Source organism: Microcaecilia unicolor, chromosome 1 (assembly GCF_901765095.1).
Source record: "Microcaecilia unicolor chromosome 1, aMicUni1.1, whole genome shotgun sequence".
In the NCBI taxonomy this organism is placed as follows: domain Eukaryota; kingdom Metazoa; phylum Chordata; class Amphibia; order Gymnophiona; family Siphonopidae; genus Microcaecilia; species Microcaecilia unicolor.
Window position 1 is genome coordinate 308,506,860 of NC_044031.1, and position 72,089 is coordinate 308,578,948.

The following is a 72,089-nucleotide window of genomic DNA, read 5'->3' on the forward strand; positions in this document are numbered from 1 at the left end:
ATCGGTAAGTGCTCCTGTGTTAATGGTCACTCGCTAATGGGGAAATTAGCACGTGGCCATTAATTGAAATGGGAAATGTGGCCATTCTACAGCTGCACTAAAAGTGGCCTCAGCGTGCAGGAAAGCCTCGCACTAGTGCAGCTTAGTAAAAGGGCCCCATGATGCTTTCTTATCCATTGTTAATTAATTAGTAATCTTCAAAACCTGTATATGTCCTTATGATCACGTTTCATTGCGCAACTGTTTTTTCATATTCTTCATGTTTTTCATGTTTTATAATTAAGTTTCTCTGCTGAATATCTTTCATTATTATGTATCTCAAAAAAACTTAAATAAAAACAATTAAAAAAACAAACAACTACAATGAATATGGTATAAAATACATATACTCAGGGACACTCCAGACAAATCAATGTCTTGCCCCACTCCCAAGTTCTCTACTTGCTGATGTTGTGTTGAGCAAAATATTGATGGGTTCATGGCCCCAGTAGCCCACTCCATTCCACTGCCTATGTATATACTCAAACCTGATCTTTCTTTGCCTTATGTCCCAAATATTCCAACTACTGGAGTTACCGTCTAAGCCCACTCCAACACATCATGATCTGTCTTGCCATATACGGGACACAGACCAGCTGGAGTTGTAATCTAAGCATCATTGAACACATCAACATCCATGAGGCCATTTAAGGTTTGTTTTTATACCATCCTTTGTCTAAATGGAGATCACCTCTGTTTATCTCACACCTTTTTAAATTTCATCACCTCCCCCAGGAGGGCATTCAAGTCATCGACCACACTCTCTGTCAAAAAGTATTTCCTGATGTTACTCCTAAGTCTACAACCCTGCAACATCAATTCTTGTCATCTAGTTTTACCATTTCCCCAATTCTTGAAAAGATGTTTGTATGTTAATTCCTTTCAAGTATTATATGTCCGTATCATATCTCCCTTATACCTCCTTTCCTCTAAGCAGTGGTGTAGCAAAGGGTGGGCCTGGGTGGGTACAGGCCCACTCATTCTTGCCTCAGGCCCACCCAGTATAATGGCCCCCAAAACACCTCATTGGTGGTGCCTCACTCCTCTCTATCTCTCTCTCTCTCTCTGTCTCATGGCAGCTGCCCATCTCTCTCTGCTCCCCCCCTTGGTCTACCTTTGAGCTGTCGTCTGCAGCAATTCCTTTAGGCGACCTGCGCCAGCCCTGTAGGCTTCCGTCTACTATGTCCCACCCTCGATGATATCACCTTCTGTTTCTTAACTTGTGATGATGCGGTAGAGGGAAACCTTCAGGACAGGTGCAGGTTGTTTACAGGAATTGCCACTGGCAATGGCTTGGAGGTAGACTGAGAAGGGCAGGGTTTCAGAGAGAGGTGGGCAGAATCTAAGTGGTGGGGGGGAAGAGATATGATGATAGCGTGGTGGAGGGAAAGGTTTAAAGAAACTGTATGTATATATGGGGATGGAGGTGGGAACGGGAAGGGCCCATCCAGGTTAACTCGGGGCCTATCCGAAATGCCAGGTCTGACTACGCTCCTGCCTCTAAGGTATACATATTCAGGTCTTCTAGTCACTTCTCCTATGTCTTTTGGTGCAAACTCTATACCATTTTCATTGCCTTCCTTTGAACTGCTTCAAGTCAACAATGCATCTTGGTTTTGGATAACAGTGGGATACAAGAATGCATAAATAAATATATCAGTGCTTTATGCTTATAAATTGAGCCTGCAGAAAAGTGGGATAATGTGGGGTACAAATGCAATAAATAAATAAATAAATGTAGGATCACCATTCATTTATGTAGGTTTATGAGCTGGTGTGAAAAATCAGTACTCTGGTGCTCATTTTTCCCCCACCCTAAATCAGCCCCTGTTGCCACCCACTTTTTATGCTCCTAATTTAGGTGTTTAGTAAAATGTTAAATATAAATTTAGGAGCTCAGCCCTAATCAGTTTTCAAGGAGACCAATCTAGATGTGTAACTCTCAAAGTTAAGAACATAACCCTATGAATATCAAGCCCTTAGTTTTTGTCATAAAATTTTACTTTTAGGTCCTAAGACTTGCTTGTGCTTATTAGCAAATGCAGTTCCAAACTTTGCTCCCTGGAAAACCCTTAAGGAATAGTTTGGGTTTTTGTTGAGAATAAACTGACAATAGTCATGCAAAATGGTTTGATATTAGGCTCTTCTTTATCTACTGTTTCTGAACATAGCCCCATGTTGAAAGACAGGCCTGTCTTACATTGGAAGTACAGTAATTTAGGAGTTTAAGGTCAGTATAATATCCAAAAGAATGTGGAAGTGAACTAGCTTTCTCTGTTCCATGTATTCTGCTCCTTTGATTTCACGGAAAGCCCTCAATTAACTGTCAGAATGCAAGACTAAAATTAATAAACAATCCAGCTACCAGTTATAATTGTGAACCTTAATTTTATTATTCAATAACTTTATACATAGTTAAAGGAACTTGAACACTAACAACATGTAAAGAATCAGGCTATTTACAAAGATAATAATGATGTTACATCATAGAGAAAACAGAAAGAGGCTAAAACAGACTAAACACAAAAACAGGTCTCACCACCAGTCCCTAAGGAATACTTACCACTTACCGGACAGTGGTTCAGGCATTCATACTCAGATTAGTAATTAAAAAGTAAAGCTTGTTATGGTTGAAGTTCTCTAATCAACTCCCTTGCAGGTTGCCATGTTGATAGGAGCATCATAAATGATATCACACATTCTGGAAATTAGTTTTTCCATATTGGTATATGATATAGTTCTTGATAACATTTGCAAAGATGACTGCTCCCTAAGGATCCAATGAGTTTAAAAGAAACTGTTTAAATAAATTTAAATATTTATAAAACATAGTCTGTTTTATACAAACAACTGAAATGCACCCTATATACTTTTCAAATATTATACGGTACATGGGAAGCAACTGCTTGCCGTGGGATTTGTAGTATGGAGTGTTGCCACAATTTGGCTTTCTGCCAGGTACTTGTGACCTGGCTTGGCCACTGTTTGGAAAAACGGGGTACTGGGCTGGATGGACCATTGGTCTGACCCAGTATATCTACTCTTATGTTCTTATGTACTTTGAGCAGAATATTTTTTAAGCACAGCTGTAATCAAATTAAAGACTAGGATTTATTATAAATCATCTACAGTAACCAGATGGCTACTGAAACACTAGTCCATTCTGCTCTCTTTCTATTTTATTCCTATCCCAAAGCATTCTGAAATGCATGGTCATCTTTTCTCAATGGGGAAAGAAGGCTTAGAAATCCCACAAAGAAAATGGTATATAGAATGGAATGAAAATTTACTTGCAGATATGTTGTTTACATGAAGCAGAACAACCAGGCTACAGATTTTCAATGAGTTCTGTTAAAATTTGCAGCAAAACTTTAACCTAGATGAACAACGTTTTTTTAATAAACTTATACTGCTGTATTAGACATGTGCATCCTTTGGACTGGGTATAGGGGTAGAAGTCACTTTCATAAACAAAACACATTAATAGATGTTATTTGGCAATGTGTCAGACTAATGACTCTTTCAATTTTACCTTGAGCTATTGTAAACTGAGCTCTAGGGGGTTTTGTTCCATGACCCAGTGGTGTCCAGCAGAGAGCAGATAAGATTTGGAAAGTGCAGACCACAGCAAAATGGTAACAACAACAGTAGTAATATTGGCCTTATGTGGTATCTCATAACACACAAATATGATTCAATAACCATAGGTATTGCTTTTATTTGGAAGGATGGAGAGCTGAGTTGTCACTTCATGGTTTGACATTTTGAACTTCATGTTAATACATATACTAAAGGCAGAAGTTTTCAGAAGCAGAGCAAATACTCCAAGTTACATTTGGTCTAATTTCACAAATTAATTTTTTTCTGAAAAATGGTTACTATCCTGGTAACACTGTATACCTGCATTAGAACAGAAACAATGTTTTGATGTAAGGTGATCTGGATTTATGGTGAGCCTTGTAACTGTATTCCTGTCTCTCTCTCTCTCTCTCTCTCTCTCTCACTAGCAGTTCCTGGAGAGAAAGTCATTTTAGGAAGTTGTTAGATGAATCCTATCATACTTCTAGTATGGGCTATTGATCACAGTATAAAATGCATGACTACCCCCATAGTAAAACTGAGCAACTTCTTAGCTATGCAATAGTAATAATGCTATGTCCTTATAAAGGAAGATTTACAAGGTGGTAGATATGTAAATAACATACAGTGTAATCAAGGATTCCTCATATAAGGCAACTAGTTTTGCCCTCCCCCAAGACCCACAGTAGTCATATGCATGCTGCCAGCTGGTCAGAATGGAATGGGAAGATAAAGAAGAAATTTGTGATACAAAACCAGAAAAGACAATAATATGAGAATAATAATATGATGTATTCGGGTCCTTTTCTCTTAGTTTATATTTTCCTATCAGGATAATAATGGAGACCACAAGCATTTCAGTCTTTTTGTTTGCAAGTCGTGCAGAAGTGGTGGCAATTGAAAGAGCCAAGATATTTTGTCAACAGGAATCCACTCCTAAATGGACCTTCAGGACTTCCAGTGATGAACAGAGTCATTGGACTGAATAAAGCCAGGTGACAGATACCAGGAACTGACCTGTCACTTGGTCTGTAGCCATTGGAATTATCCTAATTTGCCAAGATATCACTGGAGTTATTCTCACCAATAAGAGGAAACCAATACCATTCTAAGCCCTTTGGAGTCACTACTAGGTGGTTAAACCAGCAAAGTCAAGGAAAATAAATTATCAAGGAGCTTGCATTGTTGGCTACAGATTTTAGAGCTCTGGGGTTCCTAGTTGCATTAGACTTTCATGGCCTGGTCAGAGTTGTATAAACAGGTTGTTCCCAATGTGTGGGACTATGTGATTGAGCCACTGTTGGAGGATCAGATATAGTGGTGTAAAGTGGACGTTGTGAAGGCCCCATGTAAGAAAATGCTGAGTAAAGGCTTGAGGCTTGACTGGAGTGACCATAGTAGGATCCAGAGGGCTGGTGGTCAGAGTAGTCAAACTGGGGCCTAGAAATGGGTGGAAAGGCTGATCCATAGTGTGGGAGACCAAGTGACGTGTAGGATATCTGAGAAGTGGAAGGCTGTTCAGAATAATGACTGGGAGCTGAGCTTTCTGTTTTCACTTGTGCTTTGGAGTCCACTGATGATGTAGCCAAAGAAACACCCTGTTGCTTGGAAATCCAAGCAGAATGTCCACTGGCTGCTGCCAAAGCACTTCCAATGCCATAACTGGTTGCATAACCCCCAACGTGGCTAGGGTGACCTGCATGGCCATTTGGTGGCAAGTATTGGTCAAACTCATTAACATCAAAAGTCTCCATGTTAGACATTACTTCATGGCTAATCTCCCCAATATCCACATTGCCAAAATCAATATGAGGTTTCCCCCCTTCCCCTAAGGATCGGACTTCCCGCTTGGACTCAGCTTTTCCTGCCTGCAGTTCAGTCTTTGGAGTAGTAGGTGGTGTTGGAGGTCCATGACTTTGACCTGTAAATAGAAAATCATTTAATAAACTTTGAGGACCATATAGGATGAATAACATTTTTGAAATGGTGAATTCAATACCAAACAAAGGAGGATAAGTTAAATCCTCATCATGTGAATTTAAAGATCAGTCAGCAATGTTGAGTTTCTAAATGCTTGATACACTAGAAAGCAAACTTTATAAAGCAAGTTTTGTGCATATATTGTAGTATGTGTTCATCTCATATACAGTAGACACAAGACAGAGGGAAAGTGGGTGGGACTTGATATACCACCTTCTATGGTTACAATCAAAATAGTTTACATATTATATACAGGTACTTCATTTGTACCTGGAGCAATGGAGAGTTAAATGACTGACCAGAGTCTCAAGGAGCTGCAGTAGGAATTGAACCCTGTTCCCCAGGTTCTCAGCCCTCTGTACTAACCATTTGGTAGAAAGAAACCTTCCTGGAACCAGATTAGAGTGCTAAAAATGGCACTCAAGTCTCAAAGTAGAAACTAGTATTTGTTTTAAGTTGTCAGGCAATTTTTTTAGGGACCATTTTATTAAAGCTTAGCATGCACCCTATTTTAAGCATCTGGATAACATGGCATTTAGCACATGCTAATGTCCATTAGCATGCACTAAACTTTAGTAAACAGGCTCCTGAACAAGAAAAAATACCTTTATATTTTGGTACAGGTTTAAAAGGGGCACAGAGGAGCTGTATCAAGAAAAGAAATATGAAGCAACAGTACACAAATGGCTCTAAGTGTATCCCAATTGTAAGGGAAGCACTAATATTACTAGGCAAGGTTTGTATTAGAGACTATGCCATCACTGAAAGTTGTACAGAATTGGATTTCTATTTCCTTCTGTGATGGTACCCTCAAACCCAAAACTGGAACTGCATTTTTATTTCCTCCTGCTGTGCATTTTTTTTTTTTTGCAGTTTTTGGATGTAATATCTAAATCTGAACCAGCTGTCTGTTTCTTCCAGGAACACAGACTCAGAACAGATCCTGGAAGAAGAAGAAGAATCCAAACTGGATTTCTGTGCCTCTGTGCCCTCTTACACCACCTCACCCTATTCTATTAACTATCTCTCTATAACTTTGTTTAGATCTTTTTTTCCTCATCCATGAATTTGTTATAACACCAATTGTATCTATCTCCTGGAATGACAATGCCATAACAGGTTTTTGTAAGCCACATTGAACCTGCAAATAGGTGGGAAAATGTGGGATACAAATGCAATAAATAAATAAAAAAAATTATGGATACAGTCCTTGGGAGGACAAGAATTGGGAATGGATTTTTGGATGCTTGCTGGAATGGATTTTGAATTCAGGACTGAAATGCGTTGACCTAATTTTGGACACAGTAACTTGTTTTTGGAGTTTGTAACCCCCTTCCCCCCACCCAGCATATACATATACATAAATACTCCAATGAGTTACCTGTCGAGTGCTCAGGATGTCCATCTGACATGGGAGACCCATTTCCTGTATGCCGTGGGTCTAGATGAGCATTTTTGTAATGTGCTTGAATTGTGGTTGCACCTCCTTCGTTCTCAGCCTGATTTTCTCCTTCCCCAGAGGTGGCCTTGCCGTTCTTCCTCCTACGGGGCTGGTATTTATAGTCAGGGTGATCTTTCTTGTGCTGCATTCGCAGACGCTCAGCCTCCTCGATGAAGGGGCGCTTGTCATTTTCATTCAGTAGTCTGGGGCAAACCAAAAACATAAAAATTAATTAATTAATTAAAAATAACTCAAGTATTAAAGCTTAGCCTGGTCTTTAGGGGTCATCAGAGAGCATTTTATCCATGATACAGTATGAAATCTAGAAGTTATCCATCACTTTGTTACTGACTTCTATCACATATGCCTCACCTGCTTTGCTGATTGGTGAAAAACCTTTTCTCATTAAAATCAGAGACTTTCACTAGTATAAGCAAATTGTGGCTCCTGTGTCATGATGTCTTTCCACCATCTGATGATGACATGGGAAGAAATGGTATTCATACCCATTCATACTTAAGCATTGGTCAGAAATTATATGCTACAATAGTTTTTGCACAATTTATATGTTACATAGAAGTAAAGATACAGAAACAAAACACATAAAGTGATGCCTTTTTGTTGAACTAATAATAAATCATTTAGTTAGCTTTCAAAAGCTAACATTCTTTTCATCAGAGCCAAAAAAAGAGCAAGTGTAACTCCCAAAAGGTACTTGAGAAATGTATTAGGTTAGTCCAACAAAAAAGTATCACCTTATATTTATAAATATACAAACATACAGTATATATTTGGTTTGTTGACCTATATTTCTATGTATTAGAGCAGTGTTTCCCAAGACCAGTCCTGGAATTTCCCTTGCCAGTCAGGTTTTCAGGATATCCACAACGGATGTGTATGAATTTGATTTACATACACTGCCTCCATTATATGCAAATCTCTTTCATGCATATTCATTGTGGATATCCTGAACACCTGACTGGCAAGGGATACTCCAGTACCGGACATGCAAAACACTTTATTAGAGTAACACGTGAATGGCACAATTCTATTATTTATTGCATTTGTATCCCACATTTTCCCACCTATTTGCAGGCTCAGTGTGGCTTACATATTACTGTGAAGCATAAGCCGCCTCCGGTGACGAAACAAATATAGAGTGATGTGGTAGAGAATGACATGTATGTGTTACAGACACATAATAGAATTGAGTTATATAATGTTCATTGGGTTCGTTGTGTTGCTGAGTCCAGGCACTTTTAAGTTGGATCAGTAAGGTATGCCTTCTTGAACAGATCGGTCTTTAGTGATTTCTGGAAGTTGAGGTGGTCATGCGTTGTCTTTTGGTAATGCGTTCCATAGTTGCGTGCTTATATAGGAGAAGCTGGATCCGTGGATTGATTTATACTTGAGTCCTTTGCAGCTGGGGTGGTGAAGATTTAGGTATGATCGTGATGATCCAATTGTGTTTCTTCTTGGTAGGTCTATAAGGCCAGACATATAACCCGGGGAATCGCCATACATAATCCTATGGACCTGGGTGCAGATTTTGAAAGTAATGCGTTCTTTGATTGGGAGCCAGTGCAGTTTTTCTTGTAGCAGTTTGGCATTGTCGAATCGTGATTTTCCAAATATGAGCCTGGCTGCTGTGTTTTGAGCAGTCTGTAGTTTCTTTATGAGTTGTTCTTTGCATCCCGCATAAAGTCCATTGCAATAGTCAGCATGGCTTAGCACCATTGATTGAACCAGGTTGCGGAAGGTTGCCCTCGGGAAGAATGGCTTTACACGTTTAAGTTTCAATTTTTCTTGATTGTGGAGTTGGGCCTCAAGTGTAAGGTTTCGGTCGATAGTGACACCCAGGATTTTCAGGTTATCTGAGATGGGGAGGGCGCAATCTGGGGTGACTAAATTTGTGGGTAAATTCGTGTTGTATTGGGATGTGAGGATAAGGCAGTGTGTTTTTTCTGTATTGAGTTTTAGTTGGAATGCGTTTGCCCATGAGTTCATGATATGGAGACCAAGGTTGATTTCGTAGGTGATTTCTGTTAGATCGTGTTTGAAAGGGATGTATATTGTGACGTCATCTGCATAGATGAATGGGTTAAGGCCCTGAGTGGATAAGGACTTGGCTAATGGGGTCATCATTAGGTTGAACAGGATCGGTGATAATGGTGATCCTTGAGGTACTCCGCAATCTGCCTTCCAAGGTGATGATATGTTGGAGTTTACTTTCACTTGATATGTTCTGGTGGTTAGGAAATCCTTGTCCAACTGAATATTGTTCCGCTGATCCCAAAGTAGTCTAGGAGTCTTAGTAATATACTATGGTTTACCATATCGAATGCACTGGACATGTCGAATTGGAGGAGAAGTATGCTTTTGCCTGCTGCTATTTCCTGTTTGAATTTGGCCAGGAGTGTGGTTAGCACTGTTTCGGTGCTGTGGCAGGGGCAGAATCCTGACTGTGATTCATGCAATATTGAGAATTTGTGTCAATTGTTTGGTTACCATACTTTCCATCAGTTTGACTGCCAGTGGGATAGATGCTACTGGGCGGTAATTGATGAGATTGTTTGTTTTCTTCCTAGTGTCTTTTGGTAAGGGGGTGAGTAGAATGTTGCCATTTTCCTTTGGGAAGAGGCCTTGTTGGAGCATGAAGTTTAGGTGGGATGTGATATCTGTTATGAAGCGATCGGGGGCAGATTTTAAAAGGTAGCTGGGGCAGGTGTCCAGTTTGCAGTGTTTGTTGGCAGCTCTGTTGATCGCATGGGCCATTGTTTCGGCAGTGAGGAAAGCGAATTTTGACCAGGTTCGATCCGCTGGATATTCTCCTAAGGTTGGGTCTAATCCATTGAATGTCGGCACTGTTCCAGGGAAGACTGTTTCGTAGTTTTACAATTTTTTCATTGACGTATTTTGCAAGGTTGTCTGCCGATGGGATGTCTGATTTGGTTGTGGTGACCAAGGTAGTGTCCAGTAGTTTATGTATGAGTTGGTGTAGTTTTTTTGTGTCTTTGTGATCTGGTCCTGCTTTGGTTTTATAGTATGACCTTTTGGCTTGTCTTATTGCGTATTTATATTTTCTATGTATTTGCTTCCAAAAGCTGAGTGTGTGATCATCTTTTATTTTCATCCATGCTCGTTCGAACTTCCTGGTTTGTGTTTTTAGTTTTTTCAGTTTGTCATTGAACCATGGTACTGGATTGTGTCTATGTGAAGTTCTTGTTTGTAAGGGTGCTATTTCATCTAGAATGTTTCTACATCTTTCGTCCCATTCAGAAAGGAAATTTGTGGCATCCGTCTGTGGTGTCCAGTCGTTCTCATATATATATTGCCAGAATGTGGTCTTTATGGCAGAAGCTACAAATTTGTTCTATAGTTTGTATGCCATCTAAATATACTGCAATGCACAGCACTGTGACTACCGTATTTTTCGGACTATAAGACGCTCCGGACCATAAGACGCACCTAGGTTTTAGAGGAGGGAAATAGGAAAAAAAAATTTTCCTTTTTCCCTCCTCTAAAACCTAGGTGCTCCGGTGCGTCTTGTCCGAGTTCGGGATCGCCCTCCCCCCGGCCCTGTCACCACTTCTCCCCTACTCACGTCACGCGATGTTCCCTGGTGGTCTAGTGACGTCGGGGCAGGAAAGAGCCCCCTCTTTCCTGCCCAGGACGCTGCTCTCCGTCCTCCTGTATGCTGCCTGATGGTCTCGGCGAGATTCAAAATGGCCGCTGAGAATTGAAGTCTCGGCGGCCATTTTGAATCCCGCCGAGACCGTCAGGCAGCATACAGGAGGACAGAGAGCAGCGCGCTGGGCAGGAAAGAGGGGGCTCTTTCCTGCCCCAACGTCACTAGACCACCAGGGAACATCGCATGACGTGAGTAGGGGAGAAGTGGTGACAGGGCCGGGGGGGAGGGCGATCCCGAACTCGGGGGGAGGACGGGAGGGAGGGAACTCGCTACCTTCGGACTATAAGACGCACCCCCCATTTTCCTCCCAAATTTTGGGGGAAAAAAGTGCGTCTTATAGTCTGAAAAATACGGTAAATACTGTCAGCTCTACAAAAGAGTATAAGAAGAATACCCTTGCCACAAATTACCAAAGCAGAAAAGTTCTAATAGGCAGTATATTCTGATAGGAGGTAGATTCTCCATAAGGAAGAATGTGTTGGAACTTTAAAGTATATGAAAGTAAACCTCAGGGTTTCTACAGAAATAATTTGCTGCAAATTTGCCCTGCCATTGTCTTGCCAGATGAAGCAGAACAGGCAGTGCATTGTTATTAATACGGACAACCTTTGAGTAGGCTGTATGGCACTAATCCAAGGACTGAGTACCTTGAGAAGTTTTGATATTTAGGTTATGAAAAAGTATCATTTAAAGAATGAATGTACTCAGTGGGAGACCCATGCCCTATCCACAACAAACTGCTCTTGGCATAAGCTACAGATTTCCATGATAAGTTCCAAAATCTGCCCTGTACTGCCCAGGTTGAGCTACAGCAGCAGTAGATGGATTTTATTCCACTTTGGAAAGGTGAAAGGCTTTTAGAGTAGTTAGGAGGTGTGCTCTTCCCCTCTTTTAATCCCCCTTCCTTATTTCCATGTTGGATTGAACAAAACGAAAAGTTGACAATCCTTTGGAAACCAGACAAATACCAGCCTTGGATCAAAATGAGTATGTGTGGGAGATTCAAAATGTCATTTGTTTTGTGTCCTATGGATATATAACAGGAAGATAAAGTGGCAAGTAAAGAATTCTAGGCCACTTGGTGCCAGAGGTTTAAAGGGGTTGTAAATGAAACTTGAAGGGCAATGTCCTTCTTACTGGTGACTGTAGAACCAGTGTAGATAAACAAAGCAGGAAGGCAACAGGAATTTCTAGAGCAGGACGTCATAATAACCTAACCTGGTTTTGCACTTCTCTTTCCAGCCCGTCAGTTTTAACCCAGAACTTTTTATTTTTTTTTAGGTGTGCACTAAATTCTGTTCTACAGATGTCTTTTTTCAATTGAAAGAGTAGTTAACCTCCCCTTTTTTTAAACCAAATCTGTCCTGTATTTTTTTTCCTTCCTAGCCACCCTGCTCCTACCCGCCTTACTACCTAGAAACATGACGGCAGATAAAGGCCAAATGACCCTTCCAGTCGGCCCATCCTCTGTAACCCCTAACCCTTTTCCTAAGCGATCCCACGTGCTTAACCCATGCCTTCTTAAATTTTGACTCAGTCCTCGACTCCACAATCTCCACCGAGAGGCCATTCCACGCTTTCACCACCCTTTCTGTGAAATAATACTTTCTTAGATTACTCCTGAGCCTATTCCCTCTTAACTTCATCGTATGCCCCCTTGCTCCAGAGTTTTTCCTGTTGAAAAAGGCTCACTTCCTGTACATTAATGTCCTTGAGATATTTAAATGTCTCTATCATATCTCCTCTTTCCTTCCTCTCTTCCAGCGTATGCATGTTGAGGGTCATACGTCTGTCCCTAGCTTCATATACACAATATATTCAAGATGGTGAGAACCTTTGTTCAGTTAAAGTGGCCTTGTCCGCCTTCATATTGGTGCTGGCCCTATGTTTGAGTGGCTGTGTTTTTCAGCCCTCATAAACTCTCCACTGCCTATCATCCTATCACCATTCCCAGCTCCATCCCTGTCTCTCTTTCCTTCCCTTGCCTCTACATCATCTCCTATTGCCTTTCTTTCACCATTTTTAGCCCCATTTCCACATTCACTCAACCCCTTCAGAGACTCATCCCCTTCCTCTATCATAATCATACTCCCCCCCACACACACAGCATCCCCATCCTTTTTCAATGCCTTTTATCCTCTCTTCAGTGCTTCAGGTCATTCACACACTGACTCGGCCTCTCTCCACACTTTAGCCCCTTTCTGTTAGCCCCATTCACACCCTCACTGACTTAGGAAAACATGTGTGGCAATGAGGCCCAACAATGAGTGTCTTCACATGGGCCCCATGTTCTGCACAGGCCACATTTAGATGGTATAAGGCATTTTATTCTTTTAAGAAGGATTAAGGGAAAAATACTAATTTATCTGATTTTATTTCCCTACCTCTGTTTTCCTTATGTCTACTTTGGGAAGCTAGGATTTTGATTTTCTCTGTCTCTCCTTAAGTAGTTTTCCTGGTACTGGTCCTACTCTTCAATTACTGGAGTTGCCATCGAAGTCCACTCCAGCCCTTCTAAATCTGTCTAGCTCTATTTGGGGCACAATTACTGGAGTTGCTGTCTAGTTTTGTATTGATTCTATTCTCTTACCAGATAGGATTCCTTTATGTTTATCCCACACATTTTTGAATTCCATTATCATTTCATCTCCACCAGCTCCTGTGGTAGGGCTTTCCAGGTATCTGCTACCTTCTCCATGAAAAAGTACTTCCTGACATTACTCTTGAGTCAACCCTTCTACAACCTCAATTCATTTCCTCAAGTTCTACCACCTTCCTGTCTCTGGAGAAGATTTGTTTGTATATTAATACCTTTCAAATATTTAAATATGTGTATCATATTAGCACTATACTTCTTTTCCTCTACAGCAGAGCTTCCCAAACTGGGCTGGGACCCCAAATGGATCACTAAACCTAGGTTTCAGGTCACGACCTAGGTGGGTTCTCCATATGTGCATCATTATTCTGCATCTTCAAGAGGTCACACAGTTTTATTTGGCCATAAGGTCACAGCCAGAAAAAGATGGAGAATCACTGCTCTAGGGTTTACATATTCAAGTTTCTTCTTATACATCTCGAGGCACAAACCCCATACCATTTTTGTCACTTTTCTCTGAACTGCTTCAAGCCTTTTTATGTTCTAATTGAGATACGGCCTCCAAAACTGAAAACAATATTCCAGGGAGCTGTTGTTCATGTTTATCCTAAATTTAGAAAGACTCTTGGAAAATTACAGCTCCCAGCTACAGAGCTGTGCATGCCACTAAGGTTTTCTACTCAACTGAGCTCTTGACTACTGCCTTAACATCTTTAATTCCCTTTGAGGTGGAATAAAGATGCTGTGCTTGATGGGAAGTTAAAAAAAAACATGCTAAAATTTAGCTGCTTTTTTTTCATTTAACATCAGGAGGTTTCCTCATTCTACTAGTTTGCATGTGTTTTTCTTGATGACCTTGCTGTCCTTTACTATTGTGGTAGTTTTAGTGTGGATTTTTCTGAGCTAAAACTCTTATGTGGTAGTAATAAAACTGTATGTGGTAGTAATATATTAACATGGGAAAATCGTTATGGCTTATTGCATCTGCTCTTCAGTGACTGGCAGCTGGGATATATCCTTAGCAATGTGGACAGAAATAACTCAGTAGACTGGATAGGCCACTTACCCTTTTTCTGCAATCAACAGTGGTGTCTCTAGAGAGAAATAGTTGGGGGGAAGGGAGAGAAGGCCTAAGCAACATTTCCGCACATCAGGGCCACCATTATATTACACACCCCTTCCTAACACCCCCCCCCCTCCCACAACAGTCCCAACCTTTAAGTTAGCAATATAAAACACCAGAGTCTTCTATGTATAAAGAAACCTTCCCCCCCTTCAGCCAGTTTCAACTATCCAGTAAAACCACCATCATAATTGATAGCATTATCCAACAAATTCATCTGTATGGGAGTCAAGTCTGGATTCTCTACAGGAGTAGACAAAAAATATTCAAATTGTGATATCATTCCTTTCAGTGCCAGATAGCAAACACTCCTTCTACTGCCTGACATTTTCAGTGCCATTTTAAAAAAGTCATTAATGTCAGCATATAGACATTATAGGCAAAATATCTAGAGCCTGTGGCATACAGAGCTGCCAAGGGGCCCCAATTTTGAGAGGGAGATTTTAGTATACGCCCCCCCAGCCCCACCCCACTTTGCCTTGGCTCCAACCACTCTACATGTCTCCGCCCCCTGGCACACCTCAAACATACGGCCAATTCAGAAAATATTTTATTTAATAGCCTAATACCCTTTTCAATTAGCTTTCAGAGGCCAAAACCTCCTGCCTTAGGTCAATATAATGCTGTTATGGTATTCTCTCCTGATCTGAGGAAGGAAGTGTTGCTCTCTGAAAGCTAATAAAAATGTTATACAATCAGTGAAGGAACCCAAATTATGGCTATGTCATGCAAGGTTCCACGGACCAAGAAAGGGATCTAGATGTCGTCGTCGATGATACGTTGAAACCTTCTGCTCAGTGTGCTGTAGCAGCTAAGAAAGCAAATAGAATGTTAGGTATTATTAGGAAAGGAATGGAAAACAAAAATGAAGATGTTATAATGCCTTTGTATTGCTCCATGGTGAGACCACACCTCGACTATTGTGTTCAATTCTGGTCGCCGCATCTCAAAAAAGATATAGTGGAATTAGAAAAGGTGCAGAGAAGGGCGACAAAAGTGATAAAGGGGATGGGATGACTTCCCTATGAGGAAAGGCTAAAATGGCTAGAGCTCTTCAGCTTGGAGAAAAGGCGGCTGAGGGGAGATATGATAGAGGTCTATAAAATAATGAGTGGAGAGGAACAGGTAGATGTGAAGCGTTTGTTTAGGCTTTCCAAAAAATACTAGGACTACGGGGCAAGTGATGAAGCTACAATGTAGTAAATTTAAAATGAATGGGAGAAAATTTTCTTCACTCAACGTGTAATTAAACTCTGGTATTCGTTGCCAGAGAATGTGGTATAGGTGTTTAGCTTAGCGGAGTTTAAAAAAGGTTTGGATGGCTTCCTAAAGGAAAAAAGTCCATAGACCATTATTAAATGGACTTGGGGAAAATCCACTATTTCTGGTATAAGCAGTATAAAATGTTTTGTACTTTTTGGGGATCTTGTCAGGTATTTGTGACCTGGATTGGCCAGTGTTGGAAACAGGATGTTGGGCTTGATGGACCTTTGGTCTTTCCAGTATGGCAATACTTATGTACTTATATGTACTTATGTGCTTATTTTCTATTTTGTGTTTTATTTAACTTTATTAACACAGCTACCACATTACTTTATCCTAAATTAAAAATAAAATTATTTTCTTTACCTTTGTTGTCTGGCCATTTACTTTTTCTAATTGTGTTGCTCACAGTCTCTTGATTCTGCTTTCCTTCATCTTCTCTTAACTCTCTTGCCAGGGTTTCCTGTCCATTTGTCATTTTTCTCTCCTTTTTCTTTGTTTTCTTCAATATTTTTCTGCCTCTCTCTCTGTCCAGCTTACTATCCATTCTTTAATTTCCTTCTTTTTACTTCATCTACCTATGGCTTTTCATCTTTTCCTCACCCTTGTTCTCCCCATGCCCCTTCCTCTTATTCTCCAGTCTTTTACTACTCTGTTCTCTCCCCCTTTCCATCCAGCAGCTCCCCTCTCTCTCCCCATCCTTCCAGTGTCTCCCCTCTTTCTTTCTGCATCCTTCTAGCGTCTCCTCCCTACCCTTTCATCCAGCGTCTTCCTTCTTTCTCTCCCCATCTACCCTCTCTCCTGATCCTTCCATCTAGTGTATGTCTCTCTCTCCCCCTCCTTCTATCCAATGTCTCTCTATCTCTCTACCCTTTTCAGTTCAGTGTCCTCTCTCTCACCCCTTTCTCTCTGCATCCTTTCATCCATCTCCCCTCTTTCTCTCCTATTCAGCATCTTTCTCTCCCCATTCTTCCATCCATTTTCCTTCTTTCTCTCCAGATCCTTCCATCCGTCTTCCCTCTTTCTCTTCCCATCCATCTTCCCTCTTTCTCTCCCCATGCTTCCATCCTACCCCCTCTCCTGATCATTCTATCCAGTGTATCTCTCTTTATCCTCTTCTTTCCATCCAGTGTCTCTCTCTCTACCCTTTTCCATTCATCAAGTCCCCCCTCTCTCTTCCCATCCTTCACTATCTCTCCTGTTTCTCTCCCTACCCTTCTTTCAGCTTCTTCCCTCTTTCTACTCTCAGCCAGAATCTCAGTCAGAATCCCACCCCTTTCTCCCCATACTTATCTCCAGCAGCTTCTCTCTTTCTCTAGCCCTTCTCCATGTCCCCTCCTTCTCTCCCCATCTTCCCACTCTCTCCATTCTACCTTCTGCCTCCTGTTCTCCCTTCCACCCGATATTCATTTCCTGGCCACTGCTGCTTCTCCTGTTGAGCAGCAGCAGCTGACAAAAAAAAAAAAAGAGCTAACAAACAAAAAAATTAAAAATGCAAGCACGGCACCGCAGCAGCCTTCAGGCATGGGCTGTCAGCTCTGTAGCTGGTCCTCTCTCTGTACCCGGAGCGAAGCAGGAAGTCGATGTCAATTTCCTGATCCAGGCGCAGAGAGGAGCAGCAGAGCCGACAGCGCATGCCTGAAGGCTGCTGCGGCCCCGCGCTGGCTTTTTTATTTTTTGGTTGCAGCTGCTGCTGCTCAACAGGAGAAGCAGCAGTGGCCAGGAAATGAATACCAGGTGGAAGGGGGAGCTACCGCCACAGTGTCTCAGCAGGAGACTTTCCCGTTTTGGTGGGAGTGCAGGAGATGATCTGTCAAAGCAGGAGACTTGGCAGGTCTGGGCATATGTTACAAATGCAGAACTAAACATTGAAGCCTATTGTAAAATCGACATAACAGCAAATTGCAAAGAATTTATATTAACCAAAAATACTGTCATATACAAACCAAGCATCAAGCCCACATTAAAGAAGACTTCTCTGGTAAACAATAAAATTAGAAGAAAATCAAAAGTATAATACAGCTACAAGCCTATAAATATTACTTATACCCCTACTACAAAACAACCTGATTCCATAACCCTTAACCCTACATTGCAATTTTAGTTGAGAGAAAACTTTCTAAATGACTGGGGGGTCAAGAAAAATATATGAATTGTTTTCATATACTACCAAACATTTACAAGGAAATTTAAGAAAAAAAGTCCCTCCTAAAGCCAGGACCTTAGGTTTCAGCTGAAGAAAGGCCTTGCATCATAATTGAGTAGGCCCAGTAACATCAGGAAACATACAAATAGTTTGTCCACAAAAAGGAATAGATTTTTTTGGGAAAAAATTTAAGAATTAAGATCTTTTGTTCAGGTATCACTAAGGTAATCAAAAGAGTAGCTCTTTTTGTAATATTATCACAAGAAGATTCCAAAAAGTTGGAAAGATCCAAACTATCAGGTGAGGTCAAGTGATCCATTTCCCCTCCTTTTCCTGAGATTTCACACCCTTAGGTAAATAATACACTACTTTTATCCCAAGATCATCAAAATTAAATTGCAAAACTTCTTAAACATATTTCTTAAGAAGCTCTGAGGGGGGGGGGGAGGGTGGAGGGGGAGAGAAAATGAGTAATAGGGACATTCAGAAACCTAAGGTTATAGGCCCTAGCATTGTTCTTCAAAGCTTCCATCTGCAAATGTATCAACAAGTAGTCTTTAGTCACAGTTGCCAAGGCCATCTGATGATTAATATTCTAAGCATTCAACTTTTCCAAACCTTTATCCAAACTTGTGCTGCCTTGGAGGAGGGAGGCCTTCTAAAAGGAGAGCATCACCTTGGTGAGACTGGAAGTAATCCTGTAGACAGGACCAGCACACCAGGGAATGCAATATCCTCTTGACCAAGGATGTGTCTCCAGGAGCTAGTGCCCAGGTGGAAAGGGTTAGGATGACTGTTGTAATTGGTGATTTGATTATTAGGCATGTAGATAGCTGGCAGACTGGTAGACGTGAAGATCGCCTGATCACTTGCCTGCCTGGTGCGAAGGTGGCGGACATCACGCATCATCTAGATCATCATCTAGATAGGATTTTAGATAGTGCTGAGGAGGAGCCGACTGTCTTGGTACATGTGGGTACCAATGATATAGGAAAATGTGGGAGAGAGGTTCTGGAAGCCAAATTTAAGCTCTTAGGTTGAAAGCTCAAATCCAGAACCTCTAGGCTAGCATTTTCTGAAGTGCTACCCGTTCCACGTGCAGGGCCCAAGAGACAGGCAGAGCTCCGGAGTCTCAATGCATGGATGAGACGACGGTGCAGGGAGGAGGGTTTTAGATTTGTTAGGAACTGGGCAACATTCTGGTGAAGGGGAAGCCTATTCCGAAAGGATGGGCACCACCTTAATCAGGGTGGAACTAGGCTGCTCGCATTGGCATTTAAAAAGGAGATAGAGCAGCTTTTAAACTAGAGACTGGGGAAAGGCCGTTGCTCAAAAGCACATGGTTCGGAATAAGGTATCTTTTAAAGATATCACAAAAACAGGGTATCAAGCCGCATTGAGCCTGCCATGAGTGGGAAAGTGCGGGGTACAAATGTAACAAAAATAAAAAATAAAATCACGATAATGAGATTGCAGAAGAGATCATAGTAGATCAGGTGTCCTTCAATAAAAATCAGACAAAAGATTGCAAATTAATACTGTCAAGTACTGAGCATGATGTAAATAGGAGCAACAAACATAGTTTGAAATGTCTATATGTGAATGCCAGAAACCTAAGAAATAAGATGAGAGAGTTAGAATATATTGTACTAAATGAAAAATGAGGTATAATAGGCATCTCTGAGACGTGGTGGAAGGAGGATAACCAGTGGGACACTGTCATATCAGGGTACAAATTATATCGTGGCGATAGGGTGGATCGAATTGGTGGAGGGGTAGCATTGTATATTAACGAGAGCCTTGAATCAAATAGATTGAAAATTCTGCAGGAAACAAAAGACATCTTGGAATCCCTATGGATTGAAATTCCATGTGTAAAGGGGGAAAGGATAGTGATAGGAGTGTACTACCGTCCACCTGGCCAGGATGAACAGATAGATGTAGAAATGTTATTGGAAATTAGGGAGGCTAACAAACTGGGCAACACAATAATAATGCGTGATTGCAATTACCCCGATATTGACTGGGTAAATGTAACATCAGGGCATGCTAGGGAGGTAAATTTCCTGGGAAGACAAAGCATTAGCGAAGAGATTAAATGAATTCTTTGCTTCGGTCTTCTCTGAGGAAGATTTGGGTGGGATACCGGTGCCAGAAATGGTATTCGAAGCTGATAAGTCGGAGAAACTTAATGAATTCTCTGTAAACCTGGAGGATGTAATGGGGCAGTTCTACAAACTGAAGAGTAGCAAATCTCCTGGACTGGATGGTATTCATCCCAGAGTACTGATAGAACTGAAAAATGAACTTGCGGAGTTATTGTTAGTAATATGTAATTTATCATTAAATCGAGCGTGGTACTGGAAGATTGGAGGGTGGCCAATGTAACGCCAATTTTTAAAAAAGGTTCCAGAGGAAATCCGGGAAATTATAGACCGGTAAGTCGGATGTCGGTGCCGGGCAAAATGGTAGAGACTATTATAAAGAACAAAATTACAGAGCATATTCAAAAGCATGGATTAATGAGACAAAGTCAACATGGATTTAGTGAAGGGAAATCTTGCCTCACCAATCTACTACATTTCTTTGAAGGGGTGAACAAACATGTGGATAAAGGTAAGCCGGTTGATATTGTGTATCTGGATTTTCAAAAGGCGTTTGACAAAGCACCTCATGAAAGACTCCAGAAGAAATTGGAGAGTCATGAGATAGGAGGTAGTGGCCTATTGTGGATTAAAATCTGGTTAAAATATAGAAAACAGAGAGTAGGGTTAAATGGTCAGTATTCTCAATGGAGAAGGGTAGTAGTGGGGTTCCCCAGGGGTCTGTGCTGGGACCGCTGCCGTTTAACATATTTATAAATCATCTAGAGATGGGAGTAACTAGTGAGGTAATTAAATTTGCTGATGACACACAGTTATTCAAAGTTGGTAAATCGCAAGAAGATTGTGAAAAATTACCAGAGGACCTTATGAGACTGGGAGACTGGGTGTCTAAATGGCAGATGACATTTAATGTGAGCAAATGCAAAGTGATGCATGTGGGAAAGAAGAACCCAAACTTTAGCTACATAATGCAAGGATCCTTGTTAGGAGTCACCGACCAAGAAAGGGATCTCGGTGTTATTTTTGATGATACATTGAAACCCTCTGTTAAGTGTGCTGTAGCGGCTAAGAAAGCAAATATAATGTTAGGTATTATCAGGAATGGAAAACAAAAGTGATGACATTATAATGCCTTTTTGTCGGTCCAAGGTGCGACTGCACCTCGAATATTGTACTCAATTCTGGTCGCTGCATCTCAAAAAAGATATGTATAGTGGAATTAGAAAAGGTACAAAGAAGGGCGACAAAAATGATAAAGGGGATGGGATGACTTCCCTATGAGGAAAGGCTGAAGCGTCTAGGGCTCTTCAGCTTAGAGAAAAGACGGCTGAGGGGAGATATGATAGAGGTCTATAAAATAATGAGTGGAGTGGAACGGGTAGATGTGGATCATTTGTTTACACTTTCCAAAAATACTAGGATTAGGGGGCATGTGATGAAGTTACAAAGTAGTAAATTTAATATGAATCAGAGAAAATGTTTCTTCACTCAACGTGTAATTAAACTCTGGAATTCATTGCCAGAGAATGTGGTAAATGCAGTTAGCTTAGCGGAGTTCAAAAAAGGTTTGGACAGCTTCCTAAAGGAAAAGTCCATAGACCATTATTAAAATAGACTTGTGGAAAATCCACTTCTTATTTCTGGGATAAGCAGTGTAGAATGTTTTGTACTTTTTTGGGATCTTGCCAGGTATTTGTCACCTGGATTGGCCAGTGTTGGAAACAGGATGCTGGGCTTGATGGACCTTTGGTCTGTCCCAGTGTGGCAATACTTATGTACTTATGATCCACAAATTTAGCTGCTGTCTCTTCTGTAAATTTCCTGAATCTAGCAAGATTATCTTGTAAGTTTTTATTTATATGGGATACTACAGAAAACAATATCGATTAAAGAAGCTTCTTTGTTGACCACTAGGCATCAATGAATCTTTTAAGGTATTATATGAAAAGGAAACAACTGTTGGTACCTGAACAACTATCAATAAAGCTTCCAACTTCAAAAAGATTGAAGAGAAGTCACCACGCCTCCTTCCTTCGGAGTGCTTGAATTCTTCAAGACATTAGCAGGTTTTATTTATTTATTTTTATATTTGTATTCTGCCTTTATACAAAACAGAGAACAAAAAAAACATAAATATAATAAAAACCAACAGACTACAAGAAACAACAATCTTCATATAACAAATAATACACCCCCACATTTCATAAAAAGTGAGATAAAACATATCTGTCACCTCAATAAACTTCAGTCCTCTAGAAAAGTTTTTAAAAAGCAGTGGGTCTCCAGGTATCACGAACAATCTTGTGGGGGTGGTGTAGACCCCTGATGAAAGACAGACATCCGGAGATGATACAGGAGCTGCTGGAATTTGTCCTGTTGTGGGGTGGAGATGGAAGTCCAAAGGCTCCTTAACCACAACTGGGACCAGGATCTTCCTTGGAGCACCCTTCTACTTGCCCATTGGAGCAGAACAGCATCCCATGCTCCACAATCCTCAGGGGCTCTAAAGGGGCAGGACCTACCCCTTTGGTCACGCCCCTTTGGGCAGACACCCACAGCTGCGTCCCATGGCAAGGATGTGCTTATGTACAGCTGGTATATGGGAGCCTTAGCTGGAGTTCCAAACACTGAAGATGTACACAAATCTGCCTGCATGCTGTACCAGAGAGCTCACCCAGAGAGTCCTCCATCTGTGAGACAATGATGCACTTATGTACAGCTGGTATATGTGGGCTTCAGCAGGAGTCCCAAATACTGAAAGCATCCACAAATCTGCCTGCACACTGTACCGAACAGCTCACCCAGAGAGTCCTCAATCTGTGCCATAAGGACGCACTTATGTGCAGTTGGTGTATGGAGGCTTCAGCAGTGGTAGAATACTGTGACTATTATAGTAAAACCTCTGAATATTTCAATTGAGTCTGTCTGGGTAGCCCTGATGCGGTTGCAAGCTTCTCTTCAGGTATGCTCTACTGAAATGTCTTCTTTGCTTCAATCAGTGCAGGTCATGGCCCAGACACAGGAGTCTAATGCTAAGAAGTCTAAATATCATTTTGCATTTTTGGAAAGGAATGTTACTAAAATTAAAGAAATATAATCAATGTTAATTCATGATAAAGAAGTGCTGCATAGAAAGTTGGATCAATTTGCAAGCTATTCTAGACATTTAGGTGCTCATTTTCAAAACAGAAAAATGTCCAAAAAATGTCACAAAGTAGCAGATGGACTTTTTTTCACAAAAATGTCCACATCGCTATTTTTGAAACTAATTTTTAAAATGTTTTTATATGTGGTTCATCTGGGGGCATGTTTTGGGTGGGATTTGGCTGGGCTTATGATTTGGACGTTTTTGCGCAATAATGTAACATTGTAAAAGCGTCCAGGGCAAAAACTAGGATGCTTTTGGCTAGACTTGTTTCAGTAACGACTAAGTGCCAAAAAGGTGCCCAAGCCAACTACTGAAGGGATAAAGGTATTTCCGCCACTTAATCCCCCAGTGGTCACTGACCCCCTCCTACCCCCTAAGCAGCATAAGTGAAAGCGCTGCTGACGTCTCAAGCCTTCCCTTCGCGCTCACTCATTCGTTCCCTCAGTGTCCCGCCTTCTTCTGACGTCATTTCCTTGCGAGGGCGGGACACTGAGGGAACTAATGAGCGTGAAGGGAAGGCTAGAGACGTCGGCAGCGCTTTCACTGATGCTACTTAGCTGCTGCGACCATCGGAGGTAAAAGATTTAAAGCCCCCAGGGCAGCGCGGAGCTGAGGTAAGCGGCGAGGGTAAACACCGCAGCGGCGCCCTCCAGAGGTCGGTGCCGCCCTGCGGTGCTTACCTTGCTTACTGTGTTGGCACGGCCCTGAGCATCCCATACTGAACCCACATATAAATGACACCTGCAGGCATAACAGCTATTGTAGTGGTGTACAGTTGGGTAAAGTTCATTTTTTGCTATTCCTGGAGGGCTCACCATACAGTATAAGGGGGTTATGATGTGATGTGTACCTGGGACCTTTTATGTGAAGTTCATTGCAGTGCTCCCTAGGCTGCTCCACTGCTCTGCTGGGATGTCTGTGTGGCTAGTCTAGTAAGACTGCTGACTCCATACATCTCAATGGCTTGTTTTTGTGTGTTATTCCCTTGGATGTTTTTTTGTTTGAAAATGGCCCTTAAAGAAAGATGCATTGAACACAAAAACATCTAAAGTAGGATGATTTTTGAACCAAAAAGCTAGACATTTTTCTGGTTAGAAATTGACCATGTTTGGCACTGGATTTTTGAATGTCATATTGAAAATGCCCCTCCACAAGTTTTGAACTTTCCTAAATATTAAATGATCTTGCCTTTAGAAATATTTAAAAGATATTTGTTAGAAACATTGAATGTTTGCAGTGAAGCTCTACCTCCTATTATCAAGGCTTAATTTCTGCCAAAAGGAAAAAAGGTTCTATATCCAGTGGAGGAAACAAAAGTTGCAGCTTCTTCTTTTGATAGTTTGGATTCGTTTGGAGTTTTAAGAACAGCTGGAACCATTGTGGAGAGAGATATTCTTTTGGTGGTGACTTTTGTGTTTGAACAGGACCTGAATACTGTTATGCGACTCTACTTTAGGAGGGCTACTATACTGGGAATCTTTCTGGATTTATCTAGGGACACTCCAGAAAGGTGAAAATTGTTTCTTGTAATACACCAAGAAGTTAGAGATCTTTGCCTACGTTTACAATACATTTATAAGGAAATTGAAGATTCAAGTTTCCTAAAAATAAGTACATATTCTTTGTACTTAACAGTTGCATTCTTGTATAGATCTTAAGAAGTTAGAAACAAATATGGGTTCCTGGAATCTTGGTAATATGTTTAGCTGATCTATAATGATAACTTAAGACTTTCACTGACTTCTGAGCTTCCAGGTTTTTTTTTTCTTTTTTCTTACTTTAGGTCTCCCTACCTTTGCTATGCCCCTCCCCATGGGTATAGTTTGACTGTTTCATTTGGGGGAGGGGTGAGGCAAAGGGTGTGGCTTGGTACAATGACATATAGATATATCTCATACTTATTTATTATGATTATTAAAAACATACACACACACACACCAGACTAAAGGACCCTTTTCCTAAGCTGTGCTAAAAAGTGGCTTGAGCTATTTTTAGTGTGTGGATTTCCCGCATGCTGAGGCCACTTTTAGTGTGGTGGTAAAATGGCTAAAATCTTGTTTTTTTTTCATTAATAGCCACACGCTAATTTCCCAACGTGTAATTAAACTCTGGAATTCATTGCCAGAAAATGTGGTGAAGGCGGTTAGCTTAGCAGAGTTTAAAAAGGGGTTGGACGGTTTCCTAAAGGACAAGTCCATAAACCGCTACTAAACGAACTTGGAAAAATCCAAAATCCCAGGAATAACATGTATAGAATGTTTGTACGTTTGGGAAGCTTGCCAGGTGCCCTTGGCCTGGATTGGCCGCTGTCGTGGACAAGATGCTGGGCTCGATGGACCCTTGGTCTTTTCCCAGTATGGCATTACTTATGTACTTATGTACTTATGTAATTAGTGCATGGCCATTAGCACAGGAGCCCTTAGTGTCATCTGTTTACTAGGCGGTAAGGGCTCCCACGCTAAACCCGTGCTAATCAGCAAAGTGCAGTGATTTGCTTATTAATGCAGGGTACACCTACTCTCTGCCCCTCAAACATGCCCACATGCTAAATATATTTTTTAGCGTGGGAGTGGCATGTGCTGATCCCAGAACTACTGCAGGATGCTTTAGCAAGTGACATGGTAGTACCTATTAGCATTCGGCATGCATGCTTTAGTGCTTACTGCCACTTAGTAAAAGGGCCCCTAAAACACTGAATATGAAACCAGCATATTAAAACAGTGAAGATATATATCTTTTAACTGAAATGAGCCAGCACCATGGGTGCCCCCTCTCACATTCACATGAATTAGGAAGGGAATAATTCACCTACTTAAGTTTATGTGGGACTCGGCGGAATATAACCGACACCCGCATAAGCCCTGGCTCCTCCCCAACGTGCACCCTGGCCTGCCCTGACCATCCTACTTTTTTGTGGGCCGGTCAGAGGCGATATTCAGCAGCACTGCCTGGTTTAGTGCCGCTGAATATTGGCAGTTCGGCAGGGACAGGCGATTTAAGCAGGCCAGAGCTTCTCCAGCCTGCTGAAATCACTCTGAATATCAGCCACATTGGGCCCAATATTGAGCCAGCGGCAGTCATTTTTTTTTTTGTTGACCGCTGCCAGCTTTATTCCCAGATATTCAATGCCAGGCCATGTCTAGGCACCGGCATTGAATATCCAGGTATACATGACTCATAGCTGGTTAAGCGTGATATTCAGCACTTAACCAACTAGGATGAAGTGTAAGAAGATAGGACTGTGTTTTAAGCAGTCCTATTTATGTGGTTATCCTAGTCGGTTCTTCTGAGCAGCTCATTTTTTTTTAAAGTTCTGTATAAAGCCAACTTTGGCCTATGCGGTATATTAAGCATGTGTAAATAAATAAATACCCTTCTCCTGTTTACAAAACTGCACTAGTGGTTGCCACGGCCCATTCACAGTGGCATTAGTGCACCAGCAGCCTCTATTTATTTATTTAGATTTTGCTCACACCTTTTTCAGTCATAGCTCAAGGTGAGTTACATTCAGGTACACTGGATATTTCTCTGTCCCAGGAGGGCTCACAATCTAAGTTTGTACCTGAGGCAACAGGTGACTTGCCCAAGATCACAAGGAGCAGTAGTGAGATTTGAACTGGCCACCTCTGAATTGCAAGACCAGTGCTCTAACCACTAGGCCACTCCTCTGCAAACACGACAGTAAGTGTTTTATCTCCCTTACAACTCACCATTCAAATACCTCAGGAACAGCACAGCTCATTCCATTGCCAGACACTTTGTTTAAAGCAGACAGGTTTTTGTTTGTATGATGATTCTACATACAAGATGTGGAGACTACTAGTTTTGAGTATTTTTATTATGGGTGACATGGGTCACCTTTGGCAGCCCTTGCCCCCGAGCCTGCATTCAAATAAGACCAGACACTTTCCCCCCTGTTTACTAAGCTGCACTAGTGACTCCTGTACGTTAATGCCGACACAGCCCATTCACTTTGAATGAGCTGTGTTGGTACTGTCGCGCGGCTTAGTAAACAGGGGTGGGGTGGGGGGTTATGAGATAACATGGAACCCTGCAAAAAGACACTCAGAACCTTTACAGAAAAAATTTACCACACTATAACAGCACTAATCTACCTATGAAAGACAGTGCTATAAGTATTACACTGGGCCCTAGAGCACCAATATACCTGCTACTGGGAAACTAGAAAAAGCTGGACTGTTACAGATTCCTACAGACGCTACATGCAAGCACAATCCTTCACCTAAGTCACATATGCAGAACATGGACAGACCCTCATCTAATACAGAACAGAGAAACATAAAAAGATGCAGACAAAAACTGAAATGGAGTGGCCTAGTGGTTAGGGTGGTGGACTTTGGTCCTGGGGAAGTGAGGAACTGAGTTCAATTCCCAACACAGGCAGCTCCTTGTGACTCTGGGCAAGTCACTTAACCCTCCATTGCCTACCATGAGTGGGAAAGTGCGGGGTACAAATGTAACAAAAATAAAATGAAAGCCAGACTCTAAAAGCAGTGCAAATACTGGTAAAAGAGAAACAGACTCTGCAAAACACAAACATAGAAAAAATGTACATATCACAAAGCAGGCACATCTCAGTCCTTAAAAAGTATTAAATAAAAATATTTTTTTTCTTTTCTACCTTTGTTGTCTGAGCATTTTATTTTTCTACTTGGACTGGTTCCAGTCTCTTCCACTTTCCATGTGTCAGTCTTCTCCTAAATTCTTTTCCAGGTTGGCTTTTCAATTTCTTCATTTCCTTCTCTACATCTGTCTGGCACTGATCTTTTGTTTTATGTTTTTTTCCTCCACATTTCTCTTCTCTGCATTTATCTCCCTTTCTCTCACCCTCTGGTGTTTGGTCTCCATTTCACTTCTCATCTACCTACCGGCTTTTACCATCTCCCTCTCATTCCCTCTCCAGCATTCCCATTGCCCTATCTCTCCCCTCCCTAGTCTCCTAAATCCATCCCCCAGCCTTTCACCCAATTCCTTATTCCCCCATTCCTATCCTCTGTACTCACCCTCTTAGTCCTCATCTACCTTCCACTGCATCTCATCACCCTATCAGTCCCAGCTTTATCCCTGGATCTCCTTCTTTCCCTTTCCAAGTCCATTCTTCTATCTCTTAGCCTGTACTCCATGTCCTATTGTGTCTCTTTCATCATCTTTTTAACCCCATTTGCATCCTCACTCAACCCTTTCAGAGACCCCTCCCCAGTACCCCAATACCTTTTCAATGCATCTCGTCCTCTCTCCAGTCTTCCAGGTCATTCACATCATGTCTCAACCTTTCCCCATACATCACCTACTTTTCTTGGCCCTCTTCTCTTGTCCCTTTTTTCACACCCTAACTCTCCCAACCCATCGATATATCCACACTCATACTTCAAATTGCCAAATACTCACTATCCCCTCAAAATTCCCACTTTTCTTATCCATAATTCCCTGCTCTGCAACACTATCCCATTCAATCACCATGTCCCAGTCGTCTTCTGCTCTGCCTCCCTTCTTCCCCATCCCACCCACTCCATCCCCTAGTCATCTCCATCTTCTGATCTGTCCCTGTTCTTCACCCCTTAGTCATCTTCTCCCCGTCCCACCCTGTAATCCTATCCAGTTTTTGCTCTGTTCCCCCTCCTCACTACACCCTCTAGCTTCATCCATCTTCTGCTCTATTCCTCATTCCCTTCACCCACACCACCTAGCCCTATCTTCTGCTCTGTTCCCCTCCCCCCACCCCATCCTTAGACCCATCCATTTACTCCGCTCCCTGTCTCCCACCCACACCCCTAGCCCCATCCATCTTCTACTACACTCCCCTCCCCTCACTCACACCCCCTAGCCCATCCATCTTCAGCTTCATTTCTTTTCCCCAATTCACATCTCTAACCTTGTCCACCTTCAGCCCTGTTCCCCTTTCTCTCACCCACATCCCTAGCCCCCATCCATAATCTGTTCCATTCCCCTCCCCTCCACCTGCATCCTTAGCCCCATCCATCATCAGTCCTGCCAGTGGGTTGTGCTATCACATTTTCAATAGTGAGGGAGAGGCAAGCTCTACAGGACTCCAGGGAACCTGCCTGTCCCTAGTGCTTGAAAACACAATATTTAAGCACCACCCCCCACTGGCAGCAATGGAATTGGAGGACTCCCGCTCAGCTTAGAGGGAACAGTGCTCCCTTCTGTGTGAGTGAGCCTACCCTTCCTGTTTCCAGTGTAACTAGCAGCAAAATCTGTACAAAGGATCCAGCCAATGGGAAGACAGTGGAGGCAAAACATACAGAGAATCAATACAAATATAAACACACACACAGATATACCCATGCACAGATCACGCATATGTACATACATACTAGTCCCCACACACACAAACAAAGTTGAGGCTCATTTTCAAAGTACATAGACTTACAAAGTTCCATAGGTTCCTATTGGCTCATTTTCGAAAGAGAAGGATGTCTATCTTTCGACGTAAAATGGAACGTCCAAATCGGTATAATTGAAACCCGATTTAGGACGTCTCCAACTGCACTCCATTGCAAGGACGGCCAAAGTTCAAGGGGGCTTGTCGGAGGCATAGCGAAGGTGAGACTTGGGTGTGCCTAACACTTGGACGTCCTTGACCTATAATCGAAAAAAACAAGGACGTCCCTGACGAACACTTTCTTACAACTAAGGCACAAAAAGGTGCCTGAAATGACCAGATGACCACCGGAGAGAATTGGAGATGACCTCTCGTTACTCCCCCAGTGGTCACTAACCCCTCCCACCCTCAAAAAGCATCTTTAAAAATATGTCATACCAGCCTCAGATGTCATACTGAGGTCCATGACAGTGCATGCAGGTCCCAGGAGCAGTTTTAGTGGGTACTGCAGTGCACTTCAGACAGGCGGACCCAGGCCCATACCTCCCCTTACTTGTTACATTTGTAGAGGAAAGAGCGAGCCCTCCAAAACCCACCAGAAACCCACTGTACCCACATCTAGGTGCCCCCTTCACCTGTAAGGGCTATGGTAGTGGTAAACAGTTGTGGGTAGTGGGTTTTGGGGGGCTCAGCACACAAGGTAAGGGAGCTAAGTACCTGGGAGCAATTTATGAAGTTCACTGCAGTGCCCCCTAGGGTGCCTGGTTGGTGTCCTGGCATGTCAGGGGGACCAGTGCACTATAAATGCTGGCTCCTTCCATGACCAAATGGGTTGCATTAGGACGTTTTTGACATGGACATCTTTAATTTCAAAAATCGCCGAAACTCAGAAATGTCGATGTCTAGGGATGACCAAATCTAGGGACGTCCAAATTTAAGGATTTGGACATCTCTGATGGTATTTTCAAAACAAAAGTTGGATGTCCATCTTGTTTTGAAAATACGGGTTTCCCCGCCCCTGGATTTCGCCGTTTTGCATGGACGTCCAAATCGCAACTTGGACGTCCCTTTCAAAAATGCCCCTCCATGTAACTTTGTAAGTCTAAGTGCTTTGAAAATATGTCTCAAAGCAGATATTTATTTATTTGTAACACTTATACCCAGGGCTTTTTTTGTGGGGGTACTTGGGGGTACTGAGTACCGGCACCTTTTCCACTGTCTGCTAAAATTGACCCAAGGACCCCAAGTTTTAATGAAAGAACTCAGGCTCTACACACCAATTCTGCCTTGTCATAGGTTCTGTGACTGGTTGCAGGGGGCCTGGCTATTGTGGGGTGGATCCCTGAAGGGTGGCCTAGAATTTGAGTACTGGCACCTTTTTTGCTAGAAAAGATGCACTGCTTATACCCCACGTTTTCCCACTTATTAGCAGGTACAATGCGGATTACATAGAATATCAGGTTTACAAAGTGACTTAGAAAGGATATGGCTGTAATATAGTGGATAAAGAGGTGATTGTTTAGATGAGGGTAGGTAAGGTGGGTAAGGGAGGAGGATGGTAGAGGTAGGGTAGATATGTATACTCTCACACACAAACATACATAGAGGAGATGGAAAGAATTTCAGAAGCCACGCTTTGTATACTTTCCACACTTGTTACTTAACATATGCAGGGCACATGGGAAATACTGAGACTGCATTGCATGACAATATTATATTATGCTGAAGCTACAATAGAGTGCCAAAGGCATGCATTGGTACTGCCTTTTTTGTGTCATCAGTATACACTCTTGTACCTGTAGACAGTGGAATCTGATGGGCCAATATTTTGCCCAACACAGCATCAGTAACTAGAGAGCTTGAGGGTGGAGCCAGAGATGGACTTTTTTTGTAGGACTGGATTTAAGAGATTGTTGCCCAAGGCAGGACTGGAGAAAGTAGCTGGAAGGGGGAACAGAGTATCAGTGTGCTTCTCCTTTTGAAGTACATGCCTCTACAGCAAGGGTTCTTAACTAAGTCCTTGGAACACAATCCAGCCAGTCTGATTTTCAGAATATCTATAATGAATATGCATGAGATAGATTTGCATGCACTGCCTCCACTGTATGCAAATCTGTCCCATGCATATTCATTGTGGATATACTAAAGACTTGACTGGCTGGGTGTTTGCCAAGTACTGAGTTGAGAACCACTGCCCTGACATAAAGGGTAAGCCCTCTTCTGCCTGGGTATTTGGTGACTTCACAGTTTGACAACCTAGACAATTAATTGCTTGTGTTGCCTATGCCTAATCTACACTTTCTTGTTTGATCCCCTCCAACTAAAAAGGTGTTTTGCTGCCCCTGCTTTTATCAAATTATCAATTTAAGAAGCAGTAGTAGCATTTATTCTCCTTTAGTCAGCCCTGATTTTCTGCATTCTTCTTCAAAGCCCCCCTCTGCTCTCCGGAATGAAATGTTCTTATCCAAATTCAAAGCTGCTTTAAAATGCATTTATTTGCTCTAGCATTCCCAAGGTTTTTGGTGAATCCTCAGTAGGGGACTCTGTATTATTTTTTTAAACTCTCTCTACTTTCTTTTCGTTCTTCTCTTTCTATCATATGCATTTGTAGTTCCTTTCTGATTTCCTGTTATGAATTGTTCACCGCTTTGATTTTGAGTGAAAGGCGGTATATCAAATGCCAGCTAAATTAAACGATATCAAGAAATTGTTACCCAGCTCTCAATAATTTTTCTTAATTTCTTTTGTATTTAAAGGTATTCAAAAACATCTATCACGTTGTATAGGATCCTTCAGATTCCCCTGTCACCACCACACAGGCTAATATTGTGAGCCAGGCACTTTTATGGTGGGCAGGCATTCCTCATTTGATCCACAAATTTAATACCAGTTAAATCAATATTTTTTATCATATTTTTTCTTTTACTTAAAACATAAGCACTTAGCTTCAATATGTAGCGTCATCCAAGACTCCTTTCTCAAAATACTTTGATCAGCTATTCATTCATCTCAGAGATATCATAGCTAAATTAAACTAAACACAGATCTACTGTGCTGTTCCTTAGGCAGAAAAATGTTGGGGGTAGTAAAGTTCTGAGGTCACAAAATATGTTGGATATGTGGCATAGCACTCCTTCACTTGCCCTTTTAGAAAGTACAGTTACCCATGTCTTACTAAAGAAAATAAATGTTCTCAGCCCTGGCACTTTACAGCACAGAAAGGGAAGTTCTTCAGTCGACATTTCATTGGTATCTCACTGGCATTAGCATTTGCACTGTATGTACCTTTTTAATACTCCAAACAAACAAAAGAGACACCCTTAGCTCTAAATGAAGGACAATATTAATAAATAGCAAAGAGTTGGAGATAGATTTCCAGAAGGCATTTGACTCCTCAGGATATTTAAAAGCATGGGATAGGAGGCAGTGTCCTATTGTGGAAAACAAAAAATAGAAAGAAATGATCAGTTTTCCAGCTGGAATAGGGTCAGTAATAGTGTGTCCCTGGGATATCTGTACTGGGACTTGTACTGATTAACATATTCATATATGATCTAGAGAAAACAGCAATCAATGAGTGAGGTGATCAGATTTACAGATGACACAAAATTGTTCAAAATCTTTAAAACAGCAGAGGATTAAGAGGACCTATAGAAGGATCATATGAGATTAGGAAATAGGGTATCTAAATGGCAGATGAAATTTAATGTAAAGCAAAGCATATAGGGAAAAATAATTCTAATTCTAGCTACAAAATACAGTATTCTGAGTTTGGAGTCCAGATCCAGCTGTGCCCATGAGTCAGATTTGAGTCCTGATGACCATGCAATAAGGGACCCCCCCCCCCCCCCCCTTGTAGTTTTCTTGGCATGATGTTGGAGTGGTTTGCCATTGCCCTTTTTCTTGAGGCATGGAAAGTTAATTGACTTGCCCAAGGCCTCATGGAGTTGCTGTGGATTTGAACCTGGACCTTCTGATTCCTAGCTTGCTGCTCTAACCATTAGGCTACTCCTCCACTCCATTTTAGAAATCATCACCCCCCCCCCCCCAAAAAAAAAAAAAGAAGATCTAGGAGTTATTGTGGACAATATGCTTAAATTTTCAGCCCAGTACAAGAATGGGGAACACAACTGAGAATAATATCATTATGCTTCTGTATAGATTCTTGGTCCAACCATATCATGAGTATTGGTCCCTCCATCTCAAAAAGAATATAACTGAACTGGAAAAAGTTCAGAGAAGGGTGATAAAAGGGATTGAAAATCTCTTTTATGAAGAAAGGTTAAAAGGTTTAGGGCTCTTCAGCTTGGAAATGAGATGTGAGAGGGGGTATGATAGAAGTTTATAATATCACGAGTGGGTTGGAATGGTTAAATAGGGAATGGTTGTTTAACCTTTCAAATAACACTAAAACAAGAGGACCCTAACAACCAGCAGATTAAAAACAAATTGTGGAAAATATTTTTTCATGCATTGTATAATCGTTGCTATAGAATCTGTTGCCGGAGGATATCAAGGCAACCAACACAGTGGGATTCAAAGAGATTTACAGAAGTTCCTGGAGGAAAAGTCTATAAAAAGTTATTCAGCCAGGATAACTTGGGTGCGTCAACACATATACCTTGAAATGAGCTATGAGAAACAGATCTACTTTTGGGGATCTGCTGGATACTTGTGACCCAGACTGGCCACCATCAGAGTAAGAATGCCAGGCTCAATGAACCTTGGTCTGACTCAGCATGGCTTATCTTATGTAGATAAATGTCTTCTGTAATGCCTGTATTAGGGGCATGTGGTCCAGTAGTATCTATTTCCTATAGCACCACTAGCCTTAGAGAGATAGTGAGCCAGATATTCTACGGAAAGAGAACAGCTTCCACTTCTTTCTTTGGACTAATATTTTGAGACTCTCTTAAGTGAGCTGAGATGAGATAAAATAAACTTCTCATCCGAGGCTAACATAGTGCCCAAGAAATCTGTGAGACTGAGAGATTACAAACCTGTTTGTCTGAAAGAACAAGGGCTGAGGTATTTTTGTAATACTCAAGGGAAGAAGCTTGTGATTTCCGAAATGGATCTGAGCACAGAGTCCAGAAGAGTAGATTTGAAAGGGGAGGTGAGCTGTATATATCTTTATATCTATGTTTTGGAAGAGTTTGAATATAGTAGCTACTGCCACAAATAGGAAAGTTTGTGGAAACTCGAAGCAACAGATGGCATGTCCTTTGCTATGAGAAATCACATAGCATGTGTTTCCTTCATATTGAAGGTACAACTAATCATTTTCATGATTTAAACAGAGTCTGTGCCTATGCTCAGTTCCATATCTCAGTAAAGCCATTGACAAGATGGAAGGCTTTCATGGAAAGGTCACTAAAATGATGACAGGTGTGTAGTACAAAACCTTCAAAGACACAAAAAAGGTACTCATTGGAGGAAAGAAAGGAAAGGGGGATATGATAGAAATATTTCAAATATCTGATAAATGATATTTTCCATAAAAAGGAAGCAGATGGACAAGGAGTTATGATCTGAAGGTACAGGGAGGAAGTTTTCAGAAGAAGCATATTTCTTTGTCAAGAGTATAGTGTATGCCTGGAATAATCTAATCTAACCTTGAGCTTATTCCCAAAGAGTCTGAAGTGAATTACAAATAAGATAGCCAATGCAGTCAATTAGGAATTGCAATATTAAAAAATTAACAGATTTAATGAGTCAAATATTTGTAGAACAAAGATGTTTTCAAATACTTTCAAAAGGTTAGATAAGAGGGCTGCTGTTTGATGAACAAGGGTAAGCTATTCCAAACATGAGCAGCTTGATAGGAGAAAGAACTCTCCAAAATCTGTTTTAAATGAATACCTTTGACGCTTGATAAGTTTAACAAACCACAATCTTGAGAGTGAAATGTTCAAGTAGACATTGGTCTTTCCAATAGCTTAATCACATGCTCAGAAGTTAAATCTCATCCTGCCCCCATATCCCTTCGTCTTCTCATTCCCCACACAATTTGTATTACTGTAAAATGATGTGTCTACATCTTTTGTTATCTCTGATACACCTTATTCCCTTTTATTGTAAGCCGCACTGAGCCTGCCATTGAGCGGGAAAGAGCGGGGTATAAATGCTACAAATAAATAAATAAATAAATAAATAAATAAATAGAACCTTAAAAATCAAACAGACAGTTTTGAAAATAGTCCAGGCTAGGATTAGAAGCCAGTGAAGATTTATCAGTAAAGGTGAAATGTGATCACATCTTTTGCAGAAAAAAAAATCATCCTAGCAGTTGTGTTTTGTAACAGCTGAATCTTTTTCTGAAGTTTATTAGATATCTCAGAATAAAGAGAATTGTGATAGTCCAACTGGGAGAGAATCAAAAGCTGGATCAATAATGTAAATTGGCCTTCCTGAAAATAAGGCCAGACTAAACTAAACTGTTTAAGCTTAATAAATACTTTTCTAAATAGGTTTTTAGTCTTGGGTTTGAATGTCAAGGAGAAGTATAAAATTGCTCCCCAAACTCCTCATCATGTCTTACCACCAACTCTTGAAAAGCTTTCTACATAGAAAAAGTCACCATGACCTAACAGATCAACCACTGGAACATGTACTATAAAGTTACTAAACTGCAGCATTTTAGTTTTATTTACATTAAGGGCCTCTTTTATCAAGCCACACTAGCGGTTCCTGTGCGGCAATGCCAACAGAGCCCATTCAAAGTGAATGAACTTTGTCAGCATTACTGCGCCAGGAGCCACTAGCGTGACTTGAATAATCCACAGTCGCCAAAACTAGTGAGGTGGTTGTCCAAAACATTTAGGGATCCTTTTATAAAGCCTTGCTAGTGATTTCAGTGCAGCAAATGTAACAAAGCCCATTCAATTGCAATGGGCTTCATCACATTAGCCACGCTGGAATTGCTAGCGTGGCTTTGTAAAAAGAGCCCTTAGCCATTCTGCACTCCTTGATGTTAGGTTTGCAATCATGTCTGCTCCATGCAGGTTACCTTTAGCTTTCTTTGACAATACATTCAGAGCCACCATTTTTTATCCCCTGGCTTCTACTCTCCCCTCTTTGGTTCTCTCAAGTTTCATACAAAAGGAGCCTACACTCATATTTAAATTCTTTCAATTTTTTGTTTGCCATTACCTCTGCTAGTACTGTATAATATTTTTATGAGCTCATTAGGCTTGGTTGTGTTGAGTGATGGTGTATATTTTTTTCCTGTGGAGATGACATCCCAGTGGTTCCAGTAACATAGTAACATAGTAGATGACGGCAGAAAAAGACCTGCACGGTCCATCCAGTCTGCCCAACAAGATAACTCATATTTGCTGCTTTTTGTGTATACCCTACTTTGATTTGTACCTGTGCTCTTCAGGGCACAGACCGTATAAGTCTGCCCAGCACTATCCCCACCTCCCAACCACCAGCCCCACCTCCCACCACCGGCTCTGGCACAGACCGTATAAGTCTGCCCAACACTATCCCAGTGTTAGTGTTGAGTAAAACAATTGCAAAAGAAATAAAATATATTAGCAGAATAAATGGAGCCCAGCAGCAGGCTATAAACCAAAGAGATCCACGATCAAATCTCCACAGTACTTCTTGAGGCCTTCGGCAAGTCGCCTAAACCTCCATTGCTCTCGGTACAAACTTACATTATAAGCCCTCTGGGAACAGCAAAATACCTACTGCACTGGAATGTAACTCACCAAGGTGTGAGCTAAACAAATTGCCCACCCTCTCTGCAGCTAAAAGTACATGCTAATGATTCTTTAAGGGGCAGATGATCACAACTCCAGTGCTATTCTGAATAGAGCCATAAAAATAGCACCAGAATAGCACAGAAGGACAATGCCCTGATGCTGAAAGCTAATGAGATGTAAATATAGGCGTGCTGATAACTTTGAGCATTAGGGAGTTTGGCAGGAAGACTGTGCTTGGGGCATGCACAGAAGAGTTGAGCAGTAAGCTCAGCTCCTGCGCACATGCATCTGGTAAATCCCGAACATGAAGCACAGATTGGCATCTGTTTTCTGCAGCCTAAATATATGTGTTTAATTTTTTTTTTCTGGATGCATATATTTAGCTGCAAGTAACAGACACCAATGTGCGCTTTGGGTTGTTTTTTTTTTTTTAAGCATGGCCGCTTTAAAATTTAGGTGTAGGGCAAGAATGCCAATGTGTGCTTCATGTTTGGGTTTGTTGTTTCTCATAACCAGCGCTCAAGGGCTCGCAGAGGCTTCCTTCTGCTTCCAAAAGCAATCAAAACTGATAGATTTTGCAGAAAGAAGCATGATAGAAGCATGAGAATCATGGGAAATCCTCTCTTCCAACACCCTAACATCTGCTCAGACCTGGTGTTATTTTTTACAGCGGTAAGGCACCTTTGTTTCGGGTGCCCTTTTCGGATCATTGGGGAGGAACACAAAATGACCTCATTTAAATGAGCTTGGCTACATTTGCATGCTATCTGTACTAAGGCCTGGCGCGCTCATTTGCTGCACTAAACCCCTCTGATCATTCTGCAATGGTAAATTTATTTTATTTTTTGTTACATTTGTACCCCGCGCTTTCCCACTCATGGCAGGCTCAATGCGGCTTACATGGGGTAATGGAGGGTTAAGTGGCTTGCCCAGAGTCACAAGGAGCTGCCTGTGCCTGAAGTAAAGGTGCTAGTATGGTACTAGCACCCGTGTTTACTTTTGATCTTTGGCACCTGAGTTTTTAGTGAGGTTGTCAGGATTCATTGTTTTGCTTTGACTGCAAAATCCTGATCATATAACATGGTTGTAATACATAGGATAGAATGTGAATATGAGTACAAAGGCACCCAGGTTTGCCAATGAAGTTAAGTTTCTTTGGCTGCCTGAGACCTATGCTGCATATTAATTAAATTTGGTATCAAATTGTTTGTTGGAACTACAGTTAGGATGAAAAAACCCCAGCAATACTATTTTTACAGTGAAAATCAGCACAGCAGTGCTCAGCAGTAGGGACTGAGTTGAAATGCAGCATCACAAAGCTAATTCAATTTCTATGGTGTCTTTCACTCAACTACAATCCCAAGTCACTTTGCAGTCCTTGCACATCAGGGTATGCAGCCACCTCAGGGGTGGATGTTTATGCAGAGGGTTTTACTCTAACACCCCTTCCTTCTAATAGGCAGAGAGGAGATGATCTTGTTACCACTGACATCCTGTTACAGCTGGCTAAGCCAAGGCAGGGAGATAGAAGGTGATTTTTCCAAGGTCACACTGAGAGTCGGTGACACAGCAAGGTTTATACAATACACAGGTAGTCTGCCAAGTACCAGTCCCTGCCAAAAAAAAAAAAAAGCCACTTTACACTGTCTCTATGTTTCTGCACCAGAACTGCACTGGGGCAGCAAAAGAAACGGAGACCTTTTCTGTGGGAAACAGATAATGGGAGTGAGGCACTGCAAAGGAATTTACCAATTCACTTCAGAACCGAAAAGAAAATATTAGGGGTGTACATTATTTATTTATTTATTTAGATTTTGCTCACACCTTTTTCAGTAGTAGCTCAAGGTAGTTGGCATGCATTTCATTATTTAATGTACCTTAAAAAATTTAATACATTATTTAGATTGTAAGCTCTTTTGGGCAGGGTCTGTCTCTTTGTATCAGTTGTTCAGCGCTGTGTGCGTCTGGTAGCACTATACAAATGCTAATAATAATAGTACAAGCATAACTGATTTAACACAGATTAACAGATGAATGAATGCGCATTGTCAATTTGCCTGTGTTGTAAATTTCTAACATGCATTAAACTTTTTTTTAGTACAATGAATGTATGAAACAAGTTGAAAAGAAGTCCAAAACTTGGGGGGGGGGGGGGGGGGGGGAGGCCGAAGGAACTGAAAACAAATAAAAGATTTTTGCCCTGTTCACATCCATAGACGCTATCATAGTCTCATTTCAATTAGGACTGGCTTGGGATTTCCTAGCATTCTTCCCTACGGGGATTAATGAGCAGCAAAAGGATAGAAAGATTAAGGAAGAGAGAGAACACATGCAGGGAGTGGCAGAGATAGGACTGGGAACCTTATGTCACTTATTTAGCAAGTCACTCGCTGTGTGTCTCTGTAAAATCTAAGGGCAAAGTTGAGGGAAGCAACAAACCAGATTTTTTTTTAATTGCAGCAAAAAAAAAAAAAAGAAAACTCTTACAAAATAAGAGGCCCTTTTACTAAGCTGCACTAAAAAGGGGCCATGCGCTCTGATTAACGCATGGGTTTTACCCCACATGCTGAGGCCGCATTTCTATTTTTTTCTATTAATGGCCAGACGCTAATGTCCTAATTAATATGTGGCCATTACAGCATGAGCCTTTACCAACACCTATTTGGTAGGTAGAAAAGGCTAACCATGCGCTAATTGATTGGTGTGCGGCAATGTAGCTGAGCTAACTGATTAGCCCTAGGCATGCCTACTCTCCGCTCCCAAACATACCCAAAGTATTTTTTAGCACTGGGGAAGTGTGCGCAGATGTTTGAAATACTGCAGGGTGCCTGAGCGTGTCCCTCATTTTGGTGCACAGGAAGCACACTGTTGTGCTTACTACTACGTAGTAACAGGACCCCAAAGTTATTATTGGAAAAAATAATAGTTTTTCTTTTAACAACCTCCAAAAGAGATATGAACATAATTTTCCCAGTAGGAGAAAAAAGTTAATCACCTTTCCTATTTCTCAGACCTTTGGAAAGTGTGCTGATCAGTACTAGGATTCATTCCTCAAAAAAGGCACCCCTAGGCTATTGACCATTAATTAATGAATGGAATGCTAGGACACGTATTGAAATGCCATATCATTTTCATAAGTATTGTCATTTACTACTCCCAATCATTGTTCCTTTTAAACTTCCCCAGTTCCAGACAGCTCGCTGTGCCTTCTCTTTTCAAAATCTCATTGTTTAAGTTTTCTTCATACTTGTAAAAAATATTATATGCATTTCTAGTCTTAATTATTGTAAACCACATACAACGGAATAATTAACATTCGGATTATGTGGGCTATAAGCACCAATAAATAAACAAACATGTGCTTTTAGTAAATTGTCTATAGTAACTCCCAGACCTATCATCCCGGCTCTTCTGACTTTTCTTGCAGCTTCCAGAGCATTATAAAGAAAGAATTAGTACTCAGTTATTAAAGGGAAGGGAAGGGAAATGATATACTGCCTTTCTGAGGTTTTTGCAACTACATTCAAAGCAGTTTAAGGTACTTATTTTGTACCAGGGGCAATGGAAGGTTAAGTGACTTGCCCAGAGTCACAAGGAGTTGCAGTGGGAATTGACCTCAGTTCCCCAGGATCAAAGTCCACTGCACTAACCTCTAGGCCAAGGGGGAGATTTTTTTTTTGTTACATTTGTACCCTGCACTTTCCCACTCATGGCAGGCTCAATGCAGCTTACATGGGGCAATGGAGGGCTAAGTGACTTGCCCAGAGTCACAAGGAGCTGCCTGTGCCTGAAGTGGGAATTGAACTCAGTTCCTCAGGACCAAAGTCCACCACCCTAACCACTAGGCTGTCTTGCCACTGCCCACATTGTGCCTCCTGGGTCCATAAGGTATCTGGTCAGACAGAGAGTTCACAGAGGACAGTTACACAATGCAGAGAAGAGCTTCACAGATCTTAAGGAGTGAGGGAAAGTAAAGCCAGTCCTGGTTTGTTTTTTCCCTATTACTTTGCCTTGCCGCCATCCCATCCGAATATGATCTATGAATCCTGGAAGGCGGAAGGAATTGAGGGCCTTCATCAAGAGGATCTCTTTTAACACTGTCAAGATCTGTTCTGTGATTGCATCAGATTGCTCCCCAGTGCTGGAAGCATCAGTCTTAAACTCCGAACCCTGACACATTGGCTTAGGACACTTCCAAACTTGGATCTGTCATGAAAGTCTATGATTCAAACCACAGAGTTACCTGACCAACACTAGAGAGCCATTTTTTCCCAGTGTCATTTTTCTGAGTTTAAGGGGTAATCTGGTGACAGAGGAACCATGTTCCCTCTGTTAGGGGGTCTTTTACTAAAGCTTAGCTCAGTTATCTGAAGCAGGGCCCGATAACTTAAACTAAGCTTTAGTAAAAGACCCTCTCAGTTTCCTACCGTCAAGCAAGGTAGAGGTGTAGGAGGTTAGCTGCTCAGATCCACATTAAAATGTTTTGGGCTTTGGTTTTTTTATTATTTACTGTAAGAAAATACTTTCAATTTCATTTAAAAAAATCTATTTTTGAAATAAAATATCCTGTGCTAAAAGGTGATATTATTATTAGGCACAATAATAGAAAAAAAGGAGAGAGAGAGAGAGAGAGAGAGAGAGAGAGAGAGAGGGAGAGATAACTACAAAAAGTTTGGGGTAGGGAAAATGATAAAGAAAAAGGGTGAGAGGAAAAATGCTAGAAAGAAGAGGGAGATAAAGAAGGAAGAGAGAACAGCATTAAGGGTTTAAAAAAAAAAAAAATCTGATCTGAGATAGAGAGAAAGAGAATAGACAGAAGCGGAAAGGAGAGAAAAAGGAAAAAATGAAAGAAGGGAGGAAGGAAAGCATAAGAGGGAAGAATGACGGAGAGGGAAAAAGAGGGGAGAAACACAGGGGAGGTGCTCCACATTCTTTTCTGCCCCCCCCCCTTCAGAGATTTCCCCTCCCCTATTAGAGCCCAGTGTGTCCTCACCTCCAGAGTTTTCCCAGGGTCTTGCTGAGCTCAGCATTGTGCAGGTGTGGATACTGGTCTGCCAGCTTGCGACGTGCTGCTTGTGCCCACACCATGAAGGCGTTCATGGGCCTCTTTACATGTGGCTTGGACTTATTGCTGCCACTGGTGCGCACAGGCATGGGCACCAGTGTCCAGTCGTAGCCACTCAGCACCTGGGTAACAGCCTCCCGGATGCACACAGGAAACTTCTCATCCTCAGACTCCAGTTCATGCTGCTCCTTCTTCACCTTGCCTGGGCTGGGATGGCCACAGGGTCCATCTGGACTCAATGGGGCATCACGGGGATCCTCAGAGTCCCCCGGGCTCAATTCAACCTCAGAGAGGCTCTGCTCATCGGCCATGGTGACAAACTCTACAGACTCCTCTCTGTTCCCTCCAGTAGATGTGCACCTGAGGAACTAGATGAGAAAAAAAATGTAATGAATATAAGTTACCAAAGTCATTGTGTTCTGGAGCGTTCTGAATTTAGCTAGTTGGGTGAAAGGAGTGGAATGAGAATATGTTTTTCATTCATCCATGCAAAGCGGTGACAAAGTTGTGTTATCAAAGTGTAGTGCCTGCAAGTGGTGTGTGTGTGTGTGTATGTGTGTGAGTGTGGCGGGGGGGGGGGGGGGGGAGCATTATCGTTAGATGCCCCCAGTTGAAAACCAGCAGTTACTAACATATACTAATGCTGTTACTGTGTGTTATTTATAATTAAGTCCCACTGTATAAAATTGCATGTTAACAGCATTAATGCATTAGTACACACTAATATGGTAGTAGCTCTAGCTGCAGGTTAACTAGAGGTTTAAATGCAATAGAACATAGGACATAGTATTACAATAGCATTTATGGGAACTCGCCTCCTCTTGAGCGGCATCAAGAAGAGAATTATTTCATGTTTTGCAAAGAAGCAGAGGCTTGGCTGTTCTTGATGGTATTAAGTTAGTTCCAGTTTCCCCACTGACCTGTTGCGTATTATTTGTGAAGAGGAATTAGAGAGGCCAGTTAATTCATAGATCATATAGAAATATTCTTACTAACCTGCAATTTCAGGGTAGATTATTAGAGACTACTAGAGGGGGACTTTTATAAACGATTAGTGCATATTATTTGCAACAGGGCCCATAGGAATAAAATGGGCCCCGTGGCAGATAACACGCACTAATCATTAGTAAAGGCTCCCTATGTCTGTTATGATTTCCTACCTTTGGGAGGAGAATGGGCTGTATTTTATGATTATGTATTACACCGTGTTTGTGTAAACTGTGTGTATAAAATGTTTATATTATATTACATAATATTCTTTATGCGGGATGTAGTATACAGACAATTTGTAAACATTCTCTGCTCTATATTGATAAGGGGTGTAATTAAACTGAATATAAATAAATACATATTATATATATATTTTTTACAGCCTGCTGCCAAGAGCACAAGCCCTGTGTAAAAAAATGAAATATTCACCAAATATTATTTTTTGAAATCTGCCACATCAGCAGGTTGGAGTCAGTGGGCTATTATAGTCAATTAATGCCTGGTAAATCTGGCCACTGATTGGCTAGTGTTTTCCAGAGATGTGATGGAAAAGCTTTTGGGGGCTCTCAGGATCCCTTGTTATATTACTTTATTAAAAGAAAGCATCACATCAAGAAGAGCAGAGCTAGCCAGAACCCCGAATAAGAAATGGGAAATTGCTCGTCTCTGTCCCGCAACAGCTGTAGATTTAACTACAGGAATTATTTACCCACAAATAAACCTAATCAACACTTCTTTTTTGCTGCTTTAAACTCACTGCTTGGTACAGAATTACCAAACTCTGCTTTTATCCTGGGCACACGATTTCAAGGTAAAATTAAATGAAAATGCCAAAGGGACACTGGGGAAGGGGGTGGATGTAGGAAATGAAACCAAATAAATGTCCTGAGAATATTAAAGCAGTTTCTTTAGTTTAAAATATCTATGCTTTTTAACCAGGTGACACACGGAAAGCCCCAGAGATCAATTAGCAAAATGTCTCATCAGTGATGAAAAAAGTGCATTCATCAAAATAGCTTAAATAATCTGTGATTTCATACAATGACTTAATAAAGTCTGTAACTGAGGAGAACTAGTTAGGTTACAACACTGCCTGCAAGGCAAACTGACAGAGTAACAGAAAAAAGAAACCCGACATAGGTGGATATTCATTGTTTTTGAAAACAAAAACGACAATTAAGCTTTGCTTTTTAGGATTGGCTGTGCGAGATCGTTTTTATCTGTGTACATGAAAAGGCAAGGGAATGACATCGTTAGCAATAAATTCATTTAAAAAAAAACCAAGAGAGACCAAAACGATTAATGCTCATTATATAATGAAAATAATTCAACAAAAAGGTTTCTATCGCATCCAAGAAGAGCTTGGCTAACGCCCCTTAAAACATCCTCTCATCTAATCCTGATTTCTGTGAGTTTCCTAGAATATTTCCTGCCTTCAAACTACTTTTATAAAGAGCCAACATATTTCTAAAAAAATAAGAAAAGAAAGAACACAAAACCTTTTAAGTGTTAAATTAACAAAACAGTTCATTCATCTGCAGACCTCGGATGGTAAATTTGTATCTCCAAGGGATAATCCAAAGACAATCACCTATTAATGCTCCAGTGGAGATGGTCATTTCCGTGTAAAAGTGGTAAGGAAAAGAATAGAGTGAGAAAGAGAAAAACAAGAAAACCGAAAAGAAGAAATGAAAGAGAAATAGAAGAGGACAAAGTTAAAGAAAAGGGAGAAAATAGAATGGGGAAAACAGAAAGAAGGTAACAGGCAGAAAAAGAAAAGGTAAAGAGAGAAAGACATAATGAGACTAAACAGAAGGGAAGAAAAAAGTGTAAGTGAAAGAAGGAAGGAGGCCAGGTAGAGGAGGGATAAACATACCGATTGTGAGTTGTGCAGTGGGCGCTATAAGCCCTGAAATCCTGTGATTATAGTAATTTTCCTTCCCAATAGCTCCTCTGTTCTCTGAGCTCTATGGATCAGTGTTTGACTGAATAGCCCTGCTGTAAAAGTGCCATTCCTCCACCGATGGGGTTTCTAAAACCTCACTGCTTCGATTTCTCCTCCTTAGATTGGCCAGTTCTTTACCCAAGGGGTGGAGCTGGATTCTTTGCCCAAACTGCACTCATTAATGCAGGGAGTACACAAATCAACTTCATCATTTCAAACTGAGCACTAGTCAGAAAACAGAAATATCTTCAGAAGTTATTTTCTATGGTGGTAATGAAGATCCACCTTCCCCCCCCCACCCCCATGCCTTAAGCCAATTAAATAGTTTCAAAGAATAATATCTATAATACCTGTATTAGCAAAAGACTGATATTATAGAACAGGAGTGGGTAGACTTGGCACACCGGCTTATTTTTAATGGCCCACTTAGCATTGGGAAAATTTCATTACCTCCAGCCCACTGTCCACGGCTGTTTGTGTAATGTCATCATTCAAGGCCCCCAGTATCGACCTTTGGTGATATGCCACATTTGCGCATCATTAAAGTCGGATGAACATTTTCACATTCAGTCATGAAGTTGAAAAAATAACTGCAGAGCTAGGGTTATATTGCAGGATTTTGGCACAAAGTGTGCTCACCACAGACCTGGTGAATACAAACTATTAGTTCTTTGGACCTCAGTCTCCCCTTGCTTCAAACATCTGTCAGATTTTGAGGCAACCTCTGATACTCAGACCTCAGATTCTAGACACACAGCAACTTCCAACACAGTCATGACTCCCAATGTGGCCCTGTGTATCTTGTCCTACACCAGAGGTGGGCAAATCCCCTGCTATTCCATTCCTTGGACCCTATGCTAGAGAATGACATTGGGACAAAATTTGTCCCCATCCCCACCCCGTCTTTGTGTGTTCTGTCTCCCTCCCCACCCTGTCCCCACAGGCCCCATCTCCATCCCCGTCCTGTCCCCTCAAGCCCTGTCTCCATCCCTGCCCCATCCCCGCCTCATCCCTGTGGGCTCTGTTCTCCTCTGCAGAAGCCTCGAACAGTTATGATTTTATATTTAAATCTGTTTATTAAAGTATAAAAAGGAACAATATGCTGTGCAACTGTTGTGTATAAATTACAAATAGAAAACAATAATAACAACAAGCAGCTATAATAACCCTCCCACCACCACCAACCCCAATCCCTTCCAACCCCAACAATAGCTGACTTCTATTACCCCAAGGAATCCTAATCCACCCTGTCAACATGTCCAAGGGTACAAAATACAACCCATTCTCTATGCACTAGAGGGAAGAAATATGCCCTATGAAACACTGTTATGATTTTTTAATCTGTGGATGAATAAGAACTCAACAGTCTCAGGATTTAGTCTAGCTCTCCTGTCTTCCACAGTCCCTCCTGCAATACAAGATGTCTTCATCTTCTAAGAAGATGTCTTCTTAGAAGATGTGCTGGTAGTAGGATGTACAGGATCCCCCATGCAAATTTTGCTAGCTGTGGCCAGCATGTTTCATTGTTTTTCCAAAAAATAAAAATATTGTTTTCATCAATCAAACATACATAACAGTCCAGTTCATTAACAGGCTTCAAAGTAGAAAGTGACATGGGGACAAAGTTTGTTCCCATCGTCACAGGCTCTGTCCCCATCCCCGTCCCTGTCCAGACCCTGTCCTCATGGTATCTGTCCCCGCCCTGTCCCCATGGGCTCTGTCCCTGTCCCCATCCCCATGGTTATTGCATGCCCCTGTCCCCATGTCATTCTCTACCCTATACATGCAGCTCTGCCAATGGTTCTCAATCTTGACCTGCAACAGTCCAACTATTCCAGTACCGAGACCCCATACATAGACCTCAGTCCTGAACTACAGCATCCATTTATTATTCCAGTACTGGGACCCCACATGCACCTCTGCCAAAATACTTCAGTCCTCAACTACTGCATCCATTTCTTCAGTACTGGGACTTCACATACAGCTCTGACAAACACCTCAATGCTGACTTGTGTTACCCCCCTGCAGTTCTAGTATTGAGACCCCACACAGATTTCTGCCAGTGGATCTCAGCCTTGACCTTCAAATTTTGTTTATTTCATATGAAAATGAGATCAATACAAATTCTTGTTTATTCTATGCATATATGTACATGTTGAAATTAACTGAGTAGTTACATGAAACATAGAAAGAATTCATCTTTCACATTGGAAAGTTTTCCTCTGCCTCCCAGGCTTCTTGTTCATCGAGAAGATGATGAATGCATGAAGCAATCTCTCAGTGCAAGTGGCTGAGGTGAAAACAGTAAAAGAATTCAAGGGCATGGGACAGCACAGAGACTCCCTCATTGTAAGTCGGTAAGGGCAACACTGGAGATCAAGTAGAGGTTACAGCATTGCACCAGGATGGGCCTTGATGAGCTTATCTGCTATCAGTTTCTCTGTTTTTTAGGAGAAGGAGTTATATCTCTAGTATCCTGATTAGCGTCTAATTGCTGTGCTTCTGTGTGTGTTGGGTACATGCTTTCCTTAAAGGCTTTCCTATGGTTTCAAATTATTACTAAAATATCTGAACCTGAACCTTTTTCTGTCTGAGTGTTTTTAACACCATCCATAACATTTTATGGAATAGTACCTGCCCACATATTGGACACATGGGACTGGATTCAATAAATGAAGTGGAGGAGTGGCCTAGTGGTTAGAGCACCAGTCTTGCAATCCAGAGGTGGCCGGTTCAAATTCCACTGCTGCTCCTTGTGATCTTGGGCAAGTTACTTAACCCTCCATTGCCTCAGATACAAACTTAGATTGTGAGCCCTCCTGGAACAGAGAAATATCCAGAGAACCTGAATGTAACTCACCTTGAGCTACTACTGAAAAAAGTGTGAGCAAAATCTAAATAAATAAACCAAGTTCCTTGGTCTTACAAAACTGTAACCTGTTTACTTCAGACTCTTGTAAGCCACATTGAAACTACCATAGGGGGGGGGGGGGGGGGGGAAATGTGGGATACAAATGGAGCAATAATAATAAATGGCAACAAAGAAAGAATATGTGCTAGAAAAATCAGTACTCAGTGTCCTTTATAGCAGTGTTTCCCAAGTCAGTCCTGGAGTACCCCCTTGCCAGTCAGGTTTTCAGGATATCCACAATGAATATGCATGGACTTGATTTGCATACACTGCCTCCATTATATGCAAATCTCTTTCATGCATATTCATTGTGGATATCTTGAAAACCTGACTGGCAAGGGGGTACTCCAGGACCGGACTTGGGAAACACTGCTTTATAGAACAGAACCTAGCAGGGATTCTTGCTTCTAACTTTGGACACAATGACTTACGCCAGCTGAAACCTGGGTACTCATTCCCCCAGTTCTATAACACTGCACATAATTCATTGGAACTCCTCTGACCCATTCATGCCCTTCCCATGGCCACACATCCTTTTGGGTTGCACGCCAGAGGATTTGGGCACAGATCGTTATAGAATCGTGTACAGCCAGATCCATGCGCAAATTCTAATTACTGCCAATTAACATCCATAATTGATTATTAGCAGTCAATTATTGATTGTTAACAGCTTAGTAACTAATTTATTTGCACTCCGATCTCAGGATTGCATGCATATTTGGGCATCAAAATTTGGGTGCCATTTAAAGAATCCAGAGGATGGTGACAGAAACTAAAAGGAATTGAATCAGCAGAAGTTTGAAGCCTGTGAGCAGTAATGCCAATCAGGTTTGCTCAAAGCTTCAACTTCTGCTAATTCAGCCCTTTCTGTTTCAAGGTTCACTGTCATTTCTGTCTCTTCCTTCCATGTATCCCATCAGAATTAAGAATCCTAAGTCCTCCCTCTTGTTCGATAGGTTCATTGTATCCATGTCCAAAATGTCCCAATGGTTGCTGAGCTCCATTCTCCTCCTCTTCATCAAACTCTATGCTTGATTTTCAAGGACCTCAGACAAAATGGGCCAGAGTACTTAAAGAATAAGTTAGCCCTTTACACACCTTTGAGACCTCTCAAGGAGCATAACTATCTGTACCCTCATTAAAAGAAATTGTATGATGTGACACCTGCCAGCAAGCCTTCCACAGTCTGGAATTTATTCCCAGAGGGGCTACATCTAATTCGAGACTGTCCGTACTTCAGGAAGCAGGTGAAAGCCTTGGCTCTTCTCCCAAGCCTTTAATGCATAGGGTGACTGACTATACACTCATTCTGCACCTGGACTAGCTTGCTGCAAACCCTATAACTTAGACCAGTTCCCTATATCTTGTTTAACTGTACAAAGAACTTGCCTTGAGTTTAGCCACCCATTTATTTATCCCAACTGACTCTGCATCACTCATCTTGTCCCCATCTACAGTATATAACTGCACTTGGCCCCTCAGCTATATGGTAAGTTGTATTGTAGAAAATCATTAGTATTGTAGCTGTGTTATTTGAATGTTCTAATGTGTGCTTATGAGATGTTTCATTAGTATTATGTTGACATTGTATTTTAATTACAGTGTTGTTAAATGTGTATGTTTTAGATCCTGTTTCATGTTAGTCCTATTATTAGCTTTCAATTTGCTGTTTTCAATTTACCTCATTTTATTGTTTTTATGTTTATATTTGTCCATTTTACTATAGTTATGCTGTTAACAAAATTATACGTTTTATGTTAAACTGTACCTGCTGTACACACTGCCTTGGGTGAGTCTCTTCATAAAGGCATTAATAAATCCCAATAAATAAAATAAAATATGTTCTTCCCAGTGGCTATTCTGCAGTGGTCTAATGTGTTTTTTTTCTGTGCCAGGGTTAGAGTCCTTGCTTTCTTTTATCAGAAGTGCAGCCACTGATGGCTTGGTGCTTCCCACCTTTCTTTAAGAAGACATGCCATCCTTGTCTCTTGTCTTCTTCATCATTACTAATGGTTGTACTCTCATATGTGAGGTGATTTCTATTAATGACTCATTTCCTTCTAATTGGAGATCTCACACTGTGCCTTACGTGAAGGATCAGGGCTGGAATCCCCTACAGAACTGTACTTCTCTGTTCATTGTGGTGCTTTAAAATATCTATTGATGCTTGACCCAAAGATGTGTTTCTGAACTTGAGGAAGAGAGGGTATTATATGTAAATATACAATAAAAAAGAACTCTCATGTAATGGCAAAAAATAGTAATTTCAACAATAGACTATGGATTCTGTGCATCTATTTTAAAGGGAGGTAAGGGAAAAGCCTCTGAATTTAACCCAACCTCCAACCCTAGCAAGCAGGAAGCAATCAGGAAGCATGTTCATATTGTGAACTTTTATGGTTATTCATGCCTTGACACAGCGTTATTTGTGAAACTTTGGCCAAAGTCGGTGTGTTGAACCGATGACCCACCTGTTGCTTTGTATCTGCACTTGAAAGCTAAGTTACTCTTTTGACTTTCACATGCTGTATGGATCATGAGCTGATTCTGTCAAGCTTTAGCATCTCTTTTTACTTTCCCTGGAATTAAAGTGGTTTTTTTTTTTTTTTTGCCTATGATGATATAATTCCCAGCAAAAGTCTTCTCAACCCTTGTTATTACTAAATGACTACTTGGGTTGGAGGTTGGGTTAAATTTAGAGGCTTTCCCCTTAACTCCCTTTAAAATAGATGCACTCTACAAAATCTGTAGTCTATTTGTGCTTTAGAGATCTCTTGACTCTATGGCACTCATTTTCAAGAGAAAAACATCTCAAAAGCGGCACAAAGTAGCAGATGGATGTTTTCCAGCCAAAATGTCTAATTTGCGATTTCGAAAAGGCAAAATTGGGAAGTTTTTCACTATCCTAATAGGAAGGGGGCATATTGGAGGCATGCTTTGGGTGGGACTTTGGCAGGTTTACAATCTGGATATTTTTCTTTTTTTTTAATTTATATTTATTAGTATTTAAAAAATTTACAAGCCTTAAATCTTGAACATGAAAATCAGGAAGGAAAATACAATAGTAGAAATTGGGTTTCCCCATCTTAATAAACTGAAAGTTAAATTAAATTCCTTGTCTTAGACCACAATATTAGGGGGGTAGAGTCATCTAAACTCAGAGGAAGAGTACAAAAAGAAACTTTTTTCAATCATAAAGCTTAGCACATAACTCACCAATATTTATATTTTTATAAGCCTAATCCAAATACAAAAACAGTGTTAATTGTAACAAACTATTAGAAACATATTATACACTCTTCCTAAATTATCTTTTTCAAGTCAATAAAGGCACATAGCTGGTCTGGCAAAAAGAAAACATATTTTACACCCAGATACTTTACATTACATTTGTAGGGATAATTTAAGGGGAAAAAACCTCCTAACGCTAATATTTCTGGTCTTAAAGCCAGGAAGGCTTTCCTCTTAACCTGTGTTGATTTTGTTACATCAGGATATGTCCAAACTTTTTTCCCAAAGAATAAAGTCTGAATATTACGGAGGGCTAGCCTCCTGACTGCTTCCAAATCCTGCTCAAAGACAAAAGAAACTAATAAAGTCGATCTTTCAGATTCTACTGATAATGACGCTTCCAGTATGTCGGAAATGTCTAGAAGTTCTTTATTCTCCTGAACAGGTACTTTCGTCATATTGCCTGATAATTTTTTGTTTGGCAAATAATATATTCGATTAATTGGAGGTATCGTTTCAGGGGTGAATTTAAGTATTTCAAGTAAATATCTTTTAAAGACTTCCATAGGCGTATAGCCTGGTGCAATAGGAAAGTTCAAAAATCTTAAATTTAATCTTTGATTATAATTTTCCATTTGTTCAATCTTGCGATTCAAAATCATGCTATCTTTAATCAAAGTCCCAGTGCAGTCTTGAACAGATTTTAGTTCACCCTTTATATCTTTAATTTGGTCATTAACTTCCTTTTTCATAGAGAAAAAAGCCGTAGATAAAGTATTAACGGTACTTACTAATGTTGATATCTCATTCGTAGATTTAACCACTGTTTTGTCCAAACGCTGGAGAACTTCCCAAATAGAGTCCAGCGTTACCACCTCATCTGGTTTTCTAAAAAACGTATGACGTTCACTCACGGCCGATAGATTCTCCTGACCTCCTGTAGACTGAACTTCCCCAGTACCTCGAAATGGAGTACTTCCTTGAATACCTTCTAAGGTAGGAAGTCTCCCCTGGGGAGTGAGCCCAGCAGGGAGAGGTGGTGGATTAAGCGCCGGGGCTGATAAGGTGACATCCAGCCCCAAAGCTTCGGTTTCTCCTCCACCCGAAGCAACAGCAGGGCCCCTCTCGGTGTCCTCAGAACTGGTGAGTTTCTCTGTAAATCTCTCAATCGTTTGCTGAGATGGAGAAGAGGTCCTGGTTGTGGAGGTAGCGACCCTTACTGACCCCTTCCTTTTCATATGAGGCATAATTGAATGAAGAAAAAAGAGAAATTCTCCCAACAAACTTAGAGAGATCCAGAGAGCAGATCTTAGCTTGCCGCCATCTTGCTCCGCCCCTCTCCCCAATCTGGATATTTTTCTGTGATAATGGAACAGAAAAAAAGGTCCAGGGCAGAAAAGAAGTATGTTTTTATCTAGACTTGTTTCAGTCACAACTAAATCAGAAAAAGGTGCACTAACTGACCAGCTGATCACTGGAGGGATGAAGGCATGACCCCCTCCTTAATAATCCAGTGGTCATTGATCCCCTCTTACCCCCCAAAGATGTGACAGTGACAGTAGATAACCAGGCTCTATGATAGTTCCAGATATTATGGCCATTCCTAAGAAAGTTGAAAACAAGTGGATGGAGTAGCCTAGTGGTCAGTGCAGTGGACAGTGAACAACGGGGCCCAGGTTCAATTCCCACTTTACCTCTTTCATTTCTGTACAAATATATGAGCCCTCCTGGAACATAGAAATACCTCCTGCACCTGAATTTATAAGTGACCTGCAAGCCTGAGGGCTATTGTGTTCTATCTAGGTTGGTGAGCCCTTGGACTGCAGTTGGGAAATGCAGAGACCCAAGCAGGAGGCCTAGTGGTCCCAATAGTCGGCAGGCGAGACACACTAGTAGAAATTAGGTTAAGCAAGGATTTAGAGAGAAACCCTAAGAGACAGACTCAACTGGAGCTGAACCTGTGAGTGGCTCTGAGAAAGAGCCCTTGGGGACAGGCCTGATCAGGACCTGGAGGTGGAATTGGAAACAGGAATGCTGAGGCAGGACTGGAGACAAATATGCTGAGGCAGGGCTGGAGACAAGAACACTGAGGCAGGGCTGGAGACAGAAAGACTCATTGTGAAGGCAGGGCAGAGAAGACCGAACTTCCTTAAATGGACCCCTCCAGGTGATGTCATCACAAGGTTTCTGGATCCGCTTCTTGTCACTGGCTCTTAAAGTGCACTCCTCAGTGTGCACACTCACCTATGGAAGCCAGCTCCTGCCGGCGCAGTGTAACAAGCAGAATGCCAGGCCAGGAGGATGCTCCAGAGCACAAACAAGTGTCCCAACATGACGAGCAGTGACGTTCCTAGGGGGGCTGACACCCGGGGCGGATCGCCGATGCGCCCCGCCCCCGGGTGCAGCGCCCCCCGTAACAGCGCGACGCCCCCCCCGGCGAAAGAACCCCCGATCTCCCCCGCGAAAGAACCCCCCCCCATGTGCACGCCGCTGGGAGGGGGGTGCCGCACGCCTGCCGGCTCTTCGTTTTCATGCTTCCTCTGCTCCGGAACAGGAAGTAACCTGTTCCGGGGCAAAGGGAGCATGAAAACGAAGAGCCGACAGGCGCACGGCACCCCCCCCCCAGCGGTGTGCACCCGGGGTGGACCGCCCCCCCCTTGGTATGCCACTGATGACGAGGCAGATGCTGAGCCCCCAAGGAGGCTGCGGAACCCACCCTTGGAGGGATGGGGTAAATCGGGGTGTCAGAGCATGGCCATGGCTGTGACATATTGTAGTGGTGGACCTTTAGGTACAGTAGATTTTTTTCTCTGTTCGTAAAGAGCTCACCATACAATATGAAGGGGTTTAGGTGAGATTTGGACTAACTTACTAGTCACACACACACATACACACAGAATGACACCGGCTGCACATACTATAGTAGGACATGTTTATCCACTCCTACCCTAGCTAAGATAAAATTCAAGCACCTTTCTGACCTCATTTGCAACTAAATTAGCACCTTATTTTCTTACTCCTGTTACTCTATCTTATCTATCTGTATGTTCCATGTTTGCTTGCACCCTATGCTGTCTATTAAAATGTTTTGTTAGATATTGTGTTGACATTGTAAGTACCATATTATGCCATACTTTGTATTGTTGTTTGAATATTTTTACTGCTGTAATTGTCTGTTGTTTATGTTTGACTTATTCTTGTTGTGCACTACCTTGAGTGAATTCCTTCAAAAAGGTGGTAAATAAATCCTAATAAATAACTAACTAAATAAAAATTGTACCTGGGTCCATGGGCATAGTTTGGTCATTTCATTTGGGGGGGGGGGGGAAGGGTGTGGCTTGGCTTATTAGCATATTCATTTGCATGCATACATATTCATTATAGTTGTTCAAAAAGCAAACAACAAGACAAACGGAAGAAATCCAGAAAGAACAAACTGAAGTCACAGATGTTGAGAAACCAAAATATTTTATTAGGACCCAACACAGTCTGTGTTTCGGTCAAAAGAGGATTTCTTCCGCTTGTCTTGTTTTCTTGTGTTTTTTGCAGGAGATTTGGACTCTCTTTGTTGCTTTTGTTCAAAAAGCACACACACATACCTCAAACTAAAACACTGAGGCCAAGATGCACTAAAAAATTGTTAAAGCCCTTCCCTTACCGATTCCCTTAATGAATCGGTAAGGAACGGGCATGCATCAAGGAAAAGGAATGCAAATGAGCTGCTCGTTGTAGCTCACTTGCATTCTCTATTCCATCGGTAGCCAGTCGGCCAGTCGAGCATGTGTAGAGCAGCCAAGCGTTATGCTGGCTGCTCTGCGCATGCCAAATACGTCTAAAAAGCGCCTAACACCCATGAAAAAAAAAAGAACAAGCTGCATGTCCCAAGTCCTTGTGAGGGACTTTAAAATTTTTTTTTTTAAAGTTATGGCACCTTCGCTATGCCTGTGGCCGTCCCTGCGCCTCCCTGTGCTGCCCGGGAAAGGAAGACGCCGCGCCGCTCACCCACAGCCTGCTGCAGGAAGGCTCCGATGCGGCTCGATCAGCAGGAGAGTGCAGTTGAGGACGTCCATCCAAAAAGACGTCCTTTTTGGGCATCCTCCCCCCCAGCAATAATAAAAATGGCCTTTTTGGACGTCCTTCACTCAGCTGAGAGACCTGGAAGTCTCTGAGCCAATCACAGCGCGTTTAGCTGAGCTGTGATTACCAGAATCAAGAGAGTGTCCGACATATCTTATGTCAGCACATTTTTCTGGTTTATTCGGTTGAGCTTTTTTTTCTTCAATATATATACTAGAAGATTCACGACTGCGGTCTTCAGTACATTTGGTTTCATCAAATCTACCATATTTTGACAGTAGAGGATCATTGTGTAGCCCCTGAAGCAGCCCTTCTGGGCGAAACACGGCCAGTGTTGGGCTGTATTGTATGTAATTTTTAATATCTATTAATAAATTACATTTTTTCATAACGATCTGCTTTGTTGATTTTCCAACTTGGAGTTTGCAGACCGTCTGCCCTTTTGCTTTCTTGGACCCCGAGTTATATGGTGACAATATGTAGACCGGGACATAGGAAGTAACATCTTATACGCCACTTTAATTTGTTAACATTTCCAAGCCCTAAGGGTGTGCATTTCTGGAAATTATTTCAGACAGCTTTTTTCTTTCAAGCATCCTCCCCTTGGTCATTGCTCCCGAACAGCATTAGAGCTTTGCCTAATATTAATGGTTTTAAGAAGGCACTTAAAACCTATTTTTTTTTTTTTTTAGAAAATATGTTTTGAACATAGTTAATTAATTACTATTCTTCTCAGAAATATTGATGTATGATCCTAGATGTACTGTATGTTCTAGTTCCTTTTATTTTTAATCCACTTAGAACTATACTTGGTAATAGCGGACTACAAGTACTGTAACTATATCTGTAATGGCATACAGAAGGCTAGCATTGCCTCTTTTTTCCTGTTGATGATGCTCCTACTTACTGTATGCAACAAAGCACACAATGAGATTTTCCGTATGATTTATTAAACTGACTGTGATGATTATTCTTTTTTTTTTCAATTTTCATATATAACCCAACACCATAACACATAATTCCATATTTCTATAACTGTCTGGGCACTGTGAAATCTATATTAACAATAAAGAACTATCTATAGATCATAGGATCAACAAATACTTCTTTTTAATACAGGCCTATCTATAGGTCATAAGGTCAGTGAATCCATTTTTTGCTATATACTAGTATAAGTGCCTGGTGGTCTCCCCTGCTTGGCACTGGCAACCCCAGAGTGGTGAATGTCCTCAGGAGGGATTGTTGCTTTTTTGTTCTTAACCCATTGACCAGTTCTCCAATGGTTTCCACACCATTTTGAACCATGTTGCTCAATCCCTCCATATCTTTCAGCCACAGACTTTATCCCTCCATTGACACACTGAAGGGAGGAGTTGATGTTTCCAATGATGTGCAATGATTAGCCATGCTGCCAGCAGAAGGTACATAGCCAAGTCATAAAGTTGTAAACAAGGGGTAGCCTAATGGTTAGTGCAGTGGACTTTGATCCTGGGGAACTGAGTTCAATTCCCACTGCAGCTCCTTGTGATTCTGGGCAAGTCACTTAACCCTCCATTGCCCCTGAACAAAATAAGTACCTGAATATATGTAAACCACTTTGAATGTAGTTGCAAAAACCTCAAAAATGTGGTATAGCAAGTCCCATTTCCCTTTCCTCTTACCCCTTGATAGCCCAACAGCATAGTCTCTATTTGAAAGGGCAGCTTGCTACTAGTAAGTGATTGTATTTGTCCATGCACTGCTCTCCAGAAACGTTTTATAAGGGGCAGCCCCACCAAATGTGTTCAGATGTTCCCTGCTGACCACATCCCTTCCAGCATATGTCTGGCATATTGCTATTGCATGCTTGTATAACTGTTGGGGTTACATAGTTCCAAAACATAATTTTATTTTGTGTATCTAAATGTAGTAGACAGTGTGAGCTCTTGGATTGAGCATCCCAAATTTCTCGCCACCTTTGCTGTAACACTACTAAACGATTCTGTTTTCCACTTTGTTACATATGGGGGGAGGGGGGGGGGGTTGTCCGCTCTTGTTTGATTTGTGTTTCTATAAGTATCTTGTATAACCCTGCTATTGCCCCCCTTCCCCCCTGCCAAGTGTATATGTAATCTAGTGTAGCTAGTTCTCTGGAAAATGTTCCTCTCCTAGATGATATGTAATAGATCACCTGAAGTACTGAAAAGACTCTGGGGTGTTGAGTGGCACTGATTCTCTATTTCATTCCTGGTAAGTATTCTGCAATTCCATATGAAGACCCTAATCTTAAGCAGCCCATTTTCTCTCATCCACTAGTAGAGGAGTGTGGTAGCCGCCAAAAGTTTGTTCATTTGCTTTTTCATGCGGCTGTATACACTGTCAGCTAGCACATTTGCTTATTTCCGATCTGACGAAGAAGGGCAACCTTCGAAAGCTAATCAAGAAATTTATTAAGTTATGTCCAATAAAAAAGGTATCATCTTATTTTCTTTTCCATGTTTTATTTTGTTTGATTTCTATTGATAACCTCTCATCCACTGGAATCGTTCCCTATCTCCTCCCAAACCAAATTTGTTGAATGGGGGAGAGCTGTGGGTCAAAGCCGCTCAGGTGGGCCACCCTCCACCAGGTTTTTATCACTGGCCCTAAAAGGGCATGGTGCTGCCATCTTATCAGCAATTCCGCTTTTGGGTAGAAAAGTAAAGCAGCAAGGGGGGCTTAGTTCTTTGCCCTCCATCCTCACCCCAGTTTTGATCTGGCAACTGTATACCAATAAAGGGCCGTCCTTATCTGTGCGGCTTAATAGTATCTGTAAACATTTGGTACTGCTGGTCATCACTGGAAGTCCATGTGATGTTTATTCTTAAATCTCTTATTTGTATGACAATTTCATATTCTTGTCCTCTTAAATGGTGTGTGACTAGTGGATCTTAGCATACAAAAGGCACAATTGTATACTTTTTTTTGCATTAATGCTCAGTTCCAAGTAATTACACCTGTATTTATTTCACATTTTTATATTTTCTGCAAACAAGCATATTTTTTCCACAACAATGTTACTGGTAAGGATGCTGAAAAAAAAATGACCCTTGGGGTACTCCACTTTGCCTTCACCAGAATGGACCCTGCTCCCTGTGTCCTAGTGCTCAACCAGTTCCTTCCACACTTTATTACTTTCTGGCTTGCTTCCTTATTCCCCAGCTTGCTTACCAGTCTTCTATGCAAAACAGTATATGTTCTTACTGAAGTTCTTTCAGGAAATGCCTACCACACCTCTCTGATCCACCATTTTTGTCACCTCATTAAGGGACCCTTTTATCAAGCTGTGGTAAGCACTAACGTGTGCTTACCATAGATTAAAGTGGCGTACCACAGGGAGCACTGAGGCATCCGGCAGTAAGTTGCAAATGTGAGAGCACTACCTACTCACTAAAAAGTATATTTTTTTATTTTTTACCCTAGGGGGCATGTCTGGTGTTTCTGTGATAATCAATTAGTGCAGCTGCATTACCATGCACTACCTGATTAGTGCAGGATTAGCACATGAGTCCTTACTGCCTACAAAATAGGTGGCGGTAAGGGCTCATGCACTAATCGAAACATTAGCGCATGGCCATTAAATTGGAAAATTGGCCATTTTCCAGCCACAGCAAAAAGTGGCCTTAGCACATATGAAAGACCCGCGTAAGGGCACACTATGGCCACCTGTTGTCACAGCTTTGTCAAAGGGCCCCTAACAAAATTCTAGAACACGGAACAGGTTATGATCACCTGAGCCATTCCAGTTCCAGCTGATTAAAAGCTTGATACAAGGGAGCTGGACATTGTGGTAAAGAAGAAAACCACAAGAACCACATTAACAGTAGAGGTGCCAGTGCCCAACAATTATTGTGTGCATTAAGTGAAGAAAGAAGATCTTCAAATACCAAATAATGCAGTCTGGTCCCGATGCTCAGAAGTAAATGCGGGTGCTAGAGACCTTTAGTTCTGGTCTAGCACCTGCATTTACCTGTGCAAAATGTTCAGAGGCCTGGAGCACGGGAACAAACGAGCACGCAGTTGAACAGTACAAGTAGCATGCTTATGCATGCTGATAGCTCTTTTCCTATTCCTATCCTATGCTCAGAAAACAGCACGCTGAACAATGGCACCCTTTCCACCGTAAACCCTATGCCAGCTTGGAGCTGGCATTAGGGTTTGTGAAGCAGGCCGGCCAGCCTGTACCCCTGTCTCTGCTGCTCGCCGCTGCACAGCTGTCTGCCGCACAGTTCGAATTGCAGGGCTGTGCAGCACTGCACAAGAGAATAACAGTGGCAGTATGAGGAGCTGACCATGCGCTCCCACAGATACATGCACAGCTCCTTTATTACTAGGAACTGGAAGGAGGCTGCAGACTTTTCAATTGTTATTAAAGACTAGCCAATGATTGCTGTAACTATAAAAGAAAAAATTGCAGGAAGGGGCTTTCGGGTTGGGAGCAGTCACAAGTCTGATATCGTGCTGATGCTTTCAAACTGTGCTGTTCGTTTATACACTTTGAGAATGGAGGTCTTTTGACAGTTAAACATATTGACTTCTGTTCAAAAACTTTTGTGACCCCTGATATAGGCTTTTCATCACGCCGAAACACTGACCAATGTCAGGTCATACTGTACATATACTGAATAAAGCATCTGTAAGTACCAGTTCCTGTGTTGGAGTGTCCATTATCCATCCTCTGCTCCTTTTTCGATTGGACTTTCTATGTGGAGGCTTTTTCCTGTTTGCTTGTAGTGCAATGATCATGCCAGCACTATCTATGAATGTGTAAATTGTATGATGGTTGAATATAGCAGATAAATAGATACATTTTTTTGGCTCACCCGTGCTCCTCCCCTAACCTGGTCCACAAATATACAGATAATATCTTGCCATTTTGTAATTTCTATGGCCTGATGTTACCCATATATTTTTGAAAATACATGGCTAGGCCGACCCTTATTCTCCTCAGTAAGTTGGTGTCGGGCAAAGGTTAAGCTCTTACAGCCCGATGCTCAAAACTATGGTGCTGCACGGAACAGTGCTGGAGTTTACCACCACAGCAGTGCCCTAAACTAACTACCGCATGATCGAATCTAATAGTATGCAAATGATATGTGCACTATTAGCTTCTATCATGAGGGAGCAAAGCGGGTGGATGGTGCCTGGTGCATGCGTTCAAAAGTTGTGCATTAAGCACAGCTTTTGAATGCATGCCTAGGATGTGGGCTGTCAGTGACAGCCCTGGAGTTCTAGTGGACCCCCGGACCCCTGCACATAAATACAAAAAAACACCCCTCTTCTCCTGACCCTCACTCCCCCCCCCAGCCACAGATCCAATGTGACCCACAACAGGGTGCCAGACCTGACCTGCCTCCCCTTAAAAGCTTTCCCTGGTGGGCTAGTGGTAGAGGGGTCCCTCCAACCCAACTTCCTCCCCAGTACCTTCAAAGTTGGAGGAGGAGGGACTACCATTCCCTTCTTAGCGGGCGCCACCTTAAAATGGCAGCACCCTGTCCTGCCCAGTGCATTCTGGGATGCACTGTGCGGGGCTTAGCTTCGCTTTATGGACCCACGGAGGCCAGGGGGGTGTGAGGGGGGTGTGACAAAAATGGTATGGGGTTTGTGCCCAAAGACGTATGAGAAGAGATTTAAGGAGCTGATTTGTAGACCCTGGAGAAAAGAGGGCTGAAGAGATATGATACAGACGTGTAAATACTTGAAAGGTATTAATATACATACAAATGTTTTTCAGAGATAGGGAAGCGGTAGAACTAGAGGACATAAATTGAGTTTACAGGGAGGTAGACTTAAGAGTAACGTCAGGAAGTATTTTTCACAGAGTGATGGATGCTTGGAATGCCTTCCTGGGGAGGGGAGACGAAAATGGTGACAGAATTCAAAAACGTGTGGGATATACACAAAGGATCCTTTATATGGACAAAGAATGGAATCAAAATAAAACTTATTGATGCTTAGACAGCAATTCCAATAGTAGGGAAGTAAGGCCAGTACTGGGCAGACTTCTATAGTCTATGTCTCAAATAAGGCAAAACAGGGCGGACTTTTATGATCTGTGTCCGATTATGGAAAGACAGGTTTGGATGGGCTGGAGTGGTCTTTGATGGCAACTACAGTGACTGGGAAGTAGGACCAGTGCCAGGTCCACGCTGCAACCAAAATGATAAAACCACTCTTCCATGATTGTGTGACAGTCCTGTTTTTGATGCCAGTATTTGATCATGAAGGCGTATAACGTGTATGGAGTGGCAGGTGCAGCTCTGGCCACTTTATTGGGCAGACTGAATGCACCATACGGGTCTTTATCTGCTGTCATATACTATGTTACTAACAGGCTCATTTTCGAAAGAGATGGATGTCCATCTTTCAACATAAATCGGAACATGGGCGTCCATCTCCCAGGGATGTCCAAATCGGTATAATCAAAACCCGATTTTAGACATCTCCAACTGCAGTCCGTCGCAAGGACATCCAAATTTCAAGGGGGCACATCAAAGGCATGGTGAAGGCTCGACTTGGGCATGCCTAAGACTTGGGTGTCTTTGAGCCATAATCGAAAAAAGACGTCCTAAAGTAAAACTTGGACATTTTCACCCAGGCGTGTTTTTTTACAAATAAGGCACAAAAAGGTGCCTGAAATGACCAGCTGACCACCGAAGGGAATTGGGGATGACCTTCTGTTACTCCCCCAGTGGTCACTAACCCCCTCCCACCCTCAAAAAATATCTTTAAAAATATGTCATGCCAGCCTCTATGCCAGCCTCAGATGTCATACTCAGGTCCATGACAGTGCATGCAGGTCCCTGGAGTAGTTTTAGTGGGTATTGCAGTGCACTTCAGACAGGTGAACCCAGGCCTATACCTCCCTACCTGTTACATTTGTGAAGGAAAGAGCGAGCCCTCCAAAACTCACCAGAAACCCACTGTACCTACAAATAGGTGCCCCCTTCACCTGTAAGGGCTATGGTAGTGGTGTACAGTTGTGGGTAGTGGGTTTTGGGTTTTGGGGGGGGTTTGGGGGGGCTCAGCAGACAAGGTAAGGGAGCTATGTACCTGGGAGCATTTTATGAAGTCCACTGCAGTGCCCCCTAGGGTGCCTGGTTGGTGTCCTGGCATGTCAGGGGGACCAGTGCACTAGAAATGCTGGTTCCTCTCATGTCCAAATGGCTTGCATTTGGACGTTTTTGACTTGGACGTCTTTGGTTTCAAAATTGCCGAAAGTCAAAGACATCCATGTCTAAGGACGTCCAAATTCAAGGACATCCTTGGTATTTTTGAAACGAAAGATGAACGTCCATCTTTTTTTGAATATACGGTTTCCCCGCCCTCAGATTTGAACGTTTTACAAAGACGTCCAAATCCAAACATAGACGTTTCTTTCAAAAATGCTCCTCTAAATGATTGTGGCCATGACCCCATGATCAAGGCCAAGTAAAATTGTGTGACACCCCTCCCCCTTCCCTGGAAATGCAGAATAATGATGCATCTATGGAGAGCTGATCCAGGTCATAACTCCAAACATGGGTTTTGTGTCCCATACGGGGATCCGAATCATAATTAGTGTGTTTGAAACTTTGTGGCCAGAAACATTTCGTAAACTCACTTGTGCAGTGAAAGGAAAGTCTTTCACTGCACAACATGTGCAGTGGCTCGCTGTTGCCATGTTTCTTGTGTTTCTTGTCAGCTCTCTTTTTGGTTGTACCTATTCTCCGTTTGTTGCTTGGCTTTTATTTTTCTGTTTAGCAACACCATCAGCTTTTTCCATTTCCAAACTTTTCTGCTCTGGCTTCTCACAGAGAGCCCCACTCAGAAAGCTCCATCTCAATGACTGATTTTTTTTTTCTGTTCCTCTTTGCTTCACAGTATTTTCCAGATCTCAGTTTTTGTTTGCCAAGATCATTTCCATCCAGGTTCTTTCAATCTCCATTATATCATCTTGCTCCACATTCTGAAGAAAGCTTTTTCATGATCCCCGCAGCAATTTTAGCACTGACTGCATTATTTATCCCTTAGAAACCACTCTTAAAATATTGGGGGTTGTTGTTGACCGGCTCTTATCCTTTGAAAGGTGTCCTCTGTAGTCACCAAGGGCACTGTTTATTAAGCAGTGCTAAGGGCGCGTGGAGGGGCATAATCGAACGGAAACGTCTATCTCCATGGGCGTTTATCTCTGAGAACGGGTCCGTGAAGGGGCGGGCCGAACCATATTTTCGAAAATACGAGCCATTTGGTCGTGGGAGGGGCCAGGATTGGTAGTACACTGGCCCCCCTGATATGCCAGGACACCAACTGGGCACCCTAGGTCAGTGCGGTGGACTTCAGAAAAAGCTCCCACATGCATAGCTCCCTTACCAAGGGTGCTGAACACCCAACCTCCCTCCCCCAAAACCCACTACCCACAAATGTACAACACTACCATAGCTCTTAGGAGTGAAGGGGGCACCTACATAGGGGTACAGTGGGTTTTGGAGGCCTCCCATTTACCAGCACAAGTGTTACAGGTGGGGGGATGGGCCTGGGGCCACCTGGCTGAAGTGCACTGCGGTACCCACTAAAAGTGCTCCAGGGACCTGCATACACGCAGGCCTCTAGGACTGGTTGCTGCTATATAACATTGGCACACCAGTTGACACCTGAAGACTAATCTCTCCGAAAACGTCCTTTATTGGAATAACCGCGTTTACTCACAGTTAACTGCAGATCAGATGTTGTGCCCCACTGGCAACGAGTCTCCCTGGTACTGAGATGAGCAGTAGGTCAGAGCTGGCAAAATGCTGTACAATGCCCTCTTTCAGCCACATTCAAGTACTACTACTACTACTACTACTTAGCATTTCTATAGCGCTACAAGGCGTACACAGCGCTGCACAAACATAGAAGAAAGACAATCCCTGCTCAAAGAGCTTACAATCAAGCACAAATAAACACAAATAAATAAATATTATTGAACTAACATAATATAACTTTGACAATCTTTGGAGAGTTATTTTCTGTTCACCATGTCAGACCAGTAAATGGGTATCACCTAAAACTTGGTTGTTGACTCCTACTTCCACATATCCAAGTAGACTAACATGGCAATAAGAATTATTTTTACATGGTTGGAAATAGAAAGAATTAATTCTATTTGGTCGCTGTTGCATAACAGAAGCTACATAGCTTCCTGCTTTAAACATGCTGCCCAGATAATCAGGACTACTGCTACCTGATAAGATAGTTCATAATTATTGCATGCCACACTTCATCAACGCTTGAAGTTCTAACGTGGCTAACACAGGAAATGGACTACAACAGGAAACACAACAGGGCACACTCTGACCCAGTAGGCAGGGGGAAAAGCACCATGGGAGAAGAGCCTACCAACTACCAACATTGTGAGACTGTAACACGGAGCCCAATACCCTACACCCACCATAATGCAATGCTGATGTGACCCTGTACTGCACCCGAGAGCCACATCTGACCCAGGGAAAGGCTGTGACAAGATCGAACACATTCTGCTGTCATAGAGGTGGGTACGGCATTTGAGGCTGGCATACAGGCTGGAAAAAAAGTTTGTAAAGTGGGGGTTTTTTTGGTGGGAGGGGGGTTAGTGACCACTGGGGGAGTCCGGGGAGGTCATCCCCAATTCCCTCCAGTGGTCATCTGGGCAGTTGGAGCACTTTTTTGGGACTTCTTCGTGAAAAAAAAGGGTCCAAAAAAAGTGACCCAAAATCGCGGTAAAAACGCCTTTTTTTTCGATTATCAGCTAAAGACGCCCATCTCTCCTTGGCTGATAACCACGCCCCAGTTCCGCCTCCACCATGCCTCCGACACCCCCCCGTCAACTTTATTCGTTTCCGCGACGGAGTGCAGTTGGAAACGCCCAAAATCGGCTTTCGATTATACCGATTTGGGCGCCTTTGCGAGACAAACGTCTATCTCCCGCTTTAGGTCGCACTATAGGCGTTTTTCTCTTTCGAAAATAAGCAGGTTAGCGTTTTTAGTGTGCGCTAAATGCTAAAGACACCCATAGGAATATATGGGTGCCTCTAGCATTTAGCGCACACTAAAAATACTAGTGCGTCTAAAGCGCTGGGTACAAATGTGATAAATAAATAAAAAGGGCCCTAAATCTTTTGGTACTTTGGAAGCTGAAATGAATCAGGTCTTTTTTTCAATAGATATTTTCAGGTTATTTGTCCAGTTTCTAGTCTTGGCCCGATTTGATTATTGTAATTCTATCTATGCTGGTTGCAAAGAGTGTGTTTTAAGGAAGCATCAAACTGCCCAGAATACTGAGGAAGGTTAGTCCTGCGTGTACCACGCTTTGGAAGGGCTACATCACTGCTGACTGAATTGCATTGGCTTCCTTTTAAAGCCAGGGTTTTTAAGCTCTGGGCTCTCATATTTCAGACTTTATATGGTACTGCCCCTGTTTATATGTTGTCCCTTGTCACTTTGCCTTCTTGCAATGCTACCTATGGTGCAAGAGACTACCTATGTCTTAATTTTCCTAAGAAGGTTGTCTATAAGTCAATTTATTCTGCTACTTTTTTCTTACCAAGGTACTACTAAGTGGTGAAATTCTTTGTTGAAATACATTAGATCCCAGCATGATTACTTAGTTTTTTGCAAGTTTTTGAAATCTTTCCTTTTAAAAATATTTCTGTTAATTGATGCTGATGCCTAGTTTTTTTTTTCTCCCCCTCCGCCACTGCATATGCATGTACGATTCTTTTCTTTGTTGATATAGTAACATAGTAACATAGTAGATGACGGCAGAAAAAGACCTGCACGGTCCATCCAGTCTGCCCAAGAAATGTGCCACTTTTTTGTGTATACCTTACCTTGATTTGTACCTGTCTTTTTCAGGGCACAGACCGTACAAGTCTGCCCAGCACTATCCCCGCCTCCCACCATTGGCTCTGGCACAGACTGTATAAGTCTGCCCAGCACTATCCCCGCCTCCCAACCACCAGCCCCGCCTCCCACTACCGGCTCTGTTATCCAATCTCGGCTAAGCTCCTGAGGATCCATTTCTCATGAACAGGATTCCTTTATGTTTATCCCACGCATGATATCTTGGATTATGTTTTTTATTTCATATTTTGTACTGTCTTCTTGTAGCTTGTTAGCCACATCGAACTTGAATTTGTGCGGGAAAATGTGGGGTATAAATGTCATAAATAAATAAATATAAACATGCAGCTTGATTCACTAAAGTGCACCACCACATTAACTCACATTGTCGACATGCCTTAGATAGGAGATAGGCCCCATTGACTATAATGTAAGGTGCATTAACAGAACTGCCAAGTTACCCAGTTCCAGAACAGAGATTTTAGGTCACTTCTAAATTCCAGACAGCTTGATCATAATCAGGGGCATTTTCGAAAGAGAAGGGCGCCCATCTTCCGACACAAATCGGGAGATGGGTGTCCTTCTCTCAGGGTCGCCCAAATCGGCATAATCGAAAGCCGATTTTGGGCGTCCTCAACTGCAGTCCGTCATGGGGACGACCAAAGTTCACGGGGGCATGTCGGAGGTATAGTGAAGGCAGGACTGGGGCGTGCTTAAGAGATGGGCGTCCTCAGCCGATAATGGAAAAAAGAAGGGCGTCCCTGATGAGCATTTGGTCAACTTGGTCCAATTTGTTTCACGACCAAGCCTCAAAAAGGTGCCTAAACTGACCAGATGGCCACTGGAGGGAATTGGGGATGGCCTCTCCTTACTCCCCCAGTGGTCACCAACCCCCTCCCACCCTAAAAAGAAACTTAAAATTTTTTTTTTGCCAGCCTCAAATGTCATACCTAGCTCCATGACAGCAGTATGCAGGTCCCTGGAGCAGTTTTAGTGGGTGCAGTGCACTTCAGGCAGGCGGACAAAGCCCCCCCCCATACACTTGTGCTGGTAAATGTGAGCCCTTCAAAACCCACCCGAAACCCACTGTACCCACATGTAGGTGCCCCCATTCACCCTTTAGGGCTATGATAGTGGTGTACAGTTGTGGGGAGTGGGTGTTTTTTTTTGGGGGGGGGGGTTGGGGGACTCAGCACCAAAGGTAAGGGAGCTATGCACCTGGGAGCAATTTGTGAAGTCTACTGCAGTGCCCCCTAGGGTGCCCGGTTGGTGTCCTGGCATGAGGGGAACCAGTGCACTATGAATGCTGGCTCCTCCCACGACCAAATGCCTTGGATTTGGTCGTTTTTGAGATGGGCGTCCTTGGTTTCCATTATGGCTAAAAACCGGGGATGCCCATCTCTAAGGTTGACCATCTCAACATTTAGGTCGACCATCTCTAAGGTCGACCTAAATGTTGAGATTTGGGCATCCCCGTCCGTATTATCAAAATGAAAGATGGACGCTCATCTTGTTTCGATGATAGTGGTTTCCCCGCCCCTTTCCCGGGACATCCTTAGAGATAGTTGCCCTTAGAGATGGTTGTTCCCGTTCGATTATGCCCCTCCATGGGATCTGCAGCATTGCTTTTAATAGGTAGAATCAGGAACCACAAAGACTGTACTGGTTTGGGATATAAGTTCAAAACCAAGACTGGCCAAAAAGTCTCTTTCCTGGGTAACCTGACAACTCTGGTTATAGTAGATGACTTTAAACACATTTTTGAGAAGAGATGCATCATTCAGCTTTTGTGTCTTGAGACCCACTGCATCCCTGTCCTACATTTTGCCTCCTGTTTGGCTGCCTCTTTACCCTTCCCGGATCTTAGGCCATAGTTAATCCTAGCCAATGGCTCTCACAACATAACTCATAGCCCCACTCACTATTCCAGTACTGACATCCCATATAAAGCTAGAATAGCCACTGATATGCCCCTAAATAACATGCTGTTTTGCTGGTAAAAGCTGTATCAAACATTATGTTTCAAAGGCCAGCTTTCCTCCACATCCCTTTATGCCTGACAGGAACTGAAAATGACCTGAAGAAGGGGAGATGGAGAGGAATTTGGAGGAGGTAGAAATAGTAAGGGTTTTGTTGGGAGGAACCTATTCAGGGAGATGGAGACAAGCCTGGAAGGAGGAATGGAAGAGGAGGAGAGGAACAGCAGAATGGAAAATGATAGTGTGGAGTGGGGTGGGAAGAGTACGGTATGACCATGCAGCACACAAACTGCACTCACCCCTCTCTTTTTAAAATCCTAGATTTGCCTATGTATGAAATTCAGTTGAAGTTCTTTCTCACATATGGAAAGACTAAAAAACAGGACAGTTGTACAAGCCTTCATGCTTAAGTGGGACATGATGTGGGACATTTTTGCCCTGTATAAGGAAGGACACCAACCTACCCTGTGCAGAGCTCTCCAATTGCACTTCAGTCCTGACCTGCAGCCTCCATCCCCCTGCTATTTCAGTCCTGGGACCCCCATATACAGCCCTGGCAATGCACCTCAATCCTCACCTGCAGCCCCCACCCATACCCCTTGCTATTCCAGTATCAAGGCTCCAAATTAACTATAAAAGTGCACCTTAATCCTGAGCTACAAGTTTAAATTCCTGAAAAGCTGGAAGTACAGGGTCCATGGAAAGTCATCTGCAAGGGAGTGATACAGTATAGGGGATGAAGTATTTCTATACAGGAAAGAAAAGCAGGATTTGGGGGTGATCATATCTGATTATCTTAAGGTGGTCAAACAGATAGAAAAGGTGATGACAAAAGGATGCTTGGATGCACAGGTAGAAGAATGGCCAGCAGGAATAAGTCTATGGTGAAACCTCATTTAGAGTACCATGTACAGTTCTGGAGACTGCACCTTCTAAGAGATATAAACAGGATGGAGGAAGGATGCACATTTCCCAAAACTGACATATTACTATTAATAAATTCAGAAAAATATTTTTCTACCTTTGTTGCTTGAGAGTTGCTTTGGTCCTAGTCTCTCTATTTTGCTTTTCTGTTTTTTTTTCTTAACTCTCTTCAGGGTCTCCTTTCCTTTTAACATTTGTTCTCTATGTCCACCATCAATCTTTCTTGTATGCCTCTATTTGTCATGTCCAGCATCTCCCCTCTGTGTCCCTGTCCATGTGCTCCCTCCAGAGCTATCATCTTTTTTGTATTCCTGTCCTCCACATGACCAGCTTCTCTCCTCTCTCTTCTCTTCCTCCTGACCCCACTCCGTGTAGCCTGGCATCTCTCTCTTCCTCCCTCCTTTGGTCCAACATCTCTCCTCAGTCCAGTCTCTCTCTTTCTCTTCCCTCAGCTCCAGCATCTGCCCCTCTCTTTCCCCTCCCCTTTGGTCAATGTCTTAATCGCAATCTCTCTCTCTCTCTTCCCTCAGCTCCACCCCCCCCCCCCCAGGTCCAGCATCTGCCTCCTTTCTTCCCTTTCCTCTTTGGTCCAGGTCTCTCTCTCTCTCTCTCTCTCTCTGTTCCCACCCCACAGTCTATCATCTCTTCTTCTCTCCTCCCCCCTCCATGGTTTGGTTCCTCTCTCCCTCCCACCCCTTCCTCCCACATTGGTCCAATGTCTCTCCAACAACCCCCCCCCCCCCACACACACACACACACTGCAAATCATCTGTCTACCTCCCTCTGCAAATGCTGTGGTGGGTTGTGGCAGAGGCAGTGCTGAAAGCTGTCTGGCGGAGCCTTTCCTCTGCCCTGCCTCTCTGATGCAACTTCCTGTGGGTGAGATGTAGCAGAGGAAAGGCTCCGCTGGATAACGAGCTACTTTGTGCTGCCTTTGCTACAACCCGCCACAGCATTTGCAGGCCAGGGGGGGAGGTGGAGAGATGTTGAAACTGGGCCAGGGGAAGGGGGCAGAAGAGGAGAGGAAAGGAAGGTGCAATTTCAGGTAGCCCCTACCAGTGGGCAGCCATGGGCATTTTGTCAGGTTTGCTCAGTTGTAGCTATGCCCCTGGTCAGTGGTCTTCATTATAAAGCATATGGGGACAGACTTAAAGATCTCAATATGCATACTTTGGAAGAAAGGTGGCAGAAGGGAGATGATACAGACATTTAAACACTTCTGTGGCATAAATGCACAGGAGGCGAGTCTCTTTTAATTGAAAAGAAGCTCTGGAATGAGAGGCTATGGAATGAAAATGAAAGGGGATAGATTCAGGAGTAATCTACGGAAGTACTTCTTTAGAGAAATGGTGGTGGGTGTGTGGAGATGAAAACTATCTCAATCGAAGGAAGCACGGGACAAGCACAGAGGATTGCTAAGGGAGAGGAAGAGAAAGAGATTAGTAGATAGCATGGAACGGCAGGCTGTTTGAACCATGTGGTCTTTTTCTGCTGTCATTTTCTCTGTGATGCAGAGATGCAGTGACTGGGGATAGAGCAGTGCTATGGATGACTGCACAGCGCCATGCCCCAGAGCTTTCTCCTAGCAGTAGTAGGGCACCAATTGCCTCCTCACATTGGAATGATTATTCCTTGGTACAGCTCCCCTTCTCTTAGCAAGATGAAAAGGCTTGCAGCAGCCCCTGGAGCATAGCATACTGCACCGGAGAGAAGCAGGACAGTGCTCTGTGTGTGTGGGGCACAGGGGAGAGGGATGTCAGTCCAGGGTCCCTTAAATCATTTGGTTACTAGAGTTTAGTCAGGATTGATTGACATTAGAGAATATAAATTGTTAATATTTAAACTTTTAGAAAGAGGCTTATAAGGGGCTCATTTTCTAAGCACTTAGACTTACAAAGTTTCATAGGTTACCACGTAACTTTGTAAGTCTCAGTGCTTTGAAAATACGCCTTGGCACATCTTCTCTTTCTTTATTTCTTTTGTTCTCTGTCCCTCAACTTTTTTCTGTCTTCTAGTCTGTATCATTCTTTTCCACCCCACTCCCCTCCCCATTTATTCTGCAGAAAAACAGAAAGGGAAGACAGAAGGAGCTGAGCAACTTTTGCTCCTCTTTTACCCCCTACCTGCTTATTACCTGTTGTAGATACTATGAAGCAACACTCATCCTACAAGGATTTAAACATCAAGTCACCGAGTTCAGTATTTTCACAAATGGTGAAGCACCAACAGTATAGAAAGCTGTTTCTGGAGCCTGTTAAACAGAAAGTGCACAATAAGGCCTCTACCCCTTCACTCCTCTTCTGGAGAAAACTGGAAAAAGTAGTGTGATTACCATGTGAATCCAGTTTTATCCACTAAAATAAAAATTAACGAAAATAAATATATTACAAAATGATACAGTTTAGTGGATTCATTTCATACATTGGTTGACTAGCATTCAGGAACTGACATATCCTTTGGGTTGTTGTTGGGTTTTTTTTTTTTGACCTTCATTTCCATGGAGAAAACTGAATTCTTTGTAGGCAGATCTGTATGTCTCATTAGGCACAGTAGGCATGTGCCTAGGGGCAACTGTGCTATGAGGAGCACCATGTGCTTTCACATGACATTGGTGTGATCCTTGCCCCCTTCTTCCCCTTCAGAAGGAGGAAAGGCTCTGAAGGCCCTATGCCTATATGTAAATCTGGCCCTATTCATAGGCTGTGAAAATTTGACTTGGATCAATGAATAAAAGGACATTAGCTTTCAAGGGGACACAGGCCTGCTCTTCAGATTCCCTTCATATGAATACATCTTATCCTGACTCCTCTGCCCCCTAATCCCACCCAGTCCCCTTGGGATCGCCTCTTTTCTCCTTGGTAGATTGTACAAAGCTGATTTCCACTATGGCAATTCAATGTTCAGCTCTGGGCTTCCCTGG

General features: G+C 42.2%; 1 protein-coding gene across 1 annotated transcript; it reads right to left on the reverse strand.

Annotated features, from left to right (window-relative positions):
- Positions 1-3,456: 3,456 nt before the first annotated feature.
- SOX10 (SRY-box transcription factor 10) lies at positions 3,457-45,220 on the reverse strand. Its single transcript, XM_030208205.1, has 4 exons — positions 45,119-45,220; positions 42,181-42,620; positions 6,980-7,242; positions 3,457-5,539 (listed from the first exon to the last, which is right to left on the reverse strand). The coding sequence occupies exons 2-4, from the start codon at positions 42,561-42,563 to the stop codon at positions 4,851-4,853; spliced, it is 1,335 nt and encodes a 444-aa protein (XP_030064065.1). The 5' UTR covers positions 42,564-42,620; positions 45,119-45,220; the 3' UTR covers positions 3,457-4,850.
- Positions 45,221-72,089: the final 26,869 nt, after the last annotated feature.

What these genes read in the sequence shown, in the direction of transcription:
- SOX10 (XM_030208205.1), bottom strand. Translation starts at nt 42,563, where the DNA reads ATGGCCGATGAGCAGAGCCTCTCTGAGGTTGAATTGAGCCCGGGGGAC. An exon ending in ACCCTGGGAAAACTCTGGAG is followed by an intron (nt 7,243 to 42,180) that starts GTGAGGACACAC and finishes GGTTTGCCCCAG; the next exon opens with ACTACTGAATGAAAATGACA. An exon ending in ACATCCTGAGCACTCGACAG is followed by an intron (nt 5,540 to 6,979) that starts GTAACTCATTGG and finishes TTCTATTTACAG; the next exon opens with GTCAAAGTCATGGACCTCCA.